The 68,573-nt window shown below is 44.0% G+C and overlaps 2 protein-coding genes and 1 long non-coding RNA gene across 5 annotated transcripts; 2 read left to right on the forward strand and 1 right to left on the reverse strand.

Annotated features, from left to right (window-relative positions):
* The first annotated feature begins 5,214 nt into the window (after positions 1 to 5,214).
* On the forward strand, positions 5,215 to 6,740 carry LOC308326342. The gene is made up of 3 exons (XR_013965082.1): positions 5,215 to 5,411; positions 5,686 to 5,746; positions 6,666 to 6,740. It is a non-coding gene; the product is annotated as an uncharacterized lncRNA (long non-coding RNA).
* A 16,277-nt stretch (positions 6,741 to 23,017) lies between these two features.
* acot11a (acyl-CoA thioesterase 11a) lies at positions 23,018 to 41,976 on the forward strand. Of its 3 annotated transcripts, XM_080778737.1 has the most exons (17): positions 23,018 to 23,172; positions 25,017 to 25,086; positions 25,716 to 25,776; positions 27,560 to 27,664; positions 28,125 to 28,260; positions 29,178 to 29,269; positions 30,132 to 30,196; positions 30,355 to 30,474; positions 31,047 to 31,185; positions 34,430 to 34,485; positions 35,040 to 35,070; positions 35,317 to 35,352; positions 36,906 to 36,989; positions 37,937 to 38,070; positions 39,062 to 39,229; positions 40,188 to 40,314; positions 41,420 to 41,976. In XM_080778737.1, exons 1-17 carry the CDS (start codon positions 23,076 to 23,078, stop codon positions 41,639 to 41,641), a joined length of 1,743 nt encoding a protein of 580 aa, XP_080634863.1. In that variant the 5' UTR covers positions 23,018 to 23,075; the 3' UTR covers positions 41,642 to 41,976. The 3 variants fall into 3 exon arrangements, with proteins under 3 accessions (XP_080634863.1, XP_080634864.1, XP_080634865.1); XM_080778738.1 differs by lacking the exon at positions 35,317 to 35,352 and having other exon boundaries at positions 35,040 to 35,106; XM_080778739.1 differs by lacking the exon at positions 35,317 to 35,352 and having other exon boundaries at positions 23,019 to 23,172; positions 30,135 to 30,196; positions 35,040 to 35,106.
* Positions 41,977 to 51,688: 9,712 nt separating this feature from the next.
* fam151a (family with sequence similarity 151 member A) lies at positions 51,689 to 58,946 on the reverse strand (the record flags this gene model as incomplete). Its single annotated transcript, XM_080777930.1, has 9 exons — positions 58,823 to 58,946; positions 57,375 to 57,515; positions 56,150 to 56,312; positions 55,112 to 55,169; positions 53,846 to 53,932; positions 53,425 to 53,501; positions 52,753 to 52,892; positions 51,842 to 51,954; positions 51,689 to 51,697 (listed from the first exon to the last, which is right to left on the reverse strand). Exons 1-9 carry the CDS (start codon positions 58,929 to 58,931, stop codon positions 51,689 to 51,691), a joined length of 897 nt encoding a protein of 298 aa, XP_080634056.1. The 5' UTR covers positions 58,932 to 58,946.
* Positions 58,947 to 68,573: the final 9,627 nt, after the last annotated feature.

Raw genomic sequence — 68,573 nt, forward strand, 5'->3', positions numbered from 1 at the left:
GCAATTGCGGCTCCCAAAAGATTTACACTAGCTGTCACAAAGTCATACACCTTATTCAAGGCTTTCTCTTTAGATAGGAAAAAGCCTGGGAACATATGCATCTGCCACCAGGATGGCCGAGTGGTTAAGGCGTTGCATTTAAGCTGCAATGGACGTAAGTCCTCGTGGGTTCAAACCCCACTCCTTGTATAACTTCTTTGTGTTTGTAGAGTGTATATCAATACAATATCTACTTACCTATTTCCAATCCAATTCTCCAAGGTTCTCTCCCAGCTATGCCATTGCTGTGATCACCTTATTCTTGGCCCTTCTCAAGGGCAGCAATTGCGGCTCCCAAAAAATGTACACTAGCTGTCAGTCATACCTTATTCGATGCTCTCTTTCGATAGGAAAAAGCCTGGGAACAGGTGCATCTGCCACCAGGATGGCCGAGTGGTTAAGGCGTTGCATTTAAGCTGCAATGGACGTAAGTCCTCGTGGGTTCAAACCCCACTCCTGGTATAAAGTATTTGTGTTTGTAGAGTGTATATCAATACAATATCTACTTACCTATTTCCAATCCAATTCTCCAAGGTTTCCCCCAGCTATGCCATTGCTGTGATCACCTTATTCTTGGCCCTTCTCGAGGGCAGCAATTGCGGCTCCCAAAAAATGTACACTAGCTGTCACAGTCACACCTTATTCGAGGCTTTCTCTTTCGATAGGAAAAGGCCTGGGAACAGGTGCATCTGCCACCAGGATGGCCGAGTGGTTAAGGCGTTGCATTTAAGCTGCAATGGATGTAAGTCCTCGTGGGTTCAAACCCCACTCCTGGTATCAACATCTCACACTGCAGTCTCCCGTAGCCAGACTCTCCACAGCTCTGTCTGCTCTCCACCGAGAGTAAGCGTAGCCCTGATCACCTTATTCTTGGTCCTTCTCCAGGGCAGCAATTGCGGCTCCCAAAAAATGTACACTAGCTGTCACAAAGTCATACACCTTATTCAAGGCTTTCTCTTTAGATAGGAAAAAGCCTGGGAACATGTGCATCTGCCACCAGGATGGCCGAGTGGTTAAGGCGTTGCATTTAAGCTGCAATGGACGTAAGTCCTCGTGGGTTCAAACCCCACTCCTGGTATAACTTCTTTGTGTTTGTAGAGTGTATATCAATACAATATCTACTTACCTATTTCCAATCCAATTCTCCAAGGTTCTCTCCCAGCTATGCCATTGCTGTGATCACCTTATTCTTGGCCCTTCTCAAGGGCAGCAATTGCGGCTCCCAAAAAATGTACACTAGCTGTCAGTCATACCTTATTCGATGCTCTCTTTCGATAGGAAAAAGCCTGGGAACAGGTGCATCTGCCACCAGGATGGCCGAGTGGTTAAGGCGTTGCATTTAAGCTGCAATGGACGTAAGTCCTCGTGGGTTCAAACCCCACTCCTGGTATCAACAACTCACACTGCAGTCTCCCGTAGCCAGACTCTCCACAGCTCTGTCTGCTCTCCACCGAGAGTAAGCGGAGCCGTGATCACCTTATTCTTGGTCCTTCTCCAGGGCAGAAACTGCGGCTCCCAAAAAATGTACACTAGCTGTCACAAAGTTATACACCTTTATCGAGGCTTTCTCATTCGATAGGAAAAAGCCTGGGAACATGTGCATCTGCCACCAGGATGGCCGAGTGGTTAAGGCGTTGCATTTAAGCTGCAATGGACGTAAGTCCTCGTGGTTTCAAACCCCACTCCTGGTATAACTTCTTTGTGTTTGTAGAGTGTATATCAATACAATATCTACTTACCTATTTCCAATCCAATTCTCCAAGGTTCTCTCCCAGCTATGACATTGCTGTGATCACCTTATTCTTGGCCCTTCTCGAGGGCAGCAATTGCGGCTCCCAAAAAATATACACTAGCTGTCAGTCATACACCTTATTCGAGGCTTTCTCTTTAGATAGGAAAAAGCCTGGGAACAGGTGCATCTGCCACCAGGATGGCCGAGTGGTTAAGGCGTTGCATTTAAGCTGCAATGGACGTAAGTCCTCGTGGGTTCAAACCCCACTCCTGGTATCAACATCTCACACTGCAGTCTCCTGTAGCCAAACTCACCGCAGCTCTGTCTGCTCTCCACCGAGAGTAAGCGGAGCTGTGATCACCTTATTCTTGGTCCTTCTCCAGGGCAGAAACTGCGGCTCCCAAAAAATGTACACTAGCTGTCACGAAGTTATACACCTTTATCGAGGCTTTCTCTTTCGATAGGAAAAAGCCTGGGAACATGTGCATCTGCCACCAGGATGGCCGAGTGGTTAAGGCGTTGCATTTAAGCTGCAATGGACGTAAGTCCTCTTGGGTTCAAACCCCACTCCTGGTATAACTTATTTTTGTTTGTAGAATGTATATCAATCCAATATCTACTTACCTATTTCCAATCCAATTCTCCAAGGTTCTCTCCCAGCTATGCCATTGCTGTGATCACCTTATTCTTGGCCCTTCTCGAGGGCAGCAATTGCGGCTCCCAAAAAATGTACACTAGCTGTCAGTCATATACCTTATTCGATGGCCTCTTTCGATAGGAAAAAGCCTGGGAACAGGTGCATCTGCCACCAGGATGGCCGAGTGGTTAAGGCGTTGCATTTAAGCTGCAATGGACGTAAGTCCTCGTGGGTTCAAACCCCACTCCTGGTATAACTTCTTTGTGTTTGTAGAGTGTATATCAATCCAATATCTACTTACCTATTTCCAATCCAATTCTCCAAGGTTCTCTCCCAGCTATGCCATTGCTGTGATCACCTTATTCTTGGCCCTTCTCGAGGGCAGCAATTGCGGCTCCCAAAAAATATACACTAGCTGTCAGTCATACACCTTATTCGAGGCTTTCTCTTTCGATAGGAAAAAGCCTGGGAACAGGTGCATCTGCCACCAGGATGGCCGAGTTGTTAAGGCGTTGCATTTAAGCTGCAATGGACGTAAGTCCTCGTGGGTTCAAACCCCACTCCTGGTATAACTTCTTTGTGTTTGTAGAGTGTATATCAATCCAATATCTACTTACCTATTTCCAATCCAATTCTCCAAGGTTCTCTCCCAGCTATGCCATTTCTGTGATCACCTTATTCTTGGCCCTTCTCGAGGGCAGCAATTGCGGCTCCCAAAAAATATACACTAGCTGTCAGTCATACACCTTATTCGAGGCTTTCTCTTTCGATAGGAAAAAGCCTGGGAACAGGTGCATCTGCCACCAGGATGGCCGAGTGGTTAAGGCGTTGCATTTAAGCTGCAATGGACGTAAGTCCTCGTGGGTTCAAACCCCACTCCTGGTATCAACATCTCAGACTGCAGTCTCCTGTAGCCAAACTCTCCACATCTCTGTCTGCTCTCCACCGAGAGTAAGAAGACCTGTGATCACCTTATTCTTGGTCCTTCTCCAGGGCAGAAACTGCGGCTCCCAAAAAATGTACACTAGCTGTCACAAAGTTATTCACCTTTATCGAGGCTTTCTCTTTCGATAGGAAAAAGCCTGGGAACAGGTGCATCTGCCACCAGGATGGCCGAGTGGTTAAGGCGTTGCATTTAAGCTGCAATGGACGTAAGCCCTCGTGGGTTCAAACCCCACTCCTGGTATCAACATCTCAGACTGCAGTCTCCTGTAGCCAAACTCTCCACAGCTCTGTCTGCTCTCCACCGAGAGTAAGAAGAGCTGTGATCACCTTATTCTTGGTCCTTCTCCAGGGCAGAAACTGCGGCTCCCAAAAAATGTACACTAGCTGTCACAGTTATTCACCTTTATCGAGGCTTTCTCTTTCGATAGGAAAAAGCCTGGGAACATGTCCATCTGCCACCAGGATGGCTGAGTGGTTAAGGCGTTGCATTTAAGCTGCAATGGATGTAAGTCCTCGTGGGTTCAAACCCCACTCCTGGTATAACTTCTTTGTGTTTGTAGAGTCTATCAATCCAATATCTACTTACCTATTTCCAATCCAATTCTCCAAGGTTCTCTCCCAGCTATGCCATTGCTGTGATCACCTTATTCTTGGCCCTTCTCGAGGGCAGCAATTGCGTCTCCCAAAAAATGTACATTAGCTGTCAGTCATACACCTTATTCGATGCCCTCTTTCGATAGGAAAAAGCCTGGGAACAGGTGCATCTGCCACCAGGATGGCCGAGTGGTTAAGGCGTTGCATTTAAGCTGCAATGGACGTAAGTCCTCGTGGGTTCAAACCCCACTCCTGGTATAACTTCTTTGTGTTTGTAGAGTGTATATCAATACAATATCTACTTACCTATTTCCAAGGTTCTCTCCCAGCTATGCCATTGCTGTGAACACCTTATTCTTGGCCCTTCTCGAGGGCAGCAATTGCGGCTCCCAAAAAATATACACTAGCTGTCAGTCATACACCTTATTCGAGGCTTTCTCTTTCGATAGGAAAAAGCCTGGGAACAGGTGCATCTGCCACCAGGATGGCCGAGTGTTTAAGGCGTTGCATTTAAGCTGCAATGGACGTAAGTCCTCGTGGGTTCAAACCCCACTCCTGGTATAACTTCTTTGTGTTTGTAGAGTGTATATCAATACAATATCTACTTACCTATTTCCAAGGTTCTCTCCCAGCTATGCCATTGCTGTGATCACCTTATTCTTGGCCCTTCTCGAGGGCAGCAATTGCGGCTCCCAAAAAATGTACAATAGCTGTCACACTCACACCTTATTCGAGGCTTTCTCTTTCGATAGGAAAAAGCCTGGGAACAGGTGCATCTGCCACCAGGATGCCTGAGTGGTTAAGGCGTTGCATTTAAAGGACCACTTCGCCACTATTCAACCTAATCTGTGTGTTTTTTATCATTAGCATATATGCTAAAATACCCCGGAGTATTATCATTGGTAGTCTGTAGCTCCGTGGGCGCACTTTCAAAGCTGTCGTCCACTTACGTATTTGTCCCAAAGTGACGTAAGTGGATGACCCTCGGTAGGCTCTCAGAAACTACAAGGGACTGGACAGGTAGGGTTGCCGTAGCTAGCCTAGCCGCGAAGGACACGGTCTCTCGCCTACACAACAACGAGTTGTGGCTACTCCACAACAACAAGTCAGTATGGCTACTCCATGGAAGTTTTTGGACGAGATAATTTTAAATACATATTGGCAGAATCTGCGTTAGGGTCGTTATATTATGAACCAGAAATATACGGAGGAAGGAATGCATTGACGGGGACAACACTGGCACTGCTAGTTGCTGTGGATGGACTGATGCCTGCTGGAGCGACCTAGCTATAGTAGCTAGTAGCTTTCCCTGAACCAGTACGTCGCACACACAAACTTTTCTGCCCAGGAAAAGCCCAGATAGTGTTGACTGTTTTACTGAGAAGTGGGGACATGCGTTCAGGATGCCTCAAACTGGAAGTTGCAACCGAAGCCCGATGGACCAAGAGGGACATTCAGATTTAAGTAAGTGTTCAATGTATTTACAGCTTATGTGTGTGTGTGTGTGTGTGTGTGTGTGTCGCCACACCGTATTGTTTACATAAGTGTCAGAGGATATAGGCACGGCTTCAGCCTACAACTTTTCGGTCCAAACATCTTCTATTCATTCATTCAATTCAAAACTGTATGTATGGCATGCCATCTGAAGCAATGTACAGTATTAGCCATGGGCTCGTATGTTTCAGGGTTAGCAATGTAAACATTCAAGTGTTATACCTGTGTCCATTCATTCACTTAGGTCAGCCCAGATGGTACTACAGAAGGCTGATGAAGCTGAAGATGTCTTTGATGGACTGATGGTGAGCCATACATACTCAACTCAAACTTCATACATAAAGCACATTACTGTATTTGCTGTATTTAGTTTGACCCCCTAGAAAACTAGAGGGAATATCATTTTCAATAAAGGTTCACATATTTATATATGCTTTTACAAAGACCAGTGGTCAACCAAAGTCCCGTAAAATGTAGTAAATATACTGTCATTTATACTATAGGCCTACTGTGTCTCACACACTGTAGTATTGAATTGTATCTGTAAATCACAACAGATGACAGCGAATTGACTTTTAACCTTTTGTAATATCTCAAAAGAAGAAAAAAAGATCATTATCAAAAGTAAGCAACAAACTATACTATAAAACTGATGACAACATTGTACAAATTACTCAAGCAAAGTGCCTTGCACTGATTCATAATCAAACTATTTGTATAGCACCTTTTATGACATGCAATGCAGCTCAAAGTGCTTTACAGAGCAATGGAGAGAAAAACGCAAGGCATAAAACATTGAAATAGAAGGCAGTCATGTAGGTTGGAAGGTCACAGATTCCGTTGTTTTCTTTGGCAGTATTCTGCAGTCCAGAATTGCAGTAATCGAGCCCAGAAAAAACAAAGGCATGGATCAGTGTTTTTGCATCATCTACTGACTGACAGGCTCTGATTCATGCAATATTTCTAAAGGTAAAAAAAGGCAATCTTGGTAACATGATTGTGTGAATACTTTCTACAAGTCAGGTTGCCAAGTCTGCTTATTATTATCATTGATATTTGATATAGTTGTAGCCTACCTACTAATTTGGTCGGTAATCTTAACAGTCCAATACCCAAGTGTACATCACATGAAACATACTGCACATAGCCTACACACTCAGTCGTCCATTCCAGTAATCATTTAGTGCTTTCACCATTACTGACTCTTGTCTTGTCTCACCACAGCATGTGCGTCTCCTGTCCTGGCCAGAAGCTGCTCCAGCGACATGTCATCATGCAGAACCACCTGCCTCAGTGACCTCTGACTAATGCACTTGTATGATTGTACATTTAGTTTCCAGTTCAACCATAGACCCCTGTTTTTATAGATTTATGTAAATCAGTACTATTAAAAGATAGTTGATTTGATGTCAAGTTTGTTTTATTTTTTCTCATGTAGGCCTATTGTATTTATACATTTTGACCAATTCCTAATACTCTGAGGCTCAAACTGTCAATATTGCATCAAAGGCCACCGTGATACAAATCATTCACATGTCTGTTTATACAAACAAGACCACAATGGAAATAAGTGTGACTTTATGTCAGTGAATGTGTTTTATTGTACTGTAACATAAGGTTTAAAAAACAAGGCCACACAGGCAAAGTTTGTCCTCCTACTCAGATTACAAAAATCGGACAGTGTGCAAGAATCCCAGAAGAAAAAGGATCTAATCAATATTGCTATATAAAAATACTCTGTTACAAGTAAAAGTCCAGAATTAAAATTGTACTTGCACAACAATATTGGTAAAGGCTTAGGAGTAGTACATGTCTAATATTTGAAAATGAGATCACATTCTTTTATCAATCCAGATTGTGTTCAATAGCAACATACAAAGTAAATTGTATCTATATAATATACTGTATACTTGGGAGTTCCTTGAAAGCCACTTATTCATCTCTTGAGTTGAAGACAGCCACCGAGACCTCAGCTCCTGCAACAAATAAAGTATTATGCAATTATGGGCCTCTGACCAATCATGAGACAATATGGTAAACAATAAGGTTTTTTATTTTAGCAAAACATTTGAAAAATAGCAAATGTACAAGCTCGCAGCACGGCACCAACTCCAAGTGACGCACTGAGCTTGTATATCTGCTATTTTTGAATAGCCAATGCAAATACAGATGCTTTCCCGGTTTTAAATGCTTTTATGTTTGGTTTGTAGTTTGCAGCTTGATATGGAAAAATGTAGCTCTGTTCCATAGCCTTACTCTGAGGCTATGGACCAGAGCTAGGAAAAATGGTGGCGTTTATGTGGAGGGTGTTCCAGTTACAAACAGCAACAAAATCTTTATAATGCTGTAAGCATCAGAGACACTCGGTATGTCAAATTAATTTATAGACATCACAACAACAACCACGTGTAACAACAACCATGTATTTTGAAAGGAAATGCATGTGGTCTCCTCCTGTAATGCAATCGCCATTCATTCAGTGTCTGGTGTACTGTACACAGCATTGTAGCTTTAGTTTATTATGACAATAATGACATACCTCTGTTCTGCAACTTATTCTGCTTCGATGATGATGATGCTCCGCGTCAATTCTTCCATTAGATTGCGGTTGAACTGGAAGATATCTGCGTTGGTGAAATGTTCACTGCACACCCAAAGTGGTTCACACAGCTGGGATTGCATCTGTACTTCATAACGATTTCTAAAAACAAAGCCAGCCAGTGGAATTTCGAGTCCGACACTGCGCACGTTCGAAATCACTACTATTACGCTACTTACTATCAGAGACTACTAACTACTATACCACCACTACTGCTGTTACTATTACAACCGCTAAATATTAGCTATTATTATTACTTCTATCGCTTTCAAGTCAACTCTAAACAACACGAGAAACTTTCAGATGACAGCTTCCTGGGGGCTGCCTCACTGCCTCTCTGTCTGTCGCGCAATGCACTGTGGGTATTGTAGGAAATGATATTACCGTGCCTCAGCTCATTACATGACTCGTTCTCCGCAGCGGTTTCGCCAAATGTAAATATTTTTATTGTTTTCATGAACGGATATCATACTAAAGCATGACAAAGGCCATATAATAGTGGCGAACCGATCCTTTAAGCTGCAATGGACGTAAGTCCTCGTGGGTTCAAACCCCACTCCTGGTATAACTTCTTTGTGTTTGTAGAGTGTATATCAATACAATATCTACTTACCTATTTCCAATCCAATTCTCCAAGATTCTCTCCCAGCTATGCCATTGCTGTGATCACCTTATTCTTGGCCCTTCTCGAGGGCAGCAATTGCGGCTCCCAAAAAAGTACAATAGCTGTCACACTCACCTTATTCGAGGCTTTCTCTTTCGATAGGAAAAACTCCTGGGAACATGTGCATCTGCCACCAGGATGCCCGAGTGGTTAAGGCGTTGCATTTAAGCTGCAATGGACGTAAGTCCTCGTGGGTTCAAACCCCACTCCTGGTATAACTTCTTTGTGTTTGTAGAGTGTATATCAATCCAATATCTACTTACCTATTTACAATCCAATTCTCCAAGGTTCTCTCCCAGCTATGCCATTGCTGGGATCACCTTATTCTTGGCCCTTCTCGAGGGCAGCAATTGCGGCTCCCAAAAAATATACACTAGCTGTCAGTCATACACCTTATTCGAGGCTTTCTCTTTCGATAGGAAAAAGCCTGGGAATAGGTGCATCTGCCACCAGGATGGCCGAGTGGTTAAGGCGTTGCATTTAAGCTGCAATGGACGTAAGTCCTCGTGGGTTCAAACCCCACTCCTGGTATCAACATCTCACACTGCAGTCTCCTGTAGCCAAACTCTCCACAGCTCTGTCTGCTCTCCACCGAGAGTAAGAAGAGCTGTGATCACCTTATTCTTGGTCCTTCTCCAGGGCAGAAACTGCGGCTCCCAAAAAATGTACACTAGCTGTCACAAAGTTATTCACCTTTATCGAGGCTTTCTCTTTCGATAGGAAAAAGCCTGGGAACATGTCCATCTGACACCAGGATGGCCGAGTGGTTAAGGCGTTGCATTTAATCTGCAATGGATGTAAGTCCTCGTGGGTTCAAACCCCACTCCTGGTATAACTTCTTTGTGTTTGTAGAGTGTATATCAATCCAATATCTACTTACCTATTTCCAATCCAATTCTCCAAGGTTCTCTCCCAGCTATGCCATTGCTGTGATCACCTTATTCTTGTTCCTTCTCGAGGGCAGCAATTGCGGCTCCCAAAAAATGTACATTAGCTGTCAGTCATACACCTTATTCGATGCCCTCTTTCGATAGGAAAAAGCCTGGGAACAGGTGCATCTGCCACCAGGATGGCCGAGTGGTTAAGGCGTTGCATTTAAGCTGCAATGGACGTAAGTCCTCGTGGGTTCAAACCCCACTCCTGGTATAACTTCTCTGTGTTTGTAGAGTGTATATCAATACAATATCTACTTACCTATTTCCAAGGTTCTCTCCCAGCTATGCCATTGCTGTGATCACCTTATTCTTGGCCCTTCTCGAGGGCAGCAATTGCGGCTCCCAAAAAATATACACTAGCCGTCAGTCATACACCTTTTTCGAGGCTTTCTCTTTCCATAGGAAAAAGCCTTGGAACAGGTGCATCTGCCACCAGGATGGCCGAGTGGTTAAGGCGTTGCATTTAAGCTGCAATGGACGTAAGTCCTCCTGGGTTCAAACCCCACTCCTGGTATAACTTCTTTGTGTTTGTAGAGTGTATATCAATACAATATCTACTTACCTATTTCCAATCCAATTCTCCAAGATTCTTTCCCAGCTATGCCATTGCTGTGATCACCTTATTCTTGGCCCTTCTCGAGGGCAGCAATTGCTGCTCCCAAAAAATGTACAATAGCTCACACTCACACCTTATTCGAGGCTTTCTCTTTCGATAGGAAAAAGCCTGGGAACAGGTGCATCTGCCACCAGGATGGCCGAGTGGTTAAGGCGTTGCATTTAAGCTGCAATGGACGTAAGTCCTCGTGGGTTCAAACCCCACTCCTGGTATAACTTCTTTGTGTTTGTAGAGTGTATATCAATACAATATCTACTTACCTATTTCCAATCCATTTCTCCAAGGTTCTCTCCCAGCTATGCCATTGCTGTGATCACCTTATTCTTGGCCCTTCTCGAGGGCAGCAATTGTGGCTCCCAAAAAATGTACACTAGCTGTCACAGTCACACCTTATTCGAGGCTTTCTCTTTCGATAGGAAAAAGCCTGGGAACATGTGCATCTGCCACCAGGATGGCCGAGTGGTTAAGGCGTTGCATTTAAGCTGCAATGGATGTAAGTCCTCGTGGGTTCAAACCCCACTCCTGGTATAACTTCTTTGTGTTTGTAGAGTGTATATCAATACAATATCTACTTACCTATTTCCAATCCAATTCTCCTAAGGTTTCCCCCATCTATGCCATTGCTGTGATCACCTTATTCTTGGCCCTTCTCGAGGGCAGCAATTGCGGCTCCCAAAGAATATACACTAGCTGTCAGTCATACACCTTATTCGAGGCTTTCTCTTTCGATAGGAAAAAGCCTGGGAACAGGTGCATCTGCCACCAGGATGGCCGAGTGGTTAAGGCGTTGCATTTAAGCTGCAATGGACGTAAGTCCTCGTGGGTTCAAACCCCACTCCTGGTATCAACATCTCACACTGCAGTCTCCTGTAGCCAGACTCTCCACAGCTCTGTCTGCTCTCCACCGAGAGTAAGCGGAGCTGTGATCACCTTATTCTTGGTCCTTCTCCATTGCAGAAACTGCGGCTCCCAAAAAATGTACACTAGCTGTCACAAAGTTATACACCTTTATCGAGGCTTTCTCTTTCGATAGGAAAAAGCCTGGGAACATGTGCATCTGCCACCAGGATGGCCGAGTGGTTAAGGCGTTGCATTTAAGCTGCAATGGATGTAAGTCCTCGTGGGTTCAAACCCCACTCCTGGTATAAAGTCTTTGTGTTTGTAGAGTGTATATCAATACAATATCTACTTACCTATTTCCAATCCAATTCTCCAAGGTTTCCCCCAGCTATGCCATTGCTGTGATCACCTAATTCTTGGCACTTCTCGAGGGCAGCAATTGCGGCTCCCAAAAAATGTACACTAGCTGTCACAAAGTCATACACCTTATTTGAGGCTTTCTCTTTCAATAGGAAAAAGCCTGGGAACATGTGCATCTGCCACCAGGATAGCCTCGGAAACCCAGACGTTTTTATTTCCAGGGAGGAAAAAAAAGTCTGGGTCCGAGTCCACTTCAATTGGGCATAGAGTCGCGCAAACATTGCTCACTCTCTGCTGATTTCTGATTGTCGGCACCTTTGTAAAATTGACATACACACGCACACATGGGCTGCGTCCGAAATCATTCCCTATGCCCCATATAGTGCACTACTTTGAGGTTCCGCCATTTTGTTATAGTGTCCGAATATGTAGTGAGCATTTTTGCACCCTAACGTAGTGGACTGTATCCCACAATGCACCGGGAATTGTAGGGAGCATCCGATGGTCACTACAAAAACACAGCGAAGCAAATCTGCCCCATAATGCATTGCGCAAGCTCGCTCTTGAGCGCACATGCACGCGTTTGCGCACGTGCGCTGCTTCTGCATGCATGCGCTCATTGCACTCCAACTCAGAAGAGGCAGAAGTTGAACCAGCGAAAGAAATCAACACAAATGTACTTTTTAAACTTTCGTTTTCCCCTCTTTTCTTCCCTGGCGGATCTCGAAGCTACAGATCTCGAGACAAATGATCTGTGCATTTATTTGAAATTGTTTTATTTTATTTATAATAAATCTACTCATTTGCAATAGTATTACTACGGTAATCTGATTCATTGTATCACCCAGGCCCAGCGCATGACGTTGGGAGAGGAATCAGTTGCTTGCTGTAGAATATATTTGTGAGATTCTTTATCACAAACGTAGGCTAAATACATGCATGTGAGACACATATTAATTGTGTCCGAACATATGTTTTATTAATATTAATTAATTCCTGCCATGAAAAAATATGCTATCTAACATTATTTCATTGAATTGCGATAAATGCATTAAAACTTCATTGTGTAGGCAGTAATTTATTGGACTGCTGTTTCTGTTAACACCAAACGTCCGTATTGTGAGCAGAGCTTGTAGATCGGCTACTTTTGGTAATTCTTTACCAAAAGTACCCAAGTAAAAGTATACAAGCTCACAACACGGACGTCGCGCGTTGCTTATAGATCGGCTATTTTTGCCGTATCCCCCCCGCCCCAGTATTAGCGGGGGTTCATGTGGTCAATCATGCTGCTGATATTTTCATATTATTGTCAAGGTTGTGCACTGTTTTCATATTGCTGGATAATGGATATAGCCTAATATTAATTTATTGATAATAATCATAGGCCCATTGTTATGGGCCTATGATTATTATCAATAAATTAATAAGATTTTAAAATAACCTTTTTATTATAGATATATAGGCCTAAATGCCTGCAAACATATTTTCATTAACCTATTTTTTCTTTATTCATTCATGAATTTAAAAATAACTTTACAAACTGTCCTTGCAGGGAGGTGACAGCCTGCAGTCACTTATTTGATACTAATGATACTAGTGGAAATTCAGCAGCAGCGTTTTGATTGGTTTCTTGTAGTCAGTTGATTCTTCATATCCAAATGAGTGAAACGGCCGGGATGATTTGTTTATTTTTCAAACAGTTCTTTATGAGGCGATCTGAAAAAACCTAATGGGGATTTCATGCAAATAAAAAGTACATGAACCCGCGGACCTACAGCGCCCTCTACCGATATTGACGTCAGAGTCGGTGCTCCCCATACAGGGAGTATTGTCCCAAATCATCACTATAGAGTCCACTAGAGTCTGGATCCCCATACAGGGAGTATTGTCCCAAATCATCACTATAGAGTCCACTAGAGTCTGGATCCCCGTATGGGGGATAGGGAGTAGGGAACAACCCTAGCAATTCGGACGCAGCCCATGTACACACACACACACACACTCTCTCTCTCTGTCGCTCTAAGTAATTAGTCTCATGTCGGCGCAGCTGCGCATAGTTTCTCCCGGCGGATCCTGCCGGGAGCTGCCTATACCATAAAAAACATAAGTGAGTTCCAGGCTACCACCAGGATGGCCGAGTGGTTAAGGCGTTGCATTTAAGCTGCAATGGACGTAAGTCCTCGTGGGTTCAAACCCCACTCCTGGTATAACGTCTTTGTGTTTGTAGAGTGTATATCAATACAATCTAATTGCCTTTTTCCAATCCAATGGATGGATGGAAACCGGTGATGTGACAATAATGTTGATTCTGAGTGCAGAATTGCAACAACTATAGAAGTTGTAAAGGAAGTGCACTTTGGTATTTACTGGGATGTACACCGCAGATGGATCAGCAATACGGTGTGTGGGATTCATTTCTCTCCCAAACATCTGGTTCGTCAACACAAAGGTTGCTTGTAGTAGAATAACCGGTGAAGGCCAGAGGAAGTCAAAACAACAGTGCATAAATCAGTGACAGAGCATGAACGTACGTCTTTTTTCCCAACGCCTCATAGTGTCACCTTTTGTGTCTTCTGGTGTGTGTGTGTGTGGGGGGGGGGGGGGTTGATTTGCGTACAGTACTGTACAGTCACGTCTTCCTTGGAGAATAACAATAGGCTCATTTCACAATGGCCTGTTGTGCGTGTGTGTGTGTGTTTCACTATAGTCGGAATGAACACAACATTGAGAAAGTTTAAGGGTTTTTTTTAACAATAAATTCATGAACGGACCCTGGAGTGTTTGTGGAGGAGGTTGTGGCGTGATCGTCTCGCATAGACGACTCATCCTCCTGCAGGAACCTGTGGGAGGAAGAGGGGAAAGAGAGAGGGAGACAAGTAGGGAGAGAGCGAGGGGGAAAAGGGAATGGAGCGGTACAGGGGATGCTGAGGCTGAGGTGGTGACAGGGATGGAGGAGGGATAGGAAAAGCATAGAGGATTGTGGGTGGTTTTGGGGGCGGGTGTACAAATAGGGTGGTTTTAGCGTGGAGGGCAGCGGGGTCACGGTGTGTTCCTCCACCTCCTGAACATCTGTTGTTCCAACTCCAACTTAACGTTGTCTGTATCCATCTATTAAATATAAATCATATATTAATTTATGATTAAGAATATATATACATCCTCTGGGTGGCTGAAATTCCCCTGCAACTATAGGTAACCTAATTCTACAAATGTAATTATATATATTGTGTCTTTTTTGTCTTAGCAGTGGCATAAGGGAGGGGTAGCAAGCAATGCACCGCTGTGGGGCCTCCAGCAGCGGGGGGGGGGGGGGGGGCACACTGTTAACCCATTCTGACCTGAGATCAGATTCTAAAAATGTCTTCTACATCCTGACAGTTTTCCATTCTGACCTGAGATCAGATTAAAAAAATGTCTTCTATGTCAGTCGCTCTTCGATTTTTCAAAAATAGCAGACCTACAAGCTCGTAGCGCGCCACTCGGTGGCGCGCTATGAGCTTGTAGGTCTGCTATTTTTCAATAGCTAAAGCACAACGTAATGCTAACACCAAAAGGGGTTCAACTTCCTGGACCCAGTCCCGGACGTTGAATTTGTGTTACATTTGTGTTATATCGGCTGCAGCAGTGCAAATTCGTCCTGGCAATTGTCTTTTATTGGCTGCAAGCATAATATAGCAGCATATTTGTATTTTGGATGGGTCATTAATCGCATGTGATTGCATCTGATTTCGTGCACACATTCTTTAGGAATGTAATCCAATAATTACTGAAGCAAGCACTGTTATTAACGTGATGTTATAGGCTAGTGGTGAAAACCCCCCCTCCTTGCAGGGCGGCCATTGGCTATACACTAACACTACACTACACACCAGCTCAGTGGCCTTGTGGTTAGAGTGTCTGCCCTGAGACGGGGAGGTCGGGGGTTCGATCCCCGGCCGGGTCATACCAAAGACTGTAAAAATGGGACCCAGTGCCTCCCTGCTCGACACTCAGCATCAAAGGGTTGGATTGGGGTTGGGAAGTGAAGAGGTGGCTTCACCTCCCAATGTATGAATGAATGAACCATTGTGAGGCGCTTTGAGTAGGCACATAGCGCATAGAAAAGCGCCATAAAAATGCAATTCATTATTATTATTATTATTACACTGTGGTGAAAGGACACCCCTCCTTGCAGGGCGACCTCGGGATTGTCAGCGACGCCACTGAGGCCCCGGCAGGGAAAAGGCCTTTCTTCTGTGGTATAACAGGTCCCGGCAGGAAAAGGTCTTTCGTCTCTGATCTGGGGAGACGGTACAGGTCCCGGGCAGGAAAAGGTCTTTCGTCTCTGATCTGGGGAGACGGTACAGGTCCCCGGCAGGGAGAGGCCGGCCAGGCCAGGTGAGAGATAGCTTTTTCTCCCTGTAGGGACCAACAGATACAGGCCGTGGAGGAGGAGCAGCTCCATTATAGTCTTGGCTGCCTGCCAGCCCAGGGCAGGCCATTCTCTTCTTCTTTCAAAGGTCTCCATTCAGACTGAGGAACTATACACTTTTACAACATGACTCCTTTCCTTTTTAGAGCAGCTCGGCTATTCTCTCTCTCTCTCTCTCTCTCTCTCTCTCTCTCTCTTTCTCTCTCTCTTTCTCTCTTTCTCTCTCTCTTCTTTTTCTGATCTTGTTTCTATGTGGGTTTTTTTAACGTTTAATGTGAAGGGCAAATTGCATCTGAATATGTAAATATAGTAATAGTGTAGCTACACTGAATGCTGACAATGCACTTAATTGTTCATGGCTGATTTCATAGAAATATGGGATTTGAAATGCTACTTAAAGTAGGTTATAGTTAAATGTATAACATGTTGCCATATATTGGTTGTTGATGGTTAGGCTACCCCAACTTTCAGCAGCTGTCAAAGATTCCCCTAGGGTGGTTGGTGAAGGAAATTCTTGGTAAGAAATGTACATGTATTCCCAGATTGTATTGATATCCCCTGGCCTGACTATAGTCAAAACCTTCCCATCCAAACAATGACAGACAGGTGTCATTAGTGCTGATCATGAACAGCTGTGGGACGAGCAGCAAGCCTTACAACCTCTGCTGAGGGCCAGCCAGCCCTCACTTCTTCCTCAGCACTTTAAGTAACTCACGTATGCAGCAATGGGAAGCAGCCATGTTGTTCTTGTTGCAGTGAGTTTGCCCAAGAAGGTAAAAGCTTTTTGATTTGTTTCCAGTGTGCATTAAATTGTAGGTCTGTTGCAGATAGAAGATAGCTCCGCCCCCTTCATGAAACAGCTGTGAAAGACGGCTCATGCACGTGCAAAGCCAGCCCAGGGAACCAGACAAACCAGGCACAAGTTAAACTGCAACACCGGTTACAAATTCAAGTTCACAAATGAAATGACCAATTGCAGATTCATCCCCTGGCATGGGGTATAATCATGGGGGCAGTGTGCAAAGATGGCCACTACACACTAGTAGTAAGTGAACTTTAATGACTGCAAATTATGCAGCTATATTTACAACTAATATTTTGAAGTATTAATGTATCCTGTTCCTGTATCTGCTGAAGGTCATGTATCCCAGTGAGAACAAAAGCATTTTTGTGGACCCAATGTCAGCTACACCCCAGAAGGTGAAGCAAAGTGAAACTGCAACAAAGGCAAGTAAATCCAAGATCTATTGTGCTTCATTGTAAATTATGTTCAATGGTATCTGACGTGCACGTGACAAACGGTTTTGTTTATTCTTCAGAGCTTAAATAGAAATTACATTAGTATTCCCAGATTGTATTAATATCCCCTGGCCTGACTATATAGTCAAAAGCTTCCCATCCAAACAATGACAGACAGGTGTCATTAGTGGGACGAGCAGCAAACCTTAAAACCTCTGCTGAGGTTTTACTCACGTATGCAGCAATGGGAAGCAGCCATCTTGTTCTTGCGAAGGATGAGAGGCGGTGGCAGTGTGAGACCGTCCCCCATCCTCGCCAAACGGGATGTGACATCATGTGGGGTGCTTGTATACTATAAGTAAAGTAATTATATAGACTATAATTTATATCCTAGTAACACTTTCATACATTCTAAAAGAACACCGCTAACACTAACCTGTATTTTAAGATTGCAGAGCAGCTGCTCTTAGGGACTATAGCCTATGCGGGACTGTGCAATGACGACGTCAATAGGACAATAAGGGCCACCATTGGCATTGCGTTAACGGAGGACTCTGGTAGGCTTCTCTACGTCGTCCTCAGACGAGCCCTCCATCGGCGTCTCCGGTCATCTCGGTTCTCCATACATCTGGCCAGCTCATTTTGTGCTTTCCGCACCAGTATCTTTCTTTAGTAGCCTATATACGTCCACGTAGGTAGGTGTGGGACGTCCTCTCGATCGATGCCCGTGTGTTGGTTCCCACAATACAAGCTTTTTGGCCGGGAGTTCTTGGTGTCTGCTTCATATACATATTAGATTTTTATTAGCCTCACCAAAAAGCAACACATTTGACTTCACTTAACTGAATAATATATTTTCAATAGATGACCTTTTGTGGGGAGGTCACCACAGGAAAGGCAGGACAGTCAGCTGCTGTGGATGACTGGGTATAGGAATTCAAACCTTTAAAGTTCTTTACATGGAGAGCACATTCTTTCTTTAATTTGATTGAAGTATTTGTTAACATTTTGCAGAATTTACAGTACATTTCAAGCAACGCAATACAAAAACCTAACTGTTTGAACTTTAACTAAATACATGAATAACAATGTGTTCCTGTTCTTTCAGATTCAATGCTCATCTTGTGCCTCATGGTATCCTCAAGTGTGCGTAGGCATTCACAGCCATAAGCCAAATGAGGAACATTTGTGCTCAGCCTCGATCCACTGTTCTGTTGGCCAGCCATCATTTTTATTTTCTTTATTTTTTGTTTAAAAACACTGCTCGCTCCTCATGCAAAACCGGGCCGCCCAACATGACACTCAGCAGAGGGAGGGATTCTGTGCAGGAAGGAGGACATGATGTTTTACAATGGATGAACCCTCTGCATTAGTTTAGTGCAAAAATGGTGTTGAATGAATAACGATGCTGTTCAGTTGATGTTATTTTATGTTTTTGGTAAAATGCCCTTGGTCAACGACATGAATGTTTGATTGAAAACAAGCGATTGTTGCTTTTTTTTTTAGTTTATAATAAAAGGTTTTATAAAAGTCAACTTTCATGCATGTAGGAGAGACAGATCAGTAGGCCTAGGATAGCTTAAAGGGACACGGTGTAGGACAGCTGAGAGGGAGATGGCTCTGGTTGGCCAAAGTAAAAGCTTTTGGCTTTGTTTCCAATGTGCATTCATTAAGTTGTAGGTCGAAGACATTTTATAATTCTGTCCTGATAGTTTGGGGAGCAAATGAGCTTTTCATTCTATGACGTCACTTGAACATACATGTAGCTCCAGAGAATTCATGTTAATTAAGCTTTTTCCAGTATGACTATGATATATGCACAGCAGACATATTGGAAAGAAATTGTGTCTCTTCCTTAAGTTCCTTCACAGGTCTTGCCAAAGTTGCCAATTCTAAATTTACAGTTCATTAAGGCTCTGTTCCATTCTGGTCAGGGGCCTGATATTGTGTTTGTTGGGTTGAGGGGGGTGCTTACTTGTTTGGTCACTCCTCATGGTTCCTTGAGGGGGATTCAAATGACCCCTAAAGGTGTGTAACACTTGAGTGTACAAATGGACCCATGAAGGTCATTTTGGTTGCATTTGTACACTCCATGTAGTGCAGGGAACAGGGCCTATTATCAGAATGTCAAATCTGTTACGGTTCGCTCACCATCACCTCCACATCCATGTGCTGTGATTGATCTATTCCAGTCAGCACCACTAGAGGGTCCCAGACCACTTCACACAGCACACCTCAACGCAGGTGTTCCCCAGCTCCTATACCTCCACACTTGAGGGACATCTGCAATCATCTCCTGAGGCTACAGAGAGACAGCCCCGCCCGGAGTTCTGACTGTGCCAGTTCATCTCCAGTCTACGGTTGGTAAAGTTAGACAGCCAGATAGGCTATAGGGCCTCAGTTCTTAGAGTTAGACAGTTAAACGTCACGCCGTTACTGTGCGTTAATTATTCTCTCTAATCTCTCCTCCTCTATGAACCTGCGGCAGGTGACAGTGGCAGGTTAAACGCCACTGACTCACCTTCTCTTCTCCTCTCCAGTGTTTCCGGGACCCGAGGACTTTTAATTCTTACCAAGAAATGAATCCATTGAATCCATCCATGCTTGGAATCCATTCCATTCCATTGGAATCCATTCCAAGCATTAGTTTTGCACAAAAAACACAACTTGGGCTGAAAACGGCCATAGCCGTCATCACAAATGTGATGAGGTCAGCACATTTTGGCACGTGGCTCTGGCCGAATTTAGCCCAAGGAGTGTTTTTTTGTGCAAAACTAATGCGTGGAATGGGTTCAGAATCATGAAAACCCCATTGTTTTACACGTCAAATGCTACTTAAAGTATAATGAAATGTAGAATATTTTGACATATAGGCTATTGGTTGTTGATGGTAACCCAACTTTCAGTAGCTGTCAAAAATGTCCCTATAGGGTGGTTGGAATATAGAAACCAATGTGGGATATGTTAGTAGACACCCTTACAAACACATTGGTGAAGAAAAATCTAGGTGAGAAATGTATTCCCAGATTTTATTAATATCCCCCTGACTAATAAACTGTAGGTTATTAAATCATCAAAGTCAAAACATGCCCAACAATAATCTGCAGATCAAAGTAAAAAAAATATATGGACAACAATAATCTTCAAAAACAATTAAAGTCCAAGCGCGCCCTCTGCGGTCACAGACTTCGACGGGTCACCGAAAGCGTCGGAACACACGACGTATCCGGAAACAACGACACCAAACAACAACCACACAAGTGACCCCCCCCCCCCCCCCCCCAACAGTGCATGCACGCCTCTCTCTCGTGTAAATCGGCGTAAAGTAAACCAAACGTCAGTGAAAAAGTCAACTGACATTTTGGCGTGAGTGACACAGTTCACACGGTCCAGTAGGTTGGAGTTCAAGCAATGCTTTCTAGTGTTTTACACTGACTTGACTGTACAGTAACGACCCGGAGCAGGAGGACGTATCACCTCACAGAAAACAGCAAACTACACACTGCAGTTAATCAACTGTTTGTGTGTGTCGTGTGTGTGTGTGTGTGTGAGTTTGTGTGCGCGCGTGCCTTTTAAACTCAGTTTTAAAAGTCAAACAGGCTGCAGCTATCTTTTCTCCAGCATTGTTGGCAACGACCGTAAAAGTTGTTGTTTGGCTGGCATATACTATAGTGCAAATTGAGATTATGATCTAAATTTATGAGCGTTTTATAATGCTTGTGCAGATGGATCGGCCCACTCTCTTTTTGCAACTTGCACGTTCGGTGTGTGTGTGTGTGTGTGTGTGTGTCGATATATGGATTTGTGTGTGTGTGTGTGACCCCCAGGGCAGGTATACACACAGGCAAGGCAGGGCGTTTAGATAAAAGTACTTTATCTATAATAGATAAAGGGATTTGATCGCCCTCTATCTGTCTCTGCGCTGGTGTGCTATAATAAGATATCATTTTCATCTGCTTAATGGCATGCTATAGTCTAGTCTCGATCGTCCTCGGTTGAACTATAGAGAGAGGAGAAAGATAATTAAGTTATATACGTATAAGCTGTGTTGTAGTTTTAAAAGTTCCTCAATTTAGCTGTACAGCAGACAGACATTATTATGGTATTTCGCGTTTTGGCTTGAGATAATTTTAAATGTGACTGTTTGTTGTATATGCTATAGGCCTACTGCTACTATAATACATTTGCTTTGAAAAATGGACCGTTCTGCATTTAAACGCCCTAATGCTGTCAACGTGAAACTTGATTTGAAAGCGCTGGCGGAAAAAACTAGAGGTATGTCTGTCTTCCGTTCTGCTGTTGATGTTAAATGTCGCAATCACTGCATTGCTCTTGGCGAATATAATCTAACCTGCATGGTGTCCAAATAAACCTGTTTTGTGATGATGGAAGGAAATAGATCAAGCTTCATTGATCTTTAATACACTTACAACAAATAAGGGGGTGTAATAATTACTAATTAGTGTACTGCAATGAGAGAATGTGGAGCTTAATGTGTTATTAATGCAGAGCTGATGATGAAAGCAACAATCTGTGCAAGGTATAATTGCACAGAAAGTCAGATTCGGTGCATCAACTCCAGAAAACTGAAAAAACTGCCTTTTTTTTAAAAAAACAAACATGACAATCCAGTTTAGTGTGTTTTTCTGTCTTGTCGAGGCTAGTTTGTGTTTGTAAAGTCAGTCAAACTGTAAAGTTCCTGTTTCCTCCTCCCTGCCCTGAGAAATCAACAGTGATGGCAGAAGTACTCACATTTGTCACTACTGTATACAATCAATGCGGCAATGTAGACATACTTATGTTACAAGTAATAATAAAGCCTGTAAAGTAAAGGTATGGTATTCAAAATGTAATTTGAGTAGCCTACACAAGTTAAGTATAGAAGTATTGGCATCAAAATGTACTTTAGGTACCAAATGTAATGCTATTTCACAAGTTAAATCTAAACTAAAAGTGAAGACAGTGTGCAGCCCTGCGGGATTATTTTTCTCTACTTACAAGTTAAAATAGTAAAAACGAGTTTGAAGTTACAATTTGGTTTGTATAGGAAGGGGGAGGGGCAGCTAAAATGAATATCAAAATACCGTTATGTAAATACTGAATCAACAAGCACCTTTAAAAGCTGTCTGGAGTGTTTCGGGCGGCTGTGGCTCAGGAGGTAGAGCAGGTCGTCCAATGATCCCTGGGTCAGAGGTTCGAATCCCGGCTCCTCCTCCTGTCCACATGTGGAAGTGTCCTTGGGCAAGACACTGAACCCTGCATTGAAGTGTCCTTGGGCAAGACACTGAACCCTACATTGCCTCCAGTGAGTCGGTCGGTGTGAGCTCGCCACCGTCGGTGTGTGAATGTGGGAAGTGAGGACGCTGGCGTCGACTGTTCGCCGCTTCACCTCCCACTGTATGAATGAATGAACCATTGTGAAGCGCTTTGAGCACTTGGAAAAGCTCTATAAAAATGCAATTCAATTCATTAAACTGTAAAGTTCCTCTCCTTCCCTCCGCTGGGAAATGAAGATCGACAGGCTCCGAGGCGGCTTCAGGTGCTGAGGAGAAGAGAGGAGGGAATAGAACAAGGAGAATAGATATACTTCTAGGTCTTAACCCATTCTGGGCAGGAACCCCTTTTGTTAAGCTTTAGCTATTGAAAAACAGCAGATCTACAAGCTTGACCTACGAGCTTGTAGGTCTGCTATTTTTGAAAAGAATCGAAGAACCACTGACATAGCTTTTTCAGAACTGTCAGGATGTAGAAGAACATTTTTAGAATCTGATCTTGGGTCAGAATGGGTTAAAATAAACTCACAGATAATAAACTTGTTTCTTCTTCTCCTTCTCAGCGTGGGAGATGAGTTTCAGAAGCCAGGGCAGCGGCAGCGGCGGTTGTCGTCAGGACAGGGAGGAGGAAGAGGAGGAGGAGGAGGAGGAAGAGGAGGGGCAGGACGAGGGAGACGGCGGTGTGGTCAGTGTGAAGATGAGCCAGCTGGTGATGCCCTGTCACACCAACCACCGGCAGGAGCTCAGTGTGGGACAGCTGCTGAAATGGATGGACTCCACCGCCTGTCTGTCTGGTATGCTGTCTGTCTGTCTGTCTGTCTGTCTGGTATGGTGTCTGTCTGTCGGGTATGCTGTCTGTCTGTCTGGTGTGGTTGTCTGTCTGTCTGGTATGGTGTCTCTCTGTCTGTCTCTCTGGTGTGGTGTCTGTCTCTGATATTGTGTCTGTCTCTCTGTCTGTCTGGTGTGGTGTCTGACATCTGTCTGTCTGTCTCTCTGTCTGTCCGGTGTGGTGTCTGTCTGTCTGTCTGGTATGGTGTCTGTTGTATTATTTCATCCTGATTGGTTAATATTGGCTTCGAAAGTTTGCAAGAAGAAAGATCAAAACAGTATAGGCCTACACACTAAAGAGAGGGTTAGACTAGTAGGGCCACAGGAACAGGTCAGTCACAACAGGAGGGAGGTGGTCTTTAGAGGGTGTGCATGCAGCCATGCACGTGCCGCCATCATCATCACCATCATCATCATACCCAGACGTTTGGCGAGAACACCTACTGAGTGGCAAAAAAACGACACTTCCTGATCATGACAGCCCATGCATCCAAACAGTCAGAGAAGTCTGATTGCATTAAACGACGTTAAACACACTTTGCCACTCGATTTGACACTCATTTTATGCATGCGATGCACATTCCCTCTATTGTGTATCTATGGTGCAAGCAGCCAGGTACATAAGCAGGCACGTGTGCACACACACACCACATAGACATCAAAGGCGGCATCTGCCCTTTCAAACAGTCTGTAAAACAAGTGCCCTCTCCAGACATTTAAATGACTACATGGTGAAAGAAATGCAAATGCCCCTCCCTTTCCATGCTATACCCAAAGGCAGCATTCAGGAGAATAGTTTATTTTTTTTCCTGATCGTGTACGCAGCATTTCGTAGCACTGGGCTTTGTCAGCGGCAGCAGGGAACTTTAAAGGGATTGTGACATAAAAAAATAGGTTTTGGAATTGTTCTTATTTTTTTTTAGGTTTTCTAATCTCAATTGCACCCAAAAAACATGAACTTTTAACATTCAGTAGATTTTCTGTGATCTGGGGTTTTCTGGCTCAAACAGGTGCTCTGATTTGCCGGCAGTTTGTGATGTAAGATCCTGCAAATCCCATATATGTCAATGGGATTTGCCAGCAGATGTCACTGTTTTCACTGTTTTTCCTGTTTTCATTGTAGCTCAAAAGGCTTCCAAACCCCAAAGAAAACTTCAGACCACAGAAAATCCACTGAATGTTCAAAGTTCAGGTTTTTTGGGTGTAATTGAGGTCATAAAACCTAAAACCAAAAAGAAAGAAAAATAGCAGATCTACAAGCTAGAGCTATTTTTTTGAAAATGTGTCGCAAATCTTTGAATATATATATATATATATTCTTTCAGAGCGAACCTTTTTAACTCAAATCTTTGCTTCTGTGGGGTCGGAGGCCAATTACATATTTATTGTTTGTTTTTCAGAAAACTGTCAGGATTCAGAAGTGACATTTTGTAGAATCGTCCTCCTAAATGGGTTAATAAAATAAAATAGAAAACACCGGTTTTTTTGGGTGAAATAAAATGTGTTGGTTTGATCCAATTCTAATGAGCCTTCCCTTCACACGGAGCACACTGTCCGACAACAACAATATGCTCCAGGATTTGTTTTAATCGCAGTAAAACAGCCGTGTGTGAAATGTGCCCTAAACACTGTCGCTGCGCATGAGGAGTGGCAAACCTATTCTGTTCTGGCTTTATTCCTGTTGTCCACGTGTGTGTGTGTGTGTGTGTGTGTGCGTCCGGCCGGCCGTCCACACACACAGGGCATTTTTGTCATACCAGAAATGCCAATGGCGTGTGTGTGTGTGTGTGTGTGTGTGTCCTCTTGGCAGCTGAAAGGCATGCTGGGTGTCCCTGTGTCACAGCCTCTATGGATGACATCTGCTTTCAGCACACCATCGGGTCAGTTGTGTGTGTGTGTGTGTGTGTGTGTGTGTGTGTGTGTGTGCGTGTGCGTGTGTGTGTGCACGTGTGCATGAGTGAGTGAGTGTGTGCGTGTTGTTACATAATCGCCTTATTTTGCATAATTGTCAATCTATTTAATTTCACCTGTATAATGAATAAAAATGCTCATTTGCAATTAACAAAGCCTTTTACTGTTTTCCGATGTTCAATGTGGAATGAGGGAAAAAAAATCAATTAACCCGTTTTGGGCGGGAACCCCTTTTGGTGTTTTAAACATTGTTATAATTTAGCTATTGAAAAATACCAGATCTACAAGCTCATAGTGCGCCACCGAGTGGCGCGCTACGAGCTTGTAGGTCTGCTATTTTTTTGAAAAAAATAGTGAAAACGTGACGGTGGCACAGATCCTGATGGAAAACTGTCAGGATTTAGAAGACATTTTAGAAATTTCGAAACGTCAAGCCTAAATGGGTTAAAAACTGTTGATCGCAATTATCTGAATGGCAATTGATTGTCAAATCAAATGTCATGATCGTGACAGCCCTGCGTGTGTGAGAGAGCGGTATGACACACAGAGACATTGTGACTCAGTGTCTCTCTCTCTCTCTCTCTTATATATATTCCAGGGTGGGGCAGGTGGTGAATATAAAGGCAAAGGTCAACAGAGCCTTCAACACCAGCATGGAGGTCAGACCATTTATGTTTTGATTTGATTTGATTTGATTTATTTGAAGTGCGATGAAACCACAGCGTTACAGTTCCAGGATAAAAACGATAAAGTCCCAAGACTTTGTTTGCATTGTGGTTTCTCTCGCGAGCAACAGTTAAAAACACAGAACAATACAAAACAAATGACAGTATATATATATATACAAGTGCTTTCCCTCCTAGACAAATTCCCTTCTATAGCTGGAACCTTTTCTAATAGACTAGCTTTAACTCTGCTGTTTAAAATACCTCAGATCGGTTGTCAGTTTGACACCGTGTATCAGTTTTATCCCTTGTCAACTGTATCTATGTACACGTGTAATACATTATGTTACGTACAGTACTGATTTGGTCTTTATGTCATTTTTGGCCCGTTTTGCCGTTTCGAGGCGCTGTGAAAATGTTGTGCTTTCCACATTACATTTTAGTTATTTTGAAACACGGAACAATAATACTATTTTATTTCCATGATACCATATAGATTGTTCTGTCAGCCGGTAGCCACTGTAATTGGCTGTAAGATGGCTTTAATGATTACAATTTACAATGTAGGCATTTAGAGTCTTATCCAGAGTGACTTACAGTAAGCAAGATAAATATGTAGGTCGGAGACAGTGTAGTGTCTCAGTAAACTATAGAGCACCGAAGTCCTGACGTCACTGTCGGTAGAGGGCGTCAGTCCCCAGGTTCATGTATTTTTTATTTGCATTATAATCCCCATAGGTGGATTCTAGATCTCTTCATATAAGAACTGTGTTTGAAAAATAAACCGATCACCCCGGCCTTTTCACTCGTATGAATATGAAGCATCGACTGAAGGTGGAAATGTACACAAATATACCCAAAGAGTAACAAAATAAGCGTTAGAAACTAGTCAAATAACCCAGAGACTACATTTCCGGGTAGGCGGGTGGCTGCATCTGCCTGTCGCACAACATAAACTGAATGTTAATTACCGGTATGTTTATTTTTATTTTTATTTTATTGATATTTCGTGGTTAGTACGAGTTGAGTCACCACCAGCTGAGCTTATGTCAACGAGGAATCTCAGGAACGCAATGTGTTGACGGCTGGGCGTGACGTATATTAGCAGCGACATTGCCTTCATATGTAGTTTCAAGGCTTTTGCGGCCACATTAATTCCATTTTCTCCAGAAACTGGCTGTATCAAATATTAATGAACATCATTAACGACACACAGCCACCCCCCTGACCGAAAGGCCGAGATGATCGGTTTGTTTTTCAAACACAGTTCTTATATGAAGCGATCTAAAATCCCCCTATGGGGATTATAATGCAACTAAACAAATACATGAACCTGTGGACTGACCCCCTCTACTGAAAGTGACGTCAGACTTCGGTGCTCTATAGGATCATAGAATGCAGAGAGACAGTGTAGCGTCTCAGTAAACTAGGATCACCGGTCAAACAAGAAACTAGCAACATTCTAAACAATTATATACGTATATGCTATCTAAATCACGTATTGTCTCATTCGGGTGGAAACCTCATGTCCAAAAGTGTTACTTTTCAGGACTCGAATTCAAAAGCATCAAAAGAAGCAGATCTACAAGCTCAAAAGGCACCAATTTGCGCCGCGCTTCGAGCTTGCGGATCTGCTACGTCTGATGCTTCTGTGTGACGCTGTGGTGTGAATGATCAAGTAGGGCGTTGGTTTATGAGACTGTGTTTTACAACCACGTGTTGCCAGGTTGGCTTCGTGTTGTGTAAACTTACTGTACTCATTGGACTGTGTTGCCAGGTTGGCATCGTGGTGAGCTGTGAGGACCTGTTCACCGATCGGCACTGGAGAGTTTGTCACGCCTACGCCACCTTCGTCACCCACCGCACACACACTGGGAAAAAGGTTGGTGTGTGTGTGTGTGTGTGTGTGTGTGTGTGAGAGAGAGAGAGAATCAGTCAGTCAGTCAGTCAGTGGTAGAGTGGTTGCCTGTTCGAACCCGGGCTCCCCCAGAGTTAGTGTCGAAGTGTCCTTGAGCAAGACACTGAACCCCTAATTGCTCCTGATGTGCTGGTTGGTGCTTTGCATGGTCTCCGCCACCATCGGTGTGTGTGTGTAATCTAATCTATGTAAAGCGCCTTTAATGAATATAAATGCACCATTTACCATCTATATGCAGGTATAGTCGTTTGTGTTTTGTCATACAATAAAGTACACAGGGCTCAAAGTGGTTTAGTAGTCACATAAGATTTTATTTTTGACACAAATTCAACTCAACTGGTTTTATGATTGACCAGGAGCCTGTGTGTGTGTGTGTGTGTGTGTGTGTGTGTGTGTGTGTGTGTGCGTGCGTGTGCGCGTGTAGGTCCAGCTGAAGCCCATCAGTCCTCTCTCTCAGCAGGAACAGGTCCAGTACTGCGTGGCGGCCGAGAGGCGGAGGATGAGGGTGGTGCACAATGACATCATCAAGGTCCTGCTCTCCGATAGGACGGCCCTGCACGGTAGGCGGAGCTTCCAGAGAGCCTTCTGTTGAGAGTTGCGCCCTTATAATGGATACTGGATTTAAAACGACAACAACAAAAATCACACCCGTGTGAAGTGAGGGGCGTACTTTTGTACTTTTACTCAACATTTTTTTTTTTAAATACGGACTTTTACTCGTAACACAACATTTTGTACATTGCAGTATTGATACTTTTACTTGAGTAAAGAATGTGAGTACTTCTCCCACCACCACCGCATTGTATGTACATGTGATGAAATCACACCAAGCAGGAAGTGGTGGGTGGTGCAGTAGCTGGAACTGTGTGGACACACACACACGCGCACAGAGAGAGAGAGAGAGAGAGGTTGTGGTCATCATGGTGACTCATGGTGTTGGGTTGAGGGTGCCGCTGTGCCTGTGGACAGAGGTTGTGGCAGAACACTCCCTGTACATTCAAAGTATCATCATCGACATCAATCAATCAATCTATACTGGGTAATGTGTGTGCCGTGACATCATCATCATCATCATCATGCTCATACATCCAAACAGATCAAAGTCCTTTCTGATTGCATTAAACGACGTTAAACTCACTTTATGCATGCACACATACCCTCTCTCTATATACATGGACACCCAGATCCACGTCACTCCATTTTATTTTGCTGTTCTCAAACTGACGGTCTGCAGTACCTGAAATTAACCTTGCATTCAATCGTGTGTGTGTGTGTGTGTGTGTGTGTGTGTGTGTGTGTGTGTGTGTGTGTGTGTGTGTGTGTGTGTGTGTGTGTGTGTGTGTGTGTGTGTGTGTGTGTGTGTGTGTGTGTGTGTGTGTGTGTGTGTGTGTGTGTGTGTGTGTGTGTGTGTGTGTGTGTGTGTGTGTGTGTGTGTGTGTGTGTGTGTGTGTGTGTGCGCGTGCGCGTGTGTCACTAGCCAACAGTCCCGTGTTGGAGAATGCGGTGGCGGCAGAGAAGACTAGAGTGGAGAGTGTTGAACTGGTGCTGCCCCCCCACGCCAACCACCAGGTAACCTGTCTGTCTGTCTGCCCCTTAGAGTATATATGAATAGAGTCAACGGCCAGCGCGTTCATGTGTTTGGGGCAAATCCATCCCAGAATGCACTCTGTTCCTATACCCGGAAGGAGGAGTGAAATCGCCTCACATGCGCTTTTGAGCAACTTAATGCAAGCGACTCTGTTTTTCAACTTTTTTTTTTATTATATATATTTTTTCTTTTTATAAATCCGTGCTATTGAACACCCTTTATGTCTGCGTGTGTGGGTTTTCACAAACTTTAATGGTCAAAAATCTCCAAACTCCATTTGAGCTGTAATTGGATAAAGTGATGATAATATATGCCTTTAAAACATTATACTTTAATGCCCTCTACAACAAAAAATGTAAAACACCTTATATATATTTTATTTTATTTTATTTCATAAATAGAGAATCTTTCACTCAATAGGGACTGCTCCCGTACACAAGATGATGATGTCATATGCCCATATGTGGTCCAGCCCTATATGGAATGTACATGGAATGAATATGCTAATAAAAAACAACCTCAATACTTCCTTCAGGTTAATATGAACATCAAAACAATATTTTATGTTAGCACGTGCATTCCATACATTCCATAGGGCTGCGACAACACATGGACATATATGACATCATCAACTTGCGACAGGAGCACTTCCTATTGTGTGAAAGTATTTTCAAGTTTCAAGGCACATTTGTCTTATTAGCCATGGATCCTTTTTAAAAGACTTTTATGAAAATCGCAAAGAATTGCCCCAAGCATTGTGAGCTTGTAGATCTGTTATTTCCAGACAGCCAGTGTATTTGTGGGTCAACATGTCTCCGTCTCTGTCTCCTGGCCTCTCCGAAGCAGAAGAACACGTTTGGAGGACAAATCATGGCCTGGATGGTGAATGTAGCTACCATCGCTGCTAGGTATGTGCGCGCACACACACACACACACACAAACGTCTGCTGTATAATTGGCAGCCGCCATAAATGGCGGAGAAGCTGTTACTTATACCCAAAGAGTACTCTGTGTGTGTGTGTGTGTGTGTGTGTGTGTGTGTGTGTGTGTGTGCGTGTGCGTGTAGTCGTCTGTGCCAGGCCCATCCCACCCTGAGGTCCATCGACATGTTCACCTTCAGAGGCCCCTCCCTGGTGGGAGACAGGCTGGTGTTGAGCGCTATCGTCAACAACGCCTTCAAGAACAGGTTTAAACCAGATTAAACAAAGACCTATAAGTCTAGTCGTCTCACATTGCCAGACTTTATACTGTTCCATAATCTCTGAATGCTGCGTGGAGTCTAAACCAGGGGTCTGCAACCTTTTTGAAACAAAGTGCCATGTTTTTAGTTTCTGGATAGTCAGTGTGTCACTTTAATGACACCACACCACAGTTCCAACATGTTTTGATTGTCCACGAATATAACCTTTTCCCTTAAATTAAATATTCTTTCACATTGTTATAATGATCATTAGACTCAGAGCATAGGCCTCCTATCTCCCTCCCACCGGTCAGAGTTCAGAGTTTTAATGAATGTAGAATGATGTGCAGGATGTCATTTACATACAAATATGAGTGAATTAATTTATTTGATTACATTTTTTTTTATGCCAGTGTGCCAGTGATCACCCTCCTTTGTTCCAAGGTTGGCACCAGTGCCAAAGGTTGCCTACCCCTGGAACTACAGATGTGCCCTTTGAGAACTTTAAGTACATGGAAGTATTATGTTCATGTCTGTCTGTCTGTCTGTCGGAATGTCTGTCTGTCTGTCTGTTGCAGTATGGAGGTGGGCGTGCGCACAGAGGCCTACCAGGGGGAGGAGCCCAACAGACACATAAACTCCGCCTTCATGACGTTCGAGGTGCTCGACGCGCACGGGAAGCCGTGCACGTTGCCGCGGATACGACCGGAACCGCTGGTGAGTCAGACGTCGCGGACGTGACGACGCCCGGTGTTGCAACACCGATGCGTCACTGAGCGTCACAGACATGCGTCGTGGACTGTATTTACTGTGCATGCACAGTTGCACACTATCTTAACCCATTTTGGTGTTAGCATCATGTCATGCTTTAGCTATTGAAAAATAGCAGATCTACAAGCTCGTAGCGCGCCACCGAGTGGCGCGCTACGAGCTTGTAGGTCTGCTATTTTTGGAAAAATTAAAGAACGACTGACATAGAAACATAGCTTTTTCAGAAAACTGTCAGGATGTATAGAAGACATTTTTTATAGAATCTGATCTCAGGTCAGAATGGGTTAAATCCGGGGCGGCAGTGGCTCAGCGGTAGAGTGGACGGCAGAGCAGCCGGATGGGAACCCTGACGTTCCCAGTTCGATCCCGGGCTCCCCCAGAGTTAGTGTCGACGTGTTAAACTTTTAAAAGCTCTCTTTTTTTCTTATTTCCCTTTTTTCTTGAGCAAAGAAAACGTCCACTGCAGTGTTGATTTCGTCGACTAAACCTATGACATTTTACTACCTCTTTCCACTGACTAAAACTAAGTAAAAACTAAGCTATGATGAGAAGACTGTATACATTAACTGTACATTTATTGCCAATTTCGTTAACAAATAAAACCTAGACTAAAATGTTAGGGAGGGTTTAGTGGAGAACTAAGGATGCACCGAAAGGGAAATTCTTGGCCGAATACCGAATATAGGAAACAGTTGGCCGAAAACCCAACGCCGAATAGCCGAATATGATGAATATTTTATATCTTTTTTTGCCTACCATTGTTGTCATGGCCGTACCTTAAAGCTACCTGATTTATGGCAAAAGAAATGGTTATGGCAATATTAAAAAATATTCACTATTATGGGTCCATAAAACTCTTTTGAATGCATTCATTGGATACACTATTCGGTGATATATTGTCTGCCTATTCGGGCCGAAACTGAATAGGCCGAAAATGCATTTTTAGCCATTTTCTGCCGAATATTTTCTGCTGCCGAATATTCGGTCACTATATCACTAAGTAGAACTGTAATCTTATGCTTAGCTGTGCTCGGGTGTTGCTATTTTCAGCATGCAATCGAGTGTCAAATCTGCCATTACGACCCCATCAAGGTATCAAAATGAATTTTAGTTGACAGAATCAACTGTAAATGTAGTCCACTAAAATCTTACGATATTTAGTCGACTAGATCTAAACTAACACTAAACATTTCAGATGACTAAAATATGCCTAAAACTAAATAACATTTTATTGAAAAGACTATAACTAAAAACTATCACATTTTGCTGTCAAAATAAACACTGCCGCTGGGCCACAGGTTTTTATCAGGCCGGCAATTCTCAACGCAAAGCAATGGATTATGATTTAAGAATGCAAGTGGTTATACTAACGGTAATGAAACGGCTTTAGAGGCTTATCAGTTTTAATAGCCGTATGAACGGTGAACATTCCTGGACTTCACACGCACACTCATTCATGTCGGAATAGTGATTGTGAACTTGGCGGTGAGGACAGACGGGTGGTCAGCCCACCCGACACAATAGTTGGTGGTAGTTAGTCAGAATAATAATAAAACTTTATTTGTATAGCACCTTTCATGACATGAAATGCAGCTCAAAGTGCTTTAATACAGTGAGGACAGCACAAAAAATAAAATAATAATAATAATAATATCTCAAACTTATATAGCGCTTTTCTGAGTACCCAAAGACGCTTTACATGGGGGGGCTTTACAGAGGTAACAACAAATTAAAAACAACTTTAATAGAAAAAGGAAAAATAACACTTAAAAACTAAAAGCTAAAGAACATTAAAAGACAGTGAAAAGGGTTAGCTAGGGAAGGCAATTTTGAAGAGGTGGGTTTTGAGGGTGGATTTGAAGGGTGGGGGCAGCTCTGAGTGCCTTAGGGAGGGCATTCCACAGGGTTGGGGCAGCAAAGGCGAAAGCTCTGTCCCCCCACGTACGGCGTTTGGTTTTGGGGACGGCGAGGAGGTTTGCATCACCAGACCTGAGGGAGCGAGAGGGGGCATGGCGTTTGAGGAGGTCACAGAGGTATGGGGGAGCCAGGTTATTTAGTGCTTTGTAGGTGGTCAGGAGTGTTTTGAAGTGGATTAAAGATCAATTAAAACTATTTAAGCGCCACCTGGTGGTCACCAGTTTAGGCTTTGAGTGCCAATTCTCCCATTATAAAGAAAGAAATAAATTGTAATTCTATTATGCATGTAATGTGCATGTAATCACCTGTACACCATATTAGAGGAATTTTCAAAATATGGATAAAAAAAAAAAAAGAGAATATCATTTTTAAGTTTAATTCCCAAGGGAGCACGTCTTGTCGGCATCGGGTCCATAATTGGCAATTGGACGTCTTGACGTCTATGGCTCTTAAAGCAAGGGTGTAGAAGTGGGTCTTGAGCTGTGCTTTAAAAATGTCTACAGAGTGGTGGTCCCCAGGTTGCTCTTAGTCAGTCATGGTGGTCCCCAGGTTGCTCTTAGTCAGAGTGGTGGTCCCCAGGTTGCTCTTAGTCAGTCATGGTGGTCCCCAGGTTGCTCTTAGTCAGTCATGGTGGTCCCTGGGTCAAAATCACTTGAAATCCCCATGCTTTTTACCCATTAAGACCTGAGTCTTCCAAATCCTGACAGTTTTCTGAAAAACGTATCAGTGGTGCTCACAAAATAACTTGCATTTGGCCGCGGACCACCATCTGAAAATATGTCATTCCCGGGACCCCCCCCCCAGAAGCAAAGATTTGAGTTAAAAACGTTTGCTGTGAAAGAATATATATTGAAAGATTTGCGCTACATTTTCATGTTAAAAAAAAAAAAAGCAGATCTACAAGCTCATAGCACGGCACATATCATCTAACCCAGGGATAGACAATATCTTATATTAGTCACAGGTGGCCAACATTGGTACAGGGTTAGGGTGATCACTGGCACACTGGCATAAGTGTGAGAGAGAGGATCATTCTTTTAAAATTAAGTGTTCATGAATTGTTTTTGTCAGTTAAATGAAGTCCCCTCACATCTATTATATAAATTGCATCCTGCACATAATTATATATTCATTCAAACTCCTAACTCTGACTGGGGACTGTCTGGGAGGGAGTCTGGGAGATAGTTGGATTAAGTGTAAGTGTAAGTGTGTGTGTGTGTGTGTGTGTGTGTGTGTGCGTGTGCGTGTGCGCGTGCGTGCGTGTGCGCTGTAGGAAGGCAGCAGGAGGTTTCACGAGGCCACAGCCAGAAAGAAGATCAGACTGGACAGGTAGGCAGACGCCTGCTTCTTTTTGATTGATTGATTGATTGATTGAAATATGTATTAACAGTTTGCAGAATTACAGTACAATTCAAGCACGACTCAATACAAAGTCTGTTAACTGTGAGTGGACGACACCATAAAGCATTTACACTTGTTTACAAGAGGGTCCACCTTGTTCAATTCATCTAGGGAGACCCGCTGTGATTGGCCAGTACATTTTCAATTCTGTACTTTTACTTGTAACGAAGTAGTTCTAAATTGCAGTATTGGCACTTTTACTTAAGTAAAACAATTGACTACTTTTTTCCACCACTGAATAAATCTCTGCTGGTGTCAACCTTGTACACTTTGTACAGCATACCTTCCCAAAATGGATCCAATGTAGGTATTATTTGTTCACAAGCTCTTGTTGATGCTTTTCATTGGTCAGATATATCATATATGTATAAAACGCACTGTATTACACACGTAACTACTTTCACCTGCAAATAGCAACGGCCAATGAAACAATGGTCCATGCAAAGACCTTATACACGTGACGATACCACTTGTTGTTTCAGGAAGTACATCATTTCGCGCAAACAGGCGGAGGTTCCACTGTCTGTGCCTTGGGATCTGGGAAACCAGGTGAGGTTCCACTGTCTGTGCCTTGGGATCTGGGAAACCAGGTGAGGTTCCACTGTCTGTGCCTTGGGATCTGGGAAACCAGGTGAGGTTCCACTGTCTGTGCCTTGGGATCTGGGAAACCAGGTGAGGTTCCACTGTCTGTGCCTTGGGATCTGGGAAACCAGGTGAGGTTCCACTGTCTGTCCCTTGGGATCTGGGAAACCAGGTGAGGTTCCACTGTCTGTGCCTTGGGATCTTGAAAACCAGGTGAGGTTCAGATTTCAGATCTATATACCATTTATTCAAATGACTGTAAAATAGCAAAACCTAACAGCTGTCTTGTGGTGCACTGCAAAAAAATGACCTTTAAGTCCTCCAGTGATATGATAATAAAAGCCTCGTAACCATTAACCAGCCTTCATATACGCCGTTGTTCACTCATACCTAGCAAGTACTATTATTAATGTTCAAAGTTTATAGTTTATAGTTTAAATCAGGGCTACTCAATTTAAGATGGCTCAGCAAAAGTCCAAAAGCCACAAACTGCAAATAGTAATAAATTGAAGTTAGCCAACATTGTTTATGACATGCTTTCTGCAAGGTTGGTGAATTTAGGACAAACGCCTGAGGCACTAAACCATTGACGTGATTATTACGTGTTGTGCAATACAGTGTTTGTGTTGTTATACAGGCAAATACAAGTAGTAGCAATAAATGTAATGGTGTAAGATAATATAATAAGTTAACAATATAATATGGTGTAACAATGATGTTCATTGCTAGATAAAAAGGAAAGGAAAGGTACTATGTTTACCCAGGGTAACTGGACTAAGCTCAATAACTTGTTTAAAAATTGATTTCAACCTTACTACTACTTTGTACTACTAGGACTGACACAAAAAATATGTTAAAAAAAATAAAAAAAAGGTTTGATGAAAATTTTATAATAATTATATAATAATTATATAATAATATAATAAATTAATAATTTACATTTGGGGGATATCTTTCACAATAATGAATAAAACATGTTCTAGACATTCTAATGATCACAAAAAAACATATATTACAATTATTTTACCTACTTTTAATTAGGGTAAAGGTCAAAAGTCTTAGGTTAAAAAATGTTCAAAATCGTCCAGACATTTTTTATTTGTGTGAATTTCAGCCTCTGTGGGGGGTGTTTATATGCAAATGTCATGACCAATGGCATTGCAATGAACATCACTGATGACGTTTAGGTGAAAAAAGAACAGAAAAAAATAATAATAATTTAGTAATTAATTAAATTAAATTTGTTGCTAAAAAGCAACTCTGGGTGCTAGAGGGTTAAAGCCAGGCCCTGCTCATAGAACATTTGGTGGGGTTCAATGCCTTGTCCAAGGACACTTCAGCGGTGGTAATTTTAACGTGCCGGTCCGGGGATACGAACTAGCGACCTTCCGATATCAAGACCGCTCTATATAGCGGTAGAGTATAAGAATGTTAAGGTAATATACAGTGGTATAATATATAATATGGTAGCAATCCATGGTCGTGCTCTGTTTATTGGTAATAATGCGTGTCCATTTGGTCTGCTTGCATGTGATTCCTTTTTAATAAGGCCTTCCCCCAAACCCACTGATTTTATTCCCTGACCTCATGTTCAATAACTGTTGTTTTTTTTTCTTGATGCTAAACTGTGTGCTTTTAATAGTGTTATTTTTTTGCTTTTTCATACCGTTTTATATTTTTGCCTAATGCCTACTGTAGCACTCTGAGATTCTGAGGAATGTAAAGTGCATTATAAATAAAATCCATTATTATTATTATTATTCCAGGTGTATCTCAGCTACAACAATGTGTCGGCTCTGACGATGCTGGCTGCCAGAAACAACTGGATCCTCAGCTCCGAGAAAGACAAGGTATCGTCTGTCCTCTTCTTTCAGATCTACAAGCTCATAGCGCGGCACCGAGTGCTGCACTACAAGCTTGTAGATCTGCTTTTTTTTTTATCGTGAAAATGTTGTGCAAATCTTTGAATATATATTCTTTCATGCAGAGCGAACGTTTTTAACTCAAATCTTTGCTTCTGGCGGGGGGGGGGAGGCTGGAACAACATATTTTCAGATGTGGTTGGCGGCCAATTACATATCATTTTTGGGGTCCTTTGAGACTTTGAGAGCCACTGACTGACATAGAAACATGGGTACTATAATGTGGTTCCCTGTCGGTCTGTTTCAGGTCCATCTTTACACCATGGAGCAGAAGATTAATGTGGTTCTGGTTGGTTCTGTTTCAGGTCCATCTTTACACCATGGAGCAGAAGATAATGTGGTTCTGGTTGGTTCTGTGTCAGGTCCATCTTTACACCATGGAGCAGAAGATAATGTGGTTCTGGTTGGTTCTGTTTCAGGTCCATCTTTACACCATGGAGCAGAAGATAACGTGGTTCTGGTTGGTTCTGTTTCAGGTCCATCTTTACACCATGGAGCAGAAGATAACGTGGTTCTGGTTGGTTCTGTTTCAGGTCCATCTTTACACCATGGAGCAGAAGATAACGTGGTTCTGGTTGGTTCTGTTTCAGGTCCATCTTTACACCATGGAGCAGAAGATAACGTGGTTCTGGTTGGTTCTGTTTCAGGTCCATCTTTACACCATGGAGCAGAAGATAACGTGGTTCTGGTTGGTTCTGTTTCAGGTCCATCTTTACACCATGGAGCAGAAGATAACGTGGTTCTGGTTGGTTCTGTTTCAGGTCCATCTTTACACCATGGAGCAGAAGATAACGTGGTTCTCGTTGGTTCTGTTTCAGGTCCATCTTTACACCATGGAGCAGAAGATAATGTGGTTCTGGTTGGTTCTGTTTCAGGTCCATCTTTACACCATGGAGCAGAAGTCTGTGCTGAGCTTCAAGGTGGAGGCGGAGGTTGACGTTCCCGCCAAGACGGCCTTCAGTCTGCTGGCCGAGCTGCAGAACCGACCCTCATGGGACAAGCATTATCAGTAAGACTATTATTATTAGTATTAGTATTATTATTACCATTAGGGGCGAGGTCGCTTCTCGCCCTCGGGGCGTCTTACTGGTGTTTATTACTGCAGAACAGATCGACCCACATGGGACAAGCATTATCAGTAAGATTATTATTATTATTATTATTATTATCAGGGCGTCTTACTGGTGTTTTATTACTGCAGAACAGACCCAGCGGGGACAAACATTACCTGCAAGGTGATCACTGCCTGATTCCATTTCATCCGTTTAATGCAACCAGACAGGACTTTTCTGTTTGGACGTACAGTCTGTTGGCTGTCAAGTCAAAGCCAGAGAGCAGTTTTTGGCCACTCAAGACAGTAGGCGATCCCTCATAATAACTTCTAGGTATGATGATGTCACGCGCATATACCCTCTATTGACAATTTCGTCAACAAATGTAAACTAGAAATATTAAGGAGGGACTATAGCGGAGAAGAGATCCAGAAGAACTAAAAAGACAAGTCATTTTATGTTTGGTTGCGTTCGGGTGTTAAAATAGCAGATCTACAAGCTCACGACGTTGCGCAAACAAGTGTAAAATCAACCATTACGACGCCATCAAAGCCCGCCAACATACATGTTAGTCGACTAAAATCTAATGGCATTTAGTCGATTTAAAATCTAATGGTATTTAGTCGACTAAAATCTAATGGTATTTAGTCGATTTAAAAATCTAATGGTATTTAGTCGATTTAAAATCTAATGGTATTTAGTCGACTGAAAAGAGACTAAAACTAAAACTTTTCAGATGACTAAAGTATGATTTAAAAAAATCAAAAGACTATGACTAAAACTTGCTGTCAAAATCAACACTGGTTCATTTCTTGATTTGTAGTGCACGCACGCACACACACACACACACACACACACACACACACACACACACACACAGCTTTCATTCACACACACACACACAGTCTTTACTTTCATTGTCCTGGCTGTGAATTCCCTGACCACCAGGACGTGTGAGCTGATTCGTCAGGTGGACGATGACAACTTCCTGTATCGCGTGGTGACGCCCTCAGTGACGCTGGGAGAGAGCGGGTCTCCGGTCTCAGCCAATCTGGGCCCGGGCATTCTGCAAGACTTCATCCTATTGGCTTCCAAGAGGCGGCCGTGTGGTGCTGGGTTAGTGCGACACTATCATCTCGCCTACAGTAAATATTGCAATCTAGTGTTAAATTATATATATATATATTTTTTTAATATATTCTTGGGGGCTTTTTCTGCCTTTATTGATAGTATAGGCTACAGCAGGCCTATAGGGTTCTCAACCTTTTTGGCTGGGGACCCCCCGGAAATGCTTTTGACATAAGTAAACTCTTCATTTCCATTTTCCAGCCATTTCAGTTGCAATTTTTTTTTAACACATTCCGAAAATAAATAAATGGTGCATTTATATAGCGCCTTTATCCAAGGCGCTTTACGTACAGTAGATTGTGCATTACATTCACCCATTCACACACACACATTCATACACCGATGGCGGCGGAAACCATGCAAGGCACCGACCAGCATATCAGGAGCAATTAGGAGGTTCAGTGTCTTGCTCAAGGACACTTTGAACTGGCAACCTTGCGGTTACTATCCGGCCACTCTACCCCTGAGCCACCGCCACCCAGCAACAGTTAGGATAAAATAATCTGGCCGCTGGGCTACAGTGAGAAACAGTTAGGACACAGAGCACGGACACTAAGAAAAGGTCGGGATTCGAACCCACGTAGGTTCGAAGTACGACCTATAGTCCTATATTATGTGACGGGGATGTAGCTGACTATTTGACGAGAGCGCTGCGTTTCCTCATTCTGATCGGCTGTTTTCGCCGTTTGTGAGTGAGGAGGACGCACGTTATTACACGGCAGAGCCGCGAAGAAACTTGTTATTATGAGGGTCGGCTTGGCACATTTTGTTGCCCCCCCTCGGTGTGTTGCCCTACGCGCTGTGCGTAGTGACGGCACTGCTATGTGATAATATCCGTATGGTCGCGGGTGCACCTAGACTTGCCCAGGCCCAGTCATTAACCCATTACAGTGAACTGTATATCCTGCAGCACGACTGATCCGTGGCTGTGATTTGTCCCTCACAGGGACCCGTACGTCATTGCGCTGCGCTCCGTCTCCCTGCCCACGCACCCCCCCACCGACGAGTACAACCGAGGAGAGTGTGTGTGTGCAGGATTCACTATCCTGGAGACCAGCCACAACACTTCACTGGTAAGTTCACTACACTGGAGACCAGCCACAACACTTCACTGGTGAGTTCACTATCCTGGAGACCAGCCACAACACTTCACTGGTAAGTTCACTATCCTGGAGACCAGCCACAACACTTCACTGGTAAGTTCACTACACTGGAGACCAGCCACAACACTTCACTGGTGAGTTCACTATCCTGGAGACCAGCCACAACACTTCACTGGTGAGTTCACTATCCTGGAGACCAGCCACAATACTTCACTGGTGAGTTCACTATCCTGGAGACCAGCCACAACACTTCACTGGTAAGTTCACTACACTGGAGACCAGCCACAACACTTCACTGGTGAGTTCACTATCCTGGAGACCAGCCACAATACTTCACTGGTGAGTTCACTATCCTGGAGACCAGCCACAACACTTCACTGGTAAGTTCACTATCCTGGAGACCAGCCACAACACTTCACTGGTGAGTTCACTATCCTGGAGACCAGCCACAACACTTCACTGGTAAGTTCACTATCCTGGAGACCAGCCACAATACTTCACTGGTAAGTGTTTGGAGAGTGTACGTGTAGGAAACGAGTCACAATACTTAACCCATTCTGACCTGAGATCAGATTCATACGAGGTTTCCACTGGACACTGGTCTGATTAACCCATTCTGACCTGAGATCAGATTCTAAAAATGTCAGTCGTTCTTCGATTTTTCAAAAATAGCAGAACTACAAGCTCGTAGCGCGCCACTCGGTGGCGCGCTACGAGCTTGTAGATCTGCTATTTTTCAATAGCTAAAGCATAACATAATGCCAACACCAAAATGGGTTCCCGTTCAGAATGGGTTAACGCGTGTTCCACTTTTTTTAAAGAGGCCCAGACCAAGAGCTTAGACTGGCGAAGAGCATCTCCTCCGACCCCTTACATGTTTTAAATGATGAATTATTCACTGTTGCTCCATGAGGCGGCTTAGGTTAAGTATAAGAAAAACAGGCTAAAGAACTCTTTTGTACACCAGTCTGTCCTGCTTTTAAACCAAACACAAAATGACACAAAAAGCTATAGTTGACGAACATTCTCCGTCGAGGAACTCTTAAAACGTCGTCTCAATTCTGATTGGTTCCAGATCGCCTACTACAACCAGGCGTCCCCGGAGGTCCTGCCCTACATCTCCACGGACATCGCCGGCCTCTCGTCCACCTTCTACCACAACTTCTGTGCGTGCAGCCAATACCTGGCCCGGAGCCGGAGCGGACTGCAACCGTCGCCCCACGGAGAGAAACAAACCACGGAGTATGTAGACGATGACGACAGTCTGGCAGCGGCCCTGCACAGTACGCAGCTGTAGCTTGTTGAGGATTGGTTGGGGTTTTGTGTGTGTGTGTGTGTGTGTGGAGTGCATGCCTTTTGTCCGACGGGGCATAGGTCCGATCCATTGGTCCCATCGACTACCTACCCCAAACCCTCACCCTAACCATAACCGCGAGCACGGGGCAGCACACCTAAACCTAACCCCAAACCCTCACCCTAACCATAACCGCGAGCACGGGGCAGCACACCTAAACCTAACCCCAAACCCTCACCCTAACCATAACCGCGAGCACGGGGCAGCACACCTAAACCTAACCCCAAACCCTCACCCTAACCATAACCGCGAGCACGGGGCAGCTAGCACACCTACTAAACCTAACCCCGAGTCGGACCAATGCTCCTTCGGACCAAAGTATGCCTCCTGTGTGTTTGTGTTGTTTTTTTCACCACTGCCCCACTGTGGTAACAATGTTCTAAAAGAAAAAAGCGGGTCTGACTCTTCACTCTTCACGTGAGATAACAGTAGAGTTAAGTGACAATTTAATGACTCACTTTAACACCGGTAGCTAAACAAAATAAAAATACGAAAATGTATTTAAAAATGCCATTGCTGCATCAAAAGTAACCGCCAAACTATACACTACAAACATTGGCCAAATTGTCAAATAATATGTAACAAGAAAGAGGCAAACATTGATTGGCTATTAGTATTTTTCAGAGCATATTAGTCTGGCTATAAAGCCAGAGGCGAATCAGCCGTTGGGCAAAAAGAAAATCCCTGGAAATACCAACACGACGACAGTGTGATTTGAGTCTGGCTTATTAGCCAGGCTATAAGAGCGTATATGCCTTTCATGCGGAAGGTTGTGGGTTCGAACCCTGCCTGGGGGTCGACGTCCATATGTATATTTTCACAGTATTCATCTGTGGAACCGAGTCAAACTAAATGCGATGCCTAGTCGTCACAGCCTGGAAAGGTTGAGAACCACTGTTCTTTTTTTTTTTTGCGGCTTTCGCCTTTATTTTATTATTTTTTTATAGAGAGACAGACAGTAGCCTACTGTCTGTCTCTCTATAAAAAAGATTATAGTTTTTTTTTTCTTTCCTGTCAGTAGGCTGACAGGAAATGGGGAGAGAGATGCAGTAGAGGCCGTCGGGATCGGGAGTCGAACCCACGGCACACAAGGTGCCTGGACTGCTGAGCCACGGGCGGCCCAGTGGACCACTGAGCCACGACCCAGTGGACCACTGAGCCACGGGCCAGTGGACCGCTGAGCCACGGGCCAGTGGACCACTGAGCCACGGGCCAGGAGAACCACTGTTCTAAATCCCTGGTTCTCAAAAGACCCACGCATGAATATGTAAGCCGTTTATTTCCCCCCCCCAATGATAACTGAAAAGAAGGCATTAATGTTTTGGGGGAAATTGGAAATGAGATGTTAAAAATGTATGTATAGTTTAGAAACGTAAGGGTAGCTAGTAATAGTATAATCATGTTTACATCATGAAACGTAACTATCTAGGGTAACTAGTATCATGTTTACATCATGGTGCCTGGTTGATCTTAACCACATTAACCCAGGTGTCCTGATTTCAGGCAGGTCATTGCGGGATAAAAATCTTTCAAAAACGTTCCAAAACGGCGAGAAATTGCGAGCTCGGTTTTGTGGCTATTTTCTCCATTTATTATTATACGACAACGTAAGTGGCTAACCCATTTAGACCTGAGGCTGAAAAAAACCCATCTAAATCCTAACCTTTTTTTTCTGGAAGAAAAACAAATGATGTTGCTATATATATATATAAATAACCCCTCTGTCGGGTGGAAACGTCTCATGTCCAAAACTATGACTTTTCAGCGTTCAAATTCATAAGTAGCAGATCCACAAGTTCAAAACGCGCCGTTTCGCGCCTGGTTTTTGAGCTTTTCAGATCTCCTTCCTTTGATGCTGTAGTATAAATTATGATCAAGTAGGGCATTCATGTATAAAAAAATAAAATATACATGATGAGATGTTTCTGCTATTCTAGCAACAACTAAAATGACACAGACGCTTTCCCAGATTTAAAGAAATCACATCTGACGACACATACATTTACCATTACCAAAGAGGCACTTTATTTCCAGATCGATTTGTATCATGGATGATGTTTTATTGTTAGGATTATACACAGTGAATGGTACAAATTAAATTATTCTATTATATGATGTTATTGTACTGAAAACATTACACTTGGTGGTATGGCATTGGAATGATATACTGTAAGGTTTGTGCAAATTAAATAGAGTAGAACATTTCAGTAAAAAATACATTTTGAATGTGTTTATTAAGCTAGTTTTTGCCTGAATTTTTTTGTGTGTCCAGTGGTTGGAAGAAGTAGGCCTAAAACTCAAATGTTTTACTTGAGTAAAAAGTATCAGTGGAAATAAAGTAAAAGTCACAAGTAAAAGTCTGGCGTGTCAATTTACTTGAGTAAAAAGTACAAAAGTATTGGCAAGTGCCAAAAGTGAAAGTATCCGGCATTATACAGAATGTCACATTTAAAGTAATTTGAAGATCAGAGATCTACAAGCTCACAGAGAGATCTACAAGATCAGTGTGTGGAAATCAGATCTACAAGCTAAAGAAAAAAACATAAACTCAGAGTTACAGACCATTTGGAAAACTCTCAAGTGATATATATATATATATATATATATATACACACACACAGGAATCGTTAGCACCTGCCCTCTGGACAGCCCTTTCGAACGTTCGTTTTTCTTGTCTGTTAGTTTGTTTTTGTACAGTATGTGGCACACTGGATTAAAAGCAAGCTAATATATTCTTCATGCCCCAGAATCTATAAATCTCACACACTTATTAAGGCATCCGGCGCTTCCCTTTTTATTCACTCGAGTATACCTGCCCCTCAAAACGCATAACCGCCTAACCTGAATAGTTAAAACATCCTATTAACAACCTGCAACACTCCTCATTAGAGGAGTAAATTCTTGTAAGGCTCAAAGATACGCAGTTGAAAGAAGGAAGTGCCAGCACTCATGAATAAATGTCCTTTTTTTCCTTTTCACATGTTTTATACCTCTGACTGAGGCACGGTAATAAAACACGTGAAAAGGACATGCATCGAGTTCTGGCACTTCACTTCTTTCAAAAACATCCTAAAACAGTGGTTCCCAGCAAAGTGGGGTCCGGGGACCCCTAGGGGTCCTTGAGGGAGTTCCAGGGGGTCCCCTCAGCTAAATGATAGTTAGGAAACCAAATGGACCCTCATGGGTCTGTAACTCAGAGAGTGTACAAATGGAACCAAATGGTTCCAGTTTCATTTTACAATATACATTGGGGGTCCCAGACATAGAAATGCCATTAAATAGAGGACCGTAGCCTCATTCAGGTCAAACCAGGAGCCGTAAAAGTCTTCTCTTATGGGGGCCCTTCCTTGGCATGTATTTTCAAATGGGGGTCCGGGTCAGGCTAATGAGTATCATTTTGGGGGTCCTTGACATGAAAAAGTGTGGGAACCACTGTCCTAAAAGGTCCAGTCACTGTAGCGGGACAGGCTGGTGTTAAAAGGTCCAGTGCCTGAGGCGGTACAGACTGGTGTTAAAAGGTCCAGTCAGTGAAGCGGTACAGACTGGTGTTAAAAGGTCCAGTCACTGAGGCGGTACAGACTGGTGTTAAAAGGTCCAGTCCTTGAGGCGGTACAGGCTGGTGTTAAAAGGTCCAGTCCCTGAGGCGGTACAGACTGGTGTTAAAAGGTCCAGTCCCTGAGGCGGTACAGGCTGGTGTTAAAAGGTCCAGTCCCTGTAGCGGTACAGGCTGGTGTTAAAAGGTCCAGTCCCTGTAGCGGTACAGACTGGTGTTAAAAGGTCCAGTCCCTGAGGCGGTACAGACTGGTGTTAAAAGGTCCAGTCCCTGAGGCGGTACAGACTGGTGTTAAAAGGTCCAGTCCCTGAGGCGGTACAGACTGGTGTTAAAAGGTCCAGTCCCTGAGGCGGTACAGACTGGTGTTAAAAGGTCCAGTCCCTGAGGCGGTACAGACTGGTGTTAAAAGGTCCAGTCAGTGTAGCGGTACAGACTGGTGTTAAAAGGTCCAGTCCCTGTAGCGGTACAGGCTGGTGTTAAAAGGTCCAGTCAGTGAAGCGGTACAGACTGGTGTTAAAAGGTCCAGTCCCTGAGGCGGTACAGACTGGTGTTAAAAGGTCCAGTCCCTGAGGCGGTACAGACTGGTGTTAAAAGGTCCAGTCCCTGAGGCGGTACAGACTGGTGTTAAAAGGTCCAGTCCCTGAGGCGGTACAGACTGGTGTTAAAAGGTCCAGTCCCTGAGGCGGTACAGACTGGTGTTAAAAGGTCCAGTCACTGTAGCGGTACAGACTGGTGTTAAAAGGTCCAGTCCCTGAGGCGGTACAGACTGGTGTTAAAAGGTCCAGTCCCTGAGGCGGTACAGGCTGGTGTTAAAAGGTCCAGTCCCTGAGGCGGTACAGACTGGTGTTAAAAGGTCCAGTCAGTGTAGCGGTACAGACTGGTGTTAAAAGGTCCAGTCAGTGTAGCGGTACAGACTGGTGTTAAAAGGTCCAGTCCCTGTAGCGGTACAGACTGGTGTTAAAAGGTCCAGTCAGTGAAGCGGTACAGACTGGTGTTAAAAGGTCCAGTCCCTGAGGCGGTACAGGCTGGTGTTAAAAGGTCCAGTCCCTGAGGCGGTACAGACTGGTGTTAAAAGGTCCAGTCCCTGTAGCGGTACAGGCTGGTGTTAAAAGGTCCAGTCCCTGAGGCGGTACAGACTGGTGTTAAAAGGTCCAGTCCCTGAGGCGGTACAGGCTGTTGTTAAAAGGTCCAGTCCCTGAGGCGGTACAGACTGGTGTTAAAAGGTCCAGTCCCTGAGGCGGTACAGACTGGTGTTAAAAGGTCCAGTCCCTGAGGCGGTACAGGCTGGTGTTAAAAGGTCCAGTCCCTGAGGCGGTACAGACTGGTGTTAAAAGGTCCAGTCCCTGAGGCGGTACAGACTGGTGTTAAAAGGTCCAGTCCCTGAGGCGGTACAGGCTGGTGTTAAAAGGTCCAGTCCCTGTAGCGGTACAGGCTGGTGTTAAAAGGTCCAGTCCCTGAGGCGGTACAGACTGGTGTTAAAAGGTCCAGTCCCTGAGGCGGTACAGACTGGTGTTAAAAGGTCCAGTCCCTGAGGCGGTACAGGCTGGTGTTAAAAGGTCCAGTCCCTGAGGCGGTACAGGCTGGTGTTAAAAGGTCCAGTCCCTGAGGCGGTACAGGCTGGTGTTAAAAGGTCCAGTCCCTGAGGCGGTACAGGCTGGTGTTAAAAGGTCCAGTCCCTGAGGCGGTACAGACTGGTGTTAAAAGGTCCAGTCCCTGAGGCGGTACAGGCTGGTGTTAAAAGGTCCAGTCCCTGAGGCGGTACAGGCTGGTGTTAAAAGGTCCAGTCACTGTAGTGGGACAGGCTGGTGTTAAAAGGTCCAGTCAGTGAAGCGGTACAGACTGGTGTTAAAAGGTCCAGTCAGTGTAGCGGTACAGGCTGGTGTTAAAAGGTCCAGTCAGTGTAGCGGTACAGGCTGGTGTTAAAAGGTCCAGTCAGTGAAGCGGTACAGACTGGTGTTAAAAGGTCCAGTCAGTGTAGCGGTACAGGCTGGTGTTCCTGCTCTCCGTCTGAGGGAGGAGGCCCATCAGGCGGTCCACGGACTCCCCGTCCGGCACCACCTGGCCCGGCGTCGTCGTCACGACGTCCTCCACGATCAGGTCGTATCTGTCCACGACGTCCCGCAGCCCGGCCAGCTCCTCCTCGCCCTCGCCGGGCGGCGAGTCGACCGTCCTCAGCCGCAGAGCCACGCGCTGGGAGGACGTGTGCTCCCGGTGGGGGTGGAGGACGACCACGGACCAGGGCAGCGCCAGGGTGACGTGCGGGAACAGTTCCTCCACGGACGAGACGAACGCCTCGCAGGAGGACGGCAGGTCAGTGGAGTCCTGGAGCAGCGGCGGCGGTGGTGGTATGGGATTATATACTTGCATATCAATGCCGCAATGTCGATATACTCTGTTTTACAAGTAGAAGTTTAGACTATAGTCATTGGTTAGACCCGTCATTAGTCCTATACAACTACAACCTATCTCAAACCCTCACCCTAAACCTATAACCTCCCACGGGGCAGCACACCTAAACCTAACCTTAACCCATGTCTAACCGATGACTAGTCTAAACTAAGTATGCACCCTAAACCCTCACCCTAAACCTATAACCTCCCACGGGGAAGCACACCTAAACCCAACCTTAACCCGTGTCTAACCAATGACTAGTCTAAACTAAGTATGCACCCTAAACCCTCACCCTAAACCTAACCTCCCACGGGGCAGCACACCTAAACCTAACCTTAACCCATGTCTAACCAATGACTATAGTCTAAACTAAGTATGTACGCCCTTAAAAGTACCAAAAGTACTCATTGTGCGGGGAGTCATCCCTATATGTTCCCCAGGTTCTATATGTTCCCCATTTACCTTGGATTTAGGGTTGCGTTTAAGGTTAGGTTCATGGTAAGGGTGGAACATGGTGGGGAACAACATAGAACCTGTGGGGAACATTTACATGTGGGTACGCTCCCGTGCAGAATTGCAAAAGTTAAAAAAAGAAAGAAAATAGCAGATCTACAAGCTATAAGCTCATTGGGGACCCATACAGATGTATAGTCTGGACTCTGGACAAGGGTGCTGAACCTTAACTTGATTGGCAATCTATACGACATTGTTGTGTGACCAGCAGTGGTGGTGGAAAGTAACTAAGTAACTTAAGACAGACAGACGGGGGTACCTGTGCGTTGAAGCCGACCCAGACGGGTCTGAACAGCGCCCCCTGGCTGTAGGCTGCATGCAGCAGCCTCAGGGAGGCTCGCAGGACGTCCTGGGTCTGGAAGCGGAGGTAGAGACCCCAGGAGCCGCGCTCCGCCCCGTCCACCAGCTCCACCAGTTCCTGTGGGGGGGGGCGTATTGTTTGGAACAGTAGTAGTAGTAGGCCTATACAGTGATGGAAACAATGAAACTTACTCTAAAAATGTCTGTTTGAAAATGACAGTTTTCTGAAAAAGCTATGTTTCTATGTCAGTCGTTCTTCGATTTTTCAAAAATAGCAGACCTACAAGCTCGTAGCGCGCCACTCGGTGGCGCGCTATGAGCTTGTAGATCTGCTATTTTTCAATAGCTAAAGCACAACATAATGCTAACACCAAAAGGGGTTCCCGCCCAAAATGGGTTAAAAAGATTAATAATAACCCATTTAGGCCTGACATTATGTTGTGTATGTTTCTGTATCAGTGGTGCTCAATATTTCATGTCAAGGACCCCAAAAATTATTATGTAATATGCCTCCGCCCTCCCCAACTGAAAATATGTTGTTCCAGGGAACTCCCCCAGAAGCAAAGATTTGAGTTAAAAATGTTTACTCTGTTAATAATATATATATTCAAAGATTTGAGGCACATTTTCACGACTTCAAAAATAGCATGACCTACAAGTAGCATGACCTACAAGTTCATAGCACGGCACTCGGTGCCGCGCTATGAACTTGTAGATCTGCTATTTTTCAATAGCTAAATTATTAATATGTACATTAATATACCTTAGAGTTGTGTGGAAATAATAGTTCAATGTTTAAAATGAGTATGGTATATTTCCCTTTGAGTCAATACTGCAAGGTAGAACTAGAGCCAATTGCAAATAAAAGTCAGGGGTTCTTAATCGGTACCTGCAGGGTGAGTGGATGGTTGGTGTTTCTGACTACCTGCAGGGTGAGTGGATGGTTGGTGTTTCTGACTACCTGCAGGGTGAGTGGATGGCTGGTGTTTCTGACTACCTGCAGGGTGAGTGGATGGCTGGTGTTTCTGACTACCTGCAGGGTGAGTGGATGGCTGGTGTTTCTGACTACCTGCAGGGTGAGTGGATGGCTGGTGTTTCTGACTACCTGCAGGGTGAGTGGATGGTTGGTGTTTCTGACTACCTGCAGGGTGAGTGGATGGCTGGTGTTTCTGACTACCTGCAGGGTGAGTGGATGGCTGGTGTTTCTGACTACCTGCAGGGTGAGTGGATGGCTGGTGTTTCTGACTACCTGCAGGGTGAGTGGATGGTTGGTGTTTCTGACTACCTGCAGGGTGAGTGGATGGTTGGTGTTTCTGACTACCTGCAGGGTGAGTGGATGGTTGGTGTTTCTGACTACCTGCAGGGTGAGTGGATGGTTGGTGTTTCTGACTACCTGCAGGGTGAGTGGATGGTTGGTGTTTCTGACTACCTGCAGGGTGAGTGGATGGTTGTTGGTGTTTCTGACTACCTGCAGGGTGAGTGGATGGTTGTTGGTGTTTCTGACTACCTGCAGGGTGAGTGGATGGTTGGTGTTTCTGACTACCTGCAGGGTGAGTGGATGGTTGGTGTTTCTGACTACCTGCAGGGTGAGTGGATGGTTGTTGGTGTTTCTGACTACCTGCAGGGTGAGTGGATGGTTGGTGTTTCTGACTACCTGCAGGGTGAGTGGATGGTTGTTGGTGTTTCTGACTACCTGCAGGGTGAGTGGATGGTTGGTGTTTCTGACTACCTGCAGGGTGAGTGGATGGCTGGTGTTTCTGACTACCTGCAGGGTGAGTGGATGGCTGGTGTTTCTGACTACCTGCAGGGTGAGTGGATGGCTGGTGTTTCTGACTACCTGCAGGGTGAGTGGATGGTTGGTGTTTCTGACTACCTGCAGGGTGAGTGGATGGTTGGTGTTTCTGACTACCTGCAGGGTGAGTGGATGGTTGGTGTTTCTGACTACCTGCAGGGTGAGTGGATGGTTGGTGTTTCTGACTACCTGCAGGGTGAGTGGATGGTTGGTGTTTCTGACTACCTGCAGGGTGAGTGGATGGTTGTTGGTGTTTCTGACTACCTGCAGGGTGAGTGGATGGTTGTTGGTGTTTCTGACTACCTGCAGGGTGAGTGGATGGTTGGTGTTTCTGACTACCTGCAGGGTGAGTGGATGGTTGGTGTTTCTGACTACCTGCAGGGTGAGTGGATGGTTGTTGGTGTTTCTGACTACCTGCAGGGTGAGTGGATGGTTGGTGTTTCTGACTACCTGCAGGGTGAGTGGATGGTTGTTGGTGTTTCTGACTACCTGCAGGGTGAGTGGATGGTTGGTGTTTCTGACTACCTGCAGGGTGAGTGGATGGTTGGTGTTTCTGACTACCTGCAGGGTGAGTGGATGGCTGGTGTCTCTGACTACCTGCAGGGTGAGTGGATGGCTGGTGTCTCTGACTACCTGCAGGGTGAGTGGATGGCTGGTGTCTCTGACTACCTGCAGGGTGAGTGGATGGCTGGTGTTTCTGACTTGTATCAGTGGGACCTCCGGTCGCCTGCTGTCAGAAACAACGGTGACCACCAGCATGGCATCGCCGCTACCTGCAGGAACACGACAAGAACGATGCAGGGAAGAACAATCTATTGTATTTGTATTTATTTATTCAGCACAGTATAAAAAAACCAACACAGTGAACATATAAATATGAGAAGGGTAAAGTGCTAGGCTGAGGCAAAAAAAGCCCAAGGGGCTTATACGAGGCCTCTACCTATATAAATTATAATGAAACATTGTACATGAGATATAGAATATCCAGAAAACATGATTGCAGTATATAAAACATGAACAAAACAAAAACGCAACAAGAACATGATTAGATTATTTTTGGTTATCTACATGATTAGAGAAAAGAATAGATGATACAAAGAAATATTAATTAAGTCATCTGGTCAATTAAGTGGGTCCTAAACTTATGTTTGACATTTTTTTAATGAAGTAGAATTTGATGAGATTCATCGAGGACCCACCACCAAGTTGACACCAATTAGTCCGCAGACCCCCATTTGAAAAGATATGCCAGGAACCCCCCGTGAGATAATATATTTCTACGACTCTAGCAGAGATTCTCAACCCGTTTAATTGCAAGGACCGCCAGTTTGACATGCATTATTAGTCTACGGACCCCCCCCCCATTTAATGGCATTTATATCTCTGGGACCCCCGATTTATATTGTAAAATCAATGTTAATTTATCTCTGCAATGATTGGTTTATGATGCCTATAGGGCGAACGGAAGTGTTTTTATGTTAAAAGTTAAATCATGATTATTTGTATGGTAATCGGGGCCAAAAGCCGGCCCATATAATATACCTTTCAGCTGAAGTAACAGATGTTCTCGCTCAGTGAGCGGGAACCATCTCACGTCCAGGCTGAGCCGGTCCATATTCTCTGACGTGGCGGTTCTGTGTCGTGGCGGTTGGAAGTAGTCCATCAGGTCTCCTCCAGGATAGAACCTCCTGGCGCGACCTGTCAGCCCTGCAACACAAGTCATTATACACACTTTTACGATGAATATTCAAGACTTTTCCCAAAATGTCCAGGCTTATAGCAATGGTGCAATAATCAGGATGTGTGCCTTCATCAACGGCCTAAATAGAACAGATCTAACTGTATCACGGAGGTGTGGTTGGCTTGTAGATCTATTATTACTTTTTGCCACGTGACGTCATGTATACAATACATGATTAGGCCACACGCATTAATGTTCACGTAATGCTAGACATGTTTTTTATGAACAAAATCAATGTCGATTATATTCAACATTTTCCGACACATTCAGTTAATTCCAAACCTTTTTCCAGGCCTGGGAAAGTTTTACTTTTAATTTTTTATATTTCTAAATATTTCTAAGAATGTCATGACTGTTTGAACACTGAATATAGGGCTGAAGTGGTTAATGTATTTTTCTTTTTTTAATTGGAAATGCTCCAGTAATGTAAGAAATGCCACAAAATGTACTTAAGTACAGTACTTGAGTAAATAAATATACTTTATATTACCACTTAGACGTCATGTTAAAACTGTGACTGGACAAGTGTTTCTTATACTGGCAGCTAGTTTAAGGGCTGACAGAGTGGGCTCATAGATGCCATAGTATAGAGTGTAGAACCTGGCTGGCTGGGTGTCTCGTACAGATGTGGTAGTAGAGTGTAGACTATAGCTGGGTGTCTGTTGTCTCGTACAGATGTTGTAGTAGTGTAGACCCTATAGCTGGCTGGGTGTCTGTTGTCTCGTACAAACAGAAGCTCATTATTAAAACTGTCTGTGTCTTACCGGCTGCCAGCTTGAAGGCTGACAGAGTGGGCTCATAGATGTCGTAGTAGACCCTGTCTGGCTGGGTGTTGTCTCGTACAAACAGCATGTCCTCCACGGTAGGCTGGTGGGCCTTGCCTTGCCACAAGGTCAGACTAAACCTGGACAGTGACAAGCAGACAGCAGGTCATTGACGGTAGGCTGGTGGGCCTTGCCTTGCCACAAGGTCAGACTAAACCTGGACAGTGACAAGCAGACAGCAGGTCATTGACGGTAGGCTGGTGGGCCTTGCCCTGCCACAAGGTCAGACTGAACCTGGACAGTGACAAGCAGACAGCAGGTCATTGAAGGTAGGCTGGTGGGCCTTGCCCTGCCACAAGGTCAGACGAAACCTGGACAGTGACAAGCAGACAGCAGGTCATTGAAGGTAGGCTGGTGGGCCTTGCCCTGCCACAAGGTCAGACTAAACCTAAAAAAATAGCAGACCTACAAGCTCGTAGCGCGCCACTCGGTGGCGCGCTATGAGCTTGTAGATCTGCTATTCTTCAATAGCTATAAAGCATAACACAATGCTAACACCAAAAAGGGGTTCCCGCCATTTGGATTACACACACACACACACACACACACACACACCAAAAGCTGGACATGGGAGGGACTAGCAGCGCCCCTCATTAACTATGACAACGTTACCGTGGCGACTGGCGGAGCAGCCAGCCGATGTGTTCCCAGCCGCTGCGAGCCAACAGCGCGTGAACGGGAAACGTCACCTGGAGAAACAACAGCTCGTTATAGTTTCTGTGTAAGCTTCCATCATTAATTAATTATTAAACCAACTACAGTATACATATAGTATAGGCTATGTTAAGCAAAGACAAGTGATGGCCTGACGCTGAATTGTGCCACCATTGTGCGTGAAAGGATTGAGTGTATACTTAAAGCACTTTGGATGAAGGTGCTAAGGTGCTATACAAGTGCACCACTAAGTTATCAAAGGGTGCTTATTAACCCAAACAACAATATTATACTCCCAACAATTCACAAACAAAGGGGGCAATTGAAACTAAATGAAATGTGTCTTTCTTTCCTCCTTTTGAGAGCTTTTTTTTTAGACCTTTTGAGAGACGTTTTTGACCGTCTCATACATGTCCTCCACCATGGCCCTGGTGTAGGTAGCGACGAACGGTGGAGAATAGGTCACCTGTTTCAATGTAACACATCAACACACACACACACACACACACACACACACAGTGAACGGTGGAGAATAGGTCACCTGTTTCAATGTAACACATCAACACACACACAGCTGAACGGTGGAGAATGGGTCACCTGTTTAAATGTAACACATCAACACACACACACACACACACACACAGTGAACGGTGGGGAATAGGTCACCTGTTTCAATGTAACACATCAACACACACACACACACACACACACACACACACACACACACACACACACACACACACACAGTGAACGGTGGAGAATAGGTCACCTGTTTCAATGTAACACATCAAGACACATTTATTGTTTGAACAGACCTTAACTTACAGCATAGCCTACAAAATAAATGTCTCTCAGGCCCCAGTACAGTACAGTACAGTACAGTACTGCAGCACGAGTACAGTACAGCACAGCATTTTTAAAGGTCCAGCCAATGTCATAATTGTCTTTTCACAGCTTGCTACAGCCATAATAGTACATTATTACACAACAGACAATCTTGCCACTAAATGACTTAATGTTTTGAGTTTGCAGCATTTGTTTACATTTTGTCTGCAGGCAGTTATTAGAAGAAAAATAAGTTACCGGACTTTCCAGAATAATGTTGACCAAACATAATTGCATGGTTAACCCATTTTGGACGGGAACCCATTTTGTACATGTGTTGGCATCATGTCATGCTTTAGCTATTTTTGAAAAATCAAAGAACGACTGACATTTTTAGAATCTGATCTCAGGTCAGAATGGGTTAATCAGACCAGTGTGTGTCCAGTGGAAACCTCGTATGAATCTGATCTCGGGTCAGAATGGGTTAAATAATAAGTCATTGAATGTTGCAGCTTGTGGGTCAGCTGTATTTGGCCGTTTGTTTTGCATATCGTTGCTGTCGGGCAGAAACCTCTTATCTCCATATTCTAACTTGTTGTGTGTTTAGTTTGTAAATTAACGTCCTACTTGATAAGTTGATCATAACAAAAGCATCAGAGGTAGCAGATCTACAAGCTAAAAAAGCGACACGTTTCGAGGTTGTATAGAATAGATCTTTTACTTTTGCTGTTTTTGAATTTAGAATCCTGAAAGGGAACAGTTTTGCTTCGGACATAATTTATTGTGAGGTTTTCGCCCCGACAGAGACGCTATAGGCTACCTTCCATCCAGGCGACACGGTCACATCTGGAAACTTCTGCTCGATCAACAGGAAAAACCTACGGGTGGTTAGGAAGGAAGGAAGGAAGGAATTGATGAACAATATGAAGCAACAACAGGTGTCTGGATTGAAGCAGTGTTGTTTTCGTCGACTAAAACTAAGACGAAAAATGTTCGTCGACTGCCTTTTTCCACTGAAGAAAACTAAATGAAAACGAATCTATGATGACTAAAACTATAAGACTAAATATACTGACAATTTCGTCAACAAATAAAAACTAGACTAAAATGTTAGTAAGGGACTAGTGGACAAGAGATCCAGTTTTATGCTGGGTTGCATGCTGAAAATAGCAGATAGACAATCTCACAATTATCTCACAATTATCTCACAATTATCACAATTATCTCACAATCTCACAACGCGTCGCGCTGCGACGCGTTGTGAGATTGTATATCTGATATTTTCAGCATGCAACCAAAGTGTAAAATATGTCATTACAACGACATCAAGGCCTGTCAAAAACACATTTTAGTTGACTAAATCAACTGTAGATTTAGTCGACTAAAACCGTATGACATTTAGTCGACTAAAACTAGACTAAACACTAGAACATTCCAGGTGACTAAAATGTGACTAAAACTAAGTGAAAACTATTCAAGGACTATGACTACGAGTAAGACGCGCAAACGCGGGAAGCGAACGCAGCTCGTACATATTTGGGTTTTGGACGTATAGCTGCTTTGGGGACTCCTTATATGGTGCCCCTTTTGTGCCCATATATGGAGCTGAATGGACCTGGCCCATTTTGTGCCCATATATGGAGCTGAGTGATTGCTGATGCAACACACTCCATATTTGGATAGCGGGACAGACACACGGACAGACAGACAGACAGACAGACAGACAGACAGACAGACAGACAGACAGACAGACATGATCTGCTAGGTCTCATAGTAAGTGCTCACTGCGTTCGCAAAAACTAAAATAGAAATTTGCTGCCAAAAACAACACTGGGTTGAAGTGAAGGGACATTCTGACCCGGCTGCATCGACCACAGGCATGAAGCCGGGGACGTTGGGTCCCAGCAGGACGTCAGCGTTGAGCCACACGGGCCTGTCGAGGCCCACGGTCTGGTTCTTCTCCCTCAGCCGGTCCAGAGACGGACCCACCGACACCAGGGACTTGAAGTCCAGCTTGATTCCTAGAGAGGGAGTGAAGTTAGCAAAGCAAAGTTACCATGTTTACCCAGGGTAACTGGACTAAGGAAAGGAAAGGTACTACGTTTACCCAGGGTAACTGGACTAAGGAAAGGAAAGGTACTACGTTTACCCAGGGTAACTGGACTAAGCTCAAGAACTTGTTTACAGCCAGGCCCTGCTCATATAGAACATTTCATGGTAGGGGTTCAATGCCTTGTCCAAGGGCACTTCAGCTGTGGTAATTTTAACGTGCCGGTCCGGGGATACGAACTAGCGACCTTCCGATATCAAGACCGCTCCGCAAACCGTTCGGCCACCGCTGGCCCAAGTGTTTAGTGGTCATTTATTTTCCTGGGGTATTTCCAGTTTACAATACTTTTACTTCTACTCCACACTGCATTTCGGATGCAAATAATATTGTACTTTTAACTCCACTGCATTTTTTTTGTTGAAAACTTAGTTAGTTACTAGTTAGGTTACTTTGTAGATTTTGATTATTATTACAAAACCACTTAAATTCGGCCAATAGCAAATATATAAGCTCTTTTCAAAAGTTGTATACTTTTGATAATGAATACTTTGACTTTGTATTGGCATTTTTATGCCAATACTTTTGTACTTTTACACAAGTATATATATCAAAAAAGAGAAAAACCTTCCAAGGAAGGGACTGCACACTCCAGGGAACAGAGACGGACAACTTACTGCATCAAACGTATTTATTAGCACGACGCGTTTCGCCGTGAGTGTGCAGTCCCTTCCTTGGAAGGCTTTTCTCTTTTTTGATGTCTATATGCCTGCTAACTATAGACTTGCACCTCCTACGGGTCTTTTTTGGATGTGCAGGAGTCCCTTTTGTCTCATATATATATATATATTATATATATTATTATTTTTTACTTATTTCAATAAGTAAAAGTGGTACATATTCCTTAGTAAAGTGCATGATTACTTCCTTCCACCACTGTCCACTACTAGCTTTTCTGGAAGCCAACACGGCATCCAGCCATTGGTCAATACCTTTTCTATAGAAGCCAGCACGGCATCCAGCCATTGGTCGATACCTTTTCTGGAAGCCAGCACGGCGTCCAGCCATTGGTCCAGGGTGTTGTCACTGGTGAGGGCAGGGGGGTGGGCCATGATGGGGATTGGCTCGGGCAGTCTGGGGTCCACGTTGACGTCTGCCTCCAGGATCATCACATCACCTGATGAGGACAGACGACGGGATGACCTTTTTACGCAGAGCCTGAGAGTCGATGGTCACTGAGTGAGGGGGGCGCTTGTTTTACAGGCCACCAGATTAAGGTTGGTGTACGCTGCTCTGTGCTCTTGTGGTTATGGTTAACTCAAGGCCCCGGGGGCCAAATCAGGCCCGTGAATGAATTATCTTTGGCCCGCGGGATGCTATTTAATTAGTATTAGAACTGGCCCTCTGGTATATTGCACGGACCACCATAATACTACAAGTCCCACAATGCACTGCGAGTGGCATTGTCACGTATCGATGGCCCGCAAGCGCGAGCATGCGTCTTCTCTTCACTATTGATCAGCAGTGAAAGTATATCACTTTGTGGTCAACTTTCAGCTATACCCCTCTCTCCCCCAAAATGTCCCGTGTGTTGAAACACAGTCCGGCCCTCGACTTGTACCAATTTATTTATTTGTTTCCACTGTGTATTTGAGTTTGACAATGCCTGGGTCAGGGTTTGAGGTATAGGTTGTCGTTTGGTAGTAGCCGGCACTGGAAAACAAGCGTTGATATGAATGTCAGTCCAGTCCATATGAGTCCAGGGAAGTGTCTTAGTATTAGTGATGACCTTTGACCCTATAGCCTAGACTAGAGGAAGCTGTTATAGCCTGTTAATTATTCACCTGTTTCCTATAGGCTGTGTCAAGGACTGTCTAAAGAGGACGGGACGCGAAGACCGTAAGGGCGTCGCCATGTTGCTCACATGGTGCTCCATGGAAGTAAAGAAACATGCGCAGTGGGCTTTATCCAGCCAATACTACTACTCGTTCAGCTTCCTTGGTCTCAACGGCGCATGTTTCTTTTCTTCCATGGAGCACCATGTGCAACATGGCGGCGCCCTTACGGTCTGTGTGTGTTCCACTTCCTGTCGATTTCATTGGATATCATTGGTCATCTGACCAGTTTCATTGGATTTCATTGGGTCAAATAGACAGGAAGTGGAACACACACAGCCTATAGGAAACGGGTGAAGCAGATCTACAAGCAGATCTACAAGCAGACCTACAAGCTCATAGCACGCCACCGAGTGGCGCGCTATGAGCTTGTAGGTCTGCTATTTTTGAAAAATCGAAGAGCGACTGACATAGAAACATAGCTTTTTCAGAAAACTGTCATTTTCAAACAGACATTTTTAGAATCTGATCTCAGGTCAAAATGGGTTAAACTTTAACTGTACCTTTCATATTTGTGTCATTGTATGCTCTCCTTAACGTGGACAGAAAACGCGTGTGTGCGTGCGTGTGTGCGTGCGTGTCCGTTTACTTTGTAGAGCTTTTGTCATCTCAGACTTGTTGTTGGCTCGGTGGTACCAGGTGGCCAAGAGGCCGTCTCGTTGGCTGATTTTGCCGCTCTGAACCAGGAAGTCCAGCATGTCTCCACCAGTAGGAAAGGTCATACTGCTGGAGGAATCTGATTGGATCAGCAAAAACAGGTAGGCACAATGAGGGCGCAGGGCGGCACATATTCGCATCAAAAGAGGCGTCAAGAAGCTACAAGATCTACAAGCTCATAGCGCGGCACTATGAGCTTATAGATCTGCTATTTTTTAAACATCGTGAAAATGTGCCTCAAATCTTTGAATATATATATTCTTTCAGAGCGAACGTTTTTAACTCAAATCTTTGCTTCTGGGGGGGGGGGGGGGGGGATGTAGCCATGATGTAGCCATTATAGCAACGCTATGAAAAACATTTCAACGAGTAATGAAAGGTCTAGAAACATTTTGTATGCTGTACTTTTTCATGCTGTACTGAGGAATTTTATGTTCAGATTTATGTGTAGATTTAAGGAGTCAAGGACTGTATTAAATGGCCTAACAGAGATCACACGGAGGTTCTCCTCTTGCTTTTGGAATCACTGGAGGAAATGTTTATGTGTTTTTGAGTGGTTTTTGACCACTCCTACAACCAGCAATGTCCGTGTCTACCTATGTGGCCATGAGCACGAGTATATGCCTATTAGTACCAGTAGGGGCGCTGTGCCCCTAAAACTTAATTATATCTGTCGTTGTCGGGCAGAAACCTCTTAACTCCATATTCTTATACTTTTTGTGTTTTTTTCCCCGTAAATTAAGTGCCCTATACTTAATCACACTACAGTGTCAGACAAAAGCGTCAAAACTAGCAGATCTGCAAGCTCGAAATGTGGCACGGAGAAAGACGTTTTGAGCTTGTAGATCTGCTATACTGTTGAATTTGAATCCTGTCTTTAGTTAGCTATTACGGTATAGATACAAGGCGGTATTTAGCTGGCTGGTGATTTGATTTCCATGCCACCTCAGGTGGCATCAGGGCACAACAGAACAAAGGTCATTTTAAAGGCTATAGTGCAGGCGGGATGTTTCATTTATCATTTAATGGATCACCAATGAATATATTCACTGCCACCATTTAGCACTTTGTACACTCTGGGATATTTTAACCCATTTTGACCGAGACCGATTCTACAAATGTCTTCTAAATCCTGACGTTTTATGAAAAACCCTATGTTTCTATGTCAGTGGTTCTCAAACATTTTCATGTCCAATATTATGTATTTGGCCGCCGACCCCAATCTGAAAATATGTCGTTCCAGGGACTCCCCAGAAGCAAAGATTTGAGTTTAAAAGCTCTGAAAAATATATATATTCAAAGATTTGCGACACATTTTCAAGATTTTTCAAAAATAGCAGACCTACAAGCTCGTAGCGCGGCACTCTGTGGCACGCTATGAGCTTGTAGATCTGCTATTTTTTCAATAGCTACAGCATAACATAATGCTTAAAACACCTGTGGTTTAAAATCCCCGATGTGTGTGTCGTCCTGTACAGAGAGTATAGGAGAGGAAGGAAGGAGAATTCACGTGATAAAGTTCTCAAAATCTCAGCATTTATTTGGTAAAACACACGAGATGAAGTCGGCTACAAAGCAGAGCATGTAAAAGAGTACACGCACGTTGTCTGTTTCAACCACATGCAGAGCCAATGTATAAGACCCGTTGAACAGCCCCGAGAGAAGGCCTCCGAGGTCTTATCCACACTTTTCCTGGGCTGTGTGTGCTCCAGTTCCTGTCGATTTGATCCAATGAAAGCCAATGAAACTGGTCAGATGACCAATGATATCCAATGAAATCAACAGGAACTGGAGCACACACAGCCCAGGAAAAGTGTGGATATACAAAGATCACAGCTCCAGGTCCCTCCCCTCTTCACCGGACATGAAATAGATGCTTAGGGCTGTATTTTGCGTGTCTTAAGTACCAGGTCTTATTCCCTATAACTTGAGTAAACTAAAGACCTGGAGGCGTGATCAATGCTCTTTGGCCACTCAGAATAGCCAAATGGCATTGATCACGCCTCCAGGTCTTTAGTTTACTCATAGGGAATAAGACCTGGTACTTAAGACACGCAAAATACAGCCCTTAGTTCATTAACTCTTTAATAAACTGAAAATACATTTTCAAGTGGGTCACCATGCAACTTCAACCATCAGGAGAGAAAATTATGCCATTTTTTTGTTTGTTTATTTTGTTTCATCACTTACAGTTTCACGTGTTTATAGGCTATACTGTATAACCTTTCCGAGGTCGGCTGGATTTGGCGAGCGTGTTTTGGGTGTTTGGAAGCCCTGATAGACTCTGGTGGGGTTTGAGTGCTTATTAAAGGACCACTTCACCACTTTTCAACCTATCTTCATATAGGTTCTATATAGTCTAACCAAGGAAATATGTGGCACCTGGCTCAGGTGGACTTACCTTACCGATTCAACCCCTGGGTTATTTTGACGCAATAAAATTGGTTATTCATTTTGACCCATAACTTCAGAGGGTCAACGTAGCCCAACTTCCAAGTTATTTTGACCCATAATTCGTGTTATAAAAATAACAACATATATCACCAAATAATACCATAACAAAACACTAAACACAATGAACCACAATCAATCAATCAATCCCAACTCTCTGACCCAACAATAAGGCTACTAATAACCCAGACATCTTAACAACCCATTAATTAGGTCCCTATATCCCAGGAAATGGTTATGGCTGGGCTGGGTTACATAACTAAGCCAAGTGTTTTTACTGTGTATAGTTGCCTGCAAGAGGCATGAAAACTCTTTTGTTAGCGCAACCATCAACAACAAACCCTTTCCAACAGATACTATACATATGAATGTGAAAGAGAGAGACTGACCAAATAAACAGACATTTGCATTCAAGGTTTTGCTAACAAATCACATAAAACAACATATATCACCAAATAATACCATAACAAAACACTAAACACAATGACCCATAACATAACTCCAGTACACATTCTAACATTCAAATAATAACACATAATAACAATAAAACACGGTCCTTGGCACCCCAGTGTATGCTGGGAAATGGACTTCCTCTATAACCACTCCCGTGGGGTGTGACCTATCCGACCCAACAATGGGGTTACCCATGAATTGGGTCCCTACTATAGGCCACCTTCTCTTTTCGTTATAGACGCCAAATTCCTTTGCCGAAAATATCCGGTCTACAAACGCATTGTGAGATAGAGCTGGTATTTTCACTGAATGTTAGCTATTATGGTTGAGGCCCAGGTTTGAGTCCAGGTCATACTGTAACTTTTCATGCATTCATTATTTATTTTTACAGATAAGAACCATTCCAGATTAATGTGTCGTGGCACCACTACTCTAAATATTATTTAGTCACTACTACTGTCAGCCAATGTCGATACCCCAGATATACAAATGCCAAAATGACGCAGGAAAAGGACATTTATTTAGTTTATCCTTTTCCTCTAAATGTATATCACTGTAAATCCCTGGAACATGTGACGCGTTTAAAACCTAAACACCAGTGTGTAATAATAAAATGCCAAATGTTTATTAATGGTCATAGAATACAGTAGAACACGAGTTCACTCAAACACCTCACTCAAACACCTATAGGGGTTGTATTTTGCGTGTCTTAAGAGCATTGACCACGCCTCCAGGTCTTTAGTTTACTCAACTTAGGTAATAAGACCTGGTACTTAAGACACGCAAAATACAGCCGCTAGTGTTTGAATTCTAAACACCTATATATGACTGACTTTGATTTAAAAAGTGTTACTGGTGATTAAACATGTTCTTCTGTTTATAATCTAAACACTGTGACACGTTTAAAAAGTGTTACAAATAAGTGTTTAGAACCCAAACGCTTGGGTTTAGTGTGTTGCTATATGCTAATGCTGAAAACAATCAATGTGTCCATCCAGATCATTTCTGAAGGCCATCGAGGTTCCAACGGTCAGTCCGACGAGGCGATAGACGATGTGAAACTCTATCATGGCGTCACAGAGTCTGGTGAGAACGATGCACATAAAGATTAATCACTCATCAAACCTTAATTGCTCTCTAGTCCTAACCATCACCATGTGCACATAAAGATTAATCACTCATCAAACCTTAGTTGCTCTCTAGTCCTAACCATCACCATGTGCACATAAAGATTAATCACTCATCAAACCTTAGTTGCTCTCTAGTCCTAACCATCACCATGTGCACATAAAGATTAATCACTCATCAAACCTTAGTTGCTCTCCTATAACCATCACCATGTGTACGTGAAGAAATATTGCAACCGCCTACCTACAGTTCACCATATGTGGCCATTTTTCTCTTATGTCATACTCTCAGTTGAAGCTATAGGTTCAGAATCCTATCCACACTTTTCCTGGGCTGTGTGTGCTCCAGTTCCTGTCGATTTGATCCAATGAAAGCCAATGAAACTGGTCAGATGAGCAATGATATCCAATGAAATCAACAGGAACTGGAGCACACACAGCCCAGGAAAAGTGTGGATATGTTCAGAAACCGTCCTCCAGTGACATCATCGATGGGGAATCCAAGCTAATAGAAACTGCAGGCTGTCTAGTCCTGAAGAGTTGCAATGCGAAAATGGAAGCCATCGTTCTCACGATGATAAAAATCTAAACATTTTTGTAAAAACATATAGTTTATAGAAGAATCTGCTTAACGATGATGTCACTATAGTGGACAGGGTTTCTGAACTGCCCACAGCCCTCCCTATGAGACACAGACCGAGTAGAATGATTATTAGTGAGGACCTATTATATGAAGATAGGTTGAAAAGTGTCTCCTCCTCCGTGTCATCAGTGCCCATACCCGAGGCGGGGTTGGCGAAAGGGCCTTTCTGTGTGGAGTTTCCATGTTCTCCCCGTGTCCCCTATAGGGTAGGTACCCTCACACAAAACATGCAGTAATCCTGGTCACTAAACTGCCTCCCCCTGGCCAGCCGGGGCGCCTGATGGAGGGGAAAGGAACTGGTTGGAATAACGTGTTCCTTCAACACGCTACGTCCAACCAGGGAAACTCCCCCCTGTCAGGTTGTAAAGGAGCAACTTGGACACTCAGGCATGAAGGAAGCATGAATTCAAGTCCGTTGCTCTCCCCTTGTCTGGAGGAGGGTGTGTAGAGCCCAGGATCACAGTAGATGATTGACACAGGGGTGAAAAATGGGTTACAAAATCGTGGTATTAAAAAAATATATTTAAAAAAAGAAAAGTGGTGAAGTGGCCCTTTAAAGCCAGATAGACATGCATTGTACCGTCTTTGAGGAGGAGCAGACAGAAAAGTGGTGAAGTGGCCCTTTAAAGCCAGATAGACATGCATTGTACCGTCTTTGATGAGGAGCAGACAGGGGACGAGGATGACCACGAGGGCGACCGCCAGTCCAAGGGCCACACACCAGCCAATCAGCTGGCACTTGGTCATACAGCCACAGTAGACTCTCCTCTCTCTGAGGGAGCGATCAATACTGTACATACAGTAGATTATACAAATACAAGATCAGATTCTATAAATGTCTTCTACACATCCTGACAGTTTTCTGAAAAAGCTATGTTTCTATACAAGTATGTCAGTCGTTCTTCGATTTTTCAACGGTGGCGCGCTATGAGCTTGTAGATCTGCTATTTTTTCAATAGCTGAAACATAACATAATGCTAACGCTAAAAAAGGGGTTAAACCGTAAACGTTCTGTTCATTGAATTTTTAGATTTTTCCCACAATAAACATATAGAGACAGACTGAGAAGCTGGACTCTCGGATAAACAGAGTAGAAGTATACAATACTTAAGTTAAATGGGGACTGCCTGCATATAAATGTCAGACATCGCGTCAGTCAGACCTGAGCGGCCGGTTATAAGACTCACCCTGAGTGCTGCGGGTTAAGCGTTATTCATATAGTCTGGATTTTCGGTGGTGAGGTGACCACCGAACTACAACATGACGTCACTGAGGTGACCACCGAACTACAACATGACGTCACTGAGGTGACCACCGAACTACAACATGACGTCACTGAGGTGACCACCGAACTACAACATGACGTACTGAGGTGACCACCGAACTACAACATGACGTCACTGAGGTGACCACCGAACTACAACATGACGTCACTGAGGTGACCACCGAACTACAACATGACGTCACTGAGGTGACCACCGAACTACAACATGACGTCACTGAGGTGACCACCGAACTACAACATGACGTCACTGAGGTGACCACCGAACTACAACATGACGTCACTGAGGTGACCACCGAACTACAACATGACGTCACTGAGGTGACCACCGAACTACAACATGACGTCACTGAGGTGACCACCGAACTACAACATGACGTCACAAGCCGCGGTGAAAAGCAAACCACCGCCACCGCTCCAGCCCTTCTCTCTGTTTTTACTCAACGTTATTTCAGCTCTGGTGGTCAGCTCACCACCGGAGAGGTGGTCACCTCACCACCGGAGAGGTGGTCACCTCACCACCGGAGAGGTGGTCACCTCACCACCGGAGAGGTGGTCACCTCACCACCGGAGCGGTGGTCACCTCACCACCGGAGCGGTGGTCACCTCACCACCGGAGCGGTGGTCACCTCACCACCGGAGCGGTGGTCAGCTCACCACCGGAGCGGTGGTCAGCTCACCACCGGAGCGGCGGTCACCTCACCACCGGAGCGGTGGTCACCTCACCACCCAAAATCCAGACTAAGAATGAGCCTTTATAGAAAACACCTGTGGCTCCAGACCTGCGTGGCCGGTTATACAACTAATGGGTTCTGCGGGTTAAAAATCCCCTGTGGCTTCCTGTGAGGTTAGGGTTATAGGTTATAGGGTTTGGGATAGTGTACTAACGGTATAGTTACTTTACTTTACACCACTGTTTTCTTTGTGCAAGTGCCTTATATACGAATTCCAACGTCTAAGACGCGAGGGGGATTTATTTACAATAGACCTCTCTCTCTCTCTCTCTCTCTCTCTCTCTCTCTCTCTCTCTCTCTCTCTCTCTCTCTCTCTCTCTCTCTCTCTCTCTCTCTCTCTCTCTCTAGATTGATCCATTTCAACAGATCACCCATTATTATGATCATAATGCACATGGTCTATAATGAAAGAAATTACAGGTGCTAATATTAATATTAGTAAAGTATGAGACACCAACCTTTCCCCCATGTTCCTCTGTGTCCGCGGCCGCGTCTTCGCTGTCGTTTCTGCCGAGAGAGAGAGAGAGAGAGAGAGAGAGAGAGAGAGAGAGAGGGAGAGGGAGAGGGAGAGAGGGGGAGAGAGGGAGGGAGGGAGAGAGAGAGAGGGAGAGAGAGGGGGTGGGGTGATAACAAAGAGTGATTTTTACTTTCTTTTAATCTGAGCATTATCTTAGGAGCAGAGATCACAGTGATTAATTCCCAAGGCTGTGTGTGTGTGTGTGTGTGTGTGTGTGTGTGTGTGTGTGTGTGTGTGTGTGTGTGTGTGTGTGTGTGTGTGTGTGTGTGTGTGTGCGTGTGTGACCTATATCTCTCCTCTCATCACTCAGCCTTGAAAACACCTGCCCTTTGACACCTCATTCACACCTAAAAGACACCTGTCTTGTCCGTGTCTTGTCTGTGTTTAATGGTTTGACCAAACGTTGTTGTTCTTCCCCCCCCTCCCCCGCATCAAACAAGACTGTCCTGTCAAACCATGTGACTTCCATTGGAAATGCATTGGAGCAAGCAGACATTTATTAACTCTGTATTCAAACTTTTATTTTTTCGCAAATTTAGGCCCTTCTTGTCACACTACACGTCACACAAAAGCATCAAAAGTATAGGAGATCGGCAAGCTCTAAAACGTGCGTGTTGAGCGTGTAGATCTACTTTTGCTATTTTCGAATTTGAATCCTGAAAAGTGACGGTTTTGGAGGTTTCAGGAGACGATTTACTGTACATCCATTTCAAGTTCATCACCGATTTTACCCTGGGTAAAAATCCCGCACGTGAAGAAAGTTACCCTGGGTATAAATCCCACATGCAGATTATTTTTTTAATTGCAAATGACCTTACCTTGACCATGAAACTGAGGCACGACTGGGGCACGCCTTGTATCAAAGTCAACAGTCGAACTTGCAGGTCGGGAACTTGCAGGTCGGGCTGACAAAAGTAATGTGACATTTCTTTGCATAAATGGGTGAAATTCTAAAGGCAAAATTACATTCAATCATACTAAAATATCGATATCAATTAATGATGCTAACCTTTCAAATAAAAAAAATAAGACTTTTACGTCATGAATAAAAGTCTTCAAAATAACATGACATACCGGTAGTCACATAAAATTCTGACCCCAATCGACCAAACGTTAATGGGCCGGGCCCAAAATGTATAAGAAATACATTTCAACTGCTCCTATAGCTATCAACACTATCATTACACCGATCAAGAAAACAATATAATGCAACAAAAAAAAGAAATGCCTAATCATTTGCCTCCAAAATCCTAGTTTTGGTGAGGAGGGTAATTTTCCCGTGGGAGTCACAGATCAAACACACTGACCAGACCTTAGGCCTCCTGCACTCCCAGAAGTTTACAGTAACTCTATGAGTGTACTGTACAAACACTGGGCAGAGAGAGACCCATCTTTGGGTCGCAGACCAATTGTTATGGAAGTAAATTTCAGGGGTTTATTTTCCTTTTCCTACATTGAAAGATATATATGTTACAGTACAATTAAAAAAAAACTGTCAGATATCCTCAGTAAAACTATAACTATGCCTCAACCTAACCTTAACCCTACAGCCTTAACCTCCGTACAATGATACGCCTGCCACGAAGCTAATCAAACACGGGTAGGGCGGGTCTATGGTGTTTTGTACTTGTACTGTCGTCTGTAGACAGGGCCGGCTGCAGGATGAAATGACTGAGGGGTCAATTGAGATTTGTGAGGGGGTATATTTTAACTCAATTTTTGAGTTTTGAGGTTTCAATCCGACAGAGACGGATTTTACCCTGGGTAAAAACCCCATGTGAAGAAAGTTACCCTGGGTATAAATCCCACATGTTTTTTTTTAATTGCAAATGACCTTACCTTGACCGTGGGACTGAGGCTCGACCAGGGCAGACCTTATCTCAAAATCAACAGTCGAACTTGCAGGTCGGGAACTTGCAGGTCGGGCTGACAAAAGTAATGTGACATTTCTTTGCATAAATGGGTGAAATTCTAAAGGCAAAATGACATTCAATCATACTAAAATATCGATATCAATTATCTATAGTGGCTCAGTGCAGGGTGACAGGTCTGAACTGCATGGCCAAAAAGTGTCTCTTTAGAGACGGAGCTTGAAACAGAACCTGTATTCTCAGTTGAGATTCTGTTTGGTTTACATTACTGGTCAGGTCAGTGGGCCAGGATGCATTCAGGTGTTAAAATACCAACATACTGTAAGTCAGAAGTCCATGAGCCAGAGCTCCAAATGTGGGCTATATATGATGACCTAATCTAGGTTCCCAGGAGTTTTTGAGACGAGATTACCAAATGCAGTATAGGCAAAGCCATAGAAGATTTTCTTTTTTTTCTTTTCTTTTTTCGACGTCAGGCCTAAATGGGTTAATATAGTTTAAACTGTCATCTGACGGGTTTCCGAAGCGTTTTGGCGTCCATCGTGTTGAATTGCAAATGACCTTACCTTGACCGTGGAACGGAAGCTGGACCGGGGCAGGCCTTG

The sequence above is a fragment of the Protomyctophum bolini genome (genome assembly GCF_963924005.1).
Source record: "Protomyctophum bolini genome assembly, chromosome: 12".
Classification (NCBI taxonomy): domain Eukaryota; kingdom Metazoa; phylum Chordata; class Actinopteri; order Myctophiformes; family Myctophidae; genus Protomyctophum; species Protomyctophum bolini.

What these genes read in the sequence shown, in the direction of transcription:
- acot11a (XM_080778738.1), top strand. Translation starts at nt 23,076, where the DNA reads ATGAGCCAGCTGGTGATGCCCTGTCACACCAACCACCGGCAGGAGCTC. An exon ending in CCTTCAACACCAGCATGGAG is followed by an intron (nt 25,777 to 27,559) that starts GTCAGACCATTT and finishes CTGTGTTGCCAG; the next exon opens with GTTGGCATCGTGGTGAGCTG. An exon ending in TCAGCTCCGAGAAAGACAAG is followed by an intron (nt 36,990 to 37,936) that starts GTATCGTCTGTC and finishes GTTCTGTTTCAG; the next exon opens with GTCCATCTTTACACCATGGA.